We start from the raw sequence: 72,089 nt of genomic DNA, 5'->3' as shown, positions 1-72,089 counted from the left end.
TTTTACGGGCAAGCCGCTACCCTCCATAATTACTACTCCTCGGCTACGCTGCAGGTTTCGACGTGTACAATTTTCACGATTTAGCTGTGTTTTTAAACGGTTTATGCACTGTATAATTATAGGCTAAGAAAATGAATACGTACAAACCTAGCAAAAATTAATTGCTACACTGGTTTTGTCTGTTCCCGAGTTCTGTTATATTTAATTAGACAGTAAGCACAGACGCGAACTGCGCGAATGTGTCAGGCCTTGTATGTTGTCCGTATAAGTGCGTGGTTTTAATCATACTTGTAGTGTTCAATTTTCATTCATCTAAATGTTAGTATCCTGAAAAAACATGAAACTGTTTTTGATTAGTAAATAGTTCTCGGGCATGAGCACTTATCTGTTATTGTTCTAGCCCTACTTAGGCCGGTATTCCAAGACAAAAATTAAGGGTTTAGGTGTTGAATATTCTACACTTATACCCTAACCATATTCATAGTGCACGATAGGACACAGCCAGTCTCTTATTTTTAGGCAACCAATTTTGGTGTCCTATCGGTTGCCGTTCTGTTGCCTAAATTACGCGCATTTGCAGAGCTATGTCGTCCGTTTCATACAGATGGCTGAACCACATCTGGCGTCATTAATTCGTATAGGTATAGTCATTTTTGTGATCATCGGGGGACGTACCAAGCGTGTTGGTGTGCAAATAAATCTTTATGATACCGAAACTTTTCTGGAATACATTTTGTACACCTTAATGGTCATACAAAACAAATAATCGCAATTGAGAAAATAAAAATTGCACAATTTAATTCACGTGATAGTGCTGCTATCTATAGGATATATGGCGTAGAAAATGTATCGATAGTTGCCAAAAGCAGCTATAATGCATTGAAATCAGTTTCTAGCCTCGTGCGGTTTATTAAAACTTTTGCTTTTTCGTTACCTAACAGGGATTGGGTTTGGACATATTCTGGAAACGGTCTGCGAGTTAGGTTACGGATGTATCCCAACAAGGTAGTGCTTATTCGCTACCTTACCAGAATGTCTTGGAATATCGCCCTTACATTTGAACTGTAACGAAGTTTTTTGCCTGGGTATATTTAGTTTCCTAGGCTTTGTGAATGTAAAAGTACTGGAAATGGTATTCTTCTTTAAGAATCTAACGCAGCAATCAATTTTTCTGTAATCTGCAGTGACGAAGTGTTTGGAGCACACACGCACGTGCGCTGAGAATTGTACTTGTGCGATCGTTCCGGCAAATTTGAATTGTCATTATTAAAAACGTTCTTTTTTTTAAACGGTGTAAAATGCTATTTAATGCTTAATACATGAACTCTTACAATGAGGGACGAAACAAAATTGTACCATGAAACGTTTAAACGGAAAAATATATTAGATGCTTCCTTCCGGCCATAAGCAGCATTAGGCAGCGACTACTTGCTTGGTTTTTATCACAGTTACTCCCCTCTCCTCGTGTGTCATGTGACACCGTGACGTCAGAGGGCGGGTACCTGAAGTCTACCCATAGCTGAATTTCCCACCTTGTGAGCGACCTTCCACGTACTACGTGCGCCAGATATGCCAAACCTTCCGCCAGAACGGCCAACGGAAATTCAAACCTTCCACGTGGAAACATTCGGGTCGTTACCACAACGCCGAAATACCATAACGCCGAATGTCAAAATTGACCACAACGCCGACAGCTAGAAAACTGATGTGTACCACAACGCCGAAATAACAACTGAATGAATCTGTGTGTGTTTATTAAATGTAGGTACCTTAACGCCGAAATACCACAATCAAACCTAACCTTACCTAACCTAACCAAGCGTAATATAATCTAACCTATCCTAGCCTAGCCTAACCTAACCTAGTCTAACCTAACCTAGTCTAACCTAACCGTCCTTTGTGGCAGTCCTGCAATGACATTTTTCGGCGTTAGTGTATTTCAGCGTTGTGGTAATTCGGCGTTGTGGTACACAGCAGTTTTCTAGCTGTCGGCGTTGTGGTAAATTTGGCATTTCGGCGTTGTGATATTTCGGCGTTGTGGTAAGTATTTCGGCGTTGTGGTGCGTCCCCGAAACATTCCACGCCCGCATCTGTAGCCGCTGGCAAGGTTTCTGCCGAAACGTCTCTGGGCGTGACCTAGGCGCTTAAAGGTTAGCCAAACAGCCGCGAGGCTTCGTTGTAGCGTGTTAGAAATACCTACACCCTTAGCTACAGAATACCACAGAACGTTTTCCCAGTGGGCCGACGTTTCTTCATACTACGCGGAATATCTACTTTCAGGAAATCCGTAAATATACAGAATTTCCATCAAATATGTCGCAGTTTCAATGGTATATTATGACAGTTTAATTTAGTCTTCTTAATACAAATCATGCATCAAATTGAAGATTAACTAACCTAGTTTTTCTTACAAATGTTCAATATGTGCACCTTTAATAATTATACGACACACATCCGACCTAAAGACAAATTCTTTCCACACTTGGTTAACACGTCCGGAGTGATGGAAACAATAGCCTCTTCAATTCTGTGTCTCCCCTCAGGCAAATAATTAGTTAGCGGTAAAACGTAGACACGGTCTATTAAAGCGCCAAAGAAAAAAATCGCATGGCGTTACGTCACGAGAACGTCGAGGCCAGCGAAAAAGAGCTCTGTTAACTCGACCATTACAACCAATCCAAAGGTCAAGGACTTCGACGTTCAACCACACTCTTAAAAAGAGATTCCAATAGGGAGGGGCTCCATCCTGTTGCCAAAAAATTTTACAGGTTCGCCGTCTACTAATTGGGGGAAGAGCCATTCTTTCGCCTTGCAAGCGAGAAAACAACAAAGGAGTATTTGCTCATGCGCGTATCTAAAATTGTTTCAGATACTGTTTAATTGTGACCTTCAAACAACATTCTACATCGCTTATAGTTACTACTATTAAATTTTATAAATGGGACATTCTTTTAAGGACAGACTGTATAATTGTCCTTCAACGTACCCGATATGGACATTTGCACACAGCTGATTCTTAAAGTCTTCCAGCTGAACATCTGTGGAAGCACCCCAGGACTGTGGACTGGAATTTATTACACGTTTACCAATTATGAAATGATTGCGTCACCGACTAGTCCCTCATAGTTTCACGCATAGCGACGAGAAGAATGATCGCGCGCCCACTGCCACGTGCATAGAGGTGACAGTGCGCTTGATGCGCGTGAAGGTGTCGTCCTTAGGCCTGGTTTAAAAACTACGCAAGAACACAACGCAAGTATTGCTCAACTCTCAACTTTGTTGCGTTTTGGCTTGCGTTTCCGACAACCGTATTTGAAGAGTAGCGTTCCGAAAACTTTTTAAGACGAGAACGTTAGGCCTATGTGCATAGAAGTTCACAATGTCATTTTATACACCTGTAACATTTTTACACAGCAAAATAAAATAAAACTATTAAGACAAATTACTGTCAATTTCTTTTGTTTTCGTGATAAAACATGACTTATCAAAAGAAGCCCGGGCTAGAAATTTGTTTTCTACTATTTTACAATTTTAAGTTGTAGGATTGGTGACGTGTTGCGACTTGTGTGTTGCGTCGTAGCCTAGCTGCGCTCAGCGCTTCCTAGCTTCTGTCCCAGTGGCGATGACTGCAGGCAGCCCGGGTGCGGCTCGCAGTCAAATGTGACTGCGATTTGAACTGGACGGCGCAGCGGTCAGCGGCAGTTCACACGCCTCCCGCCGGGTCGTTTGTCACAGCAGGGGGGAGAGGGGGGAGAGGGGAGGTTGATGGCCGGGTCCGGCCTCGACAATGGCTAATGGCGGGGAATTAGCCGGGAAAACACCCCCTCCCCCGCCAAACACCTCGCTCACTCATCAGTCATGGCGGACATCTGCCGGCCGACACCCCGCGCGCATCGGACGAGTGACGTCACCGAAACCAACCCCCCACCCCCACCCCCACCCCCAGAGTGACCGCTAATGATTGCGCGCAGGCCGTCATTGTGCGCGCTTTTCCCAGTCGTTAGCCTGAAAGCATTCGCGTGTCGCCGCCGCGCGTCACGCCAGCGAGTTAGAGGAACGACCACCTCTTCTTTTTTTTTATTTTCCCCCAATCTTCTCTTTTTTTCCCCCCCGGAGATTAAACGAACGGTATAACTTTGTCCCTCTTTTATTGCCGTTAGTGGTCAGCAGGCAGCTGTCCGCCCGGACAGGCGAGCCGCGCTAGCGCAGGTGCTGTTCTCTGGGAAGAGCTACAGTGGACGCGCAGTACCTGCCGGAAAACCACAGGCCGTCTGACAATTGGATGCTTCGCTCGTCACGTGTTTGCAGCCTAGCACTAACAACATGCATGTGTTCACATTTTACAGTGGATAATATTATATTATAGACCTACAGAATATATGTGAGCGTTTAACATGTGTTAGAAAGATACCATTTAATCATAATTCTGGAAATAGACCATATAAATAAGTGTTAAATTTTGTTAGAGTAATAGGCCCCTAATATCTTTGTTAGTGGATAGATAATGACAGTTCAAGAAGCCAGAAGCTGGGGCCCCAAAATAGTTGCCACTAGCAGACAATAGTGCAAGATGGCGGTCAATGGGTCATAGACACAAGCGCGCTCTAGTAAATTATGTGAGAACCAAGATAATGGCCACTGTTGGACGACAATTCAAGATTGTTGCCTAAATATTATGATTATAAAATATTGTGATTGTAGATAATTGGAATTTTATAGCAGGAGATAATGTCTAAACTGAAAACAAAGATGGCATATCCAAGTTGGCTGTGGCGTCACGGTTCAATTTAAAATCACCAAATATGGTGGAATCCATTATGACAAATTCAAAATGGCTGAATTCAAGGTGATAAAATTTAAATGGCAGCCAGCTCCTGTCTCTCTCTATTGTCCTTGAACTGTCACTATCTGTCTACTTTTTTGAAACAGGTTAATCAAAATGCATTTGTGTATAGTCCTATGTAAACACGAAACATTAACAAATTCGTGCATAACTGTAAGTTCAATGAAATACATGACGTCTGAGAGAATTGACGTTACAGAGTCTAAATTTTACATAGTTACAAAAGTAAACTGCTAATGTATTATGTCAATAGGTAAAATTTATTTATACATGACTTGTGTTTTAGTCATTAGAATAAATTCGATTAATAAAAATAAAATTGGATTAATAATTTATTTCCCTTTCCATAAAAAATTGTAACGGTGTAAATTATATTTATATAACTCCTGTAACTGGCTCTTGATTACATAATTTTAGTTTCCTACCTTTAGCAAAAAAAAATCCTGCATTTTATAGATAATTCATTGAGTAGGTGAGGCATTATCCAACAAAGCACGCTTCCAACATGAAAAAAAAAATTCATGTTGGTTGAGATACTAAACATCTTTAATATGGTCATCGTGTAGGTATGTTGTTTTAGACATAAAAATCAACCTGCATCAAAAAAAAAATATATATATATTTGACTGATTGGTCGACATCCAGATGATAGTTTTCCATTAATTTCCAATAGTTTGTTATTTTAAAAATCACGATGCTTGGTACTAAAAAAAAATTGTCTCAAGTAGTCTATTTTTCAAGGTACATTACCTCCGGTTAATATTTATAAAAAAAAAGTTCCATAGCGACGTACTTGGATCAATGTGTAAACGAACGTATTTTTTTTTAATTTGATGGATTTAGATGTTCATTATTGAAATTATGTAAAATCATATTAATATCTAGCTTAGTTACAATAGGAAATATATTGCATAATTGAATGGAAAACCTACTCTACGTAGTCCCGACCCGTTCAAACTCATCATAAAATACCTCTGTGCTCGTTACCGCCTGCTCGTAACTGGCTAGTTAGAACATGCCTGCCCTCTGACGAGGACCTGGTGAATTATTCAGCCGGCGGTGAGTTAGAGTGTTATTCTGTCCGAGATGTTTTCCTGCGACTGTTCCCAGGAAGGAACAGGGAGATTGGTTGTCGGTGAGGGGGGAGGGGCAAGGCGGTGGAAACGTGCAGAAGTTTACTTAGCAGCTCGAGACGTCCGCAGATGTGGGAATTAGGGTCCTACGTTGGCTCGGGGGGTGGGGGGGGGGGGCGGCTTTAGTTGGCGAAGAAGGAAACTGGACGTAGATACTCCCATTATTTCCTAGACTCATCACGGAACTCACCTCATGAATTTCCAAAGAAGGTAAAAAAACTTCCTGCGTAACTGTATCCGCCCTTCGCAGCTTCATTATTTGTCCGAACCTTCATCCAATTCTTTCCTCCCCTTTTCCTTGGCCCCGCAAACCGAGAGGAGATTTCGAATTCTGCGCCACTCTGCCGGTTGTCGAGGTGCGGCCCCCGCCCCTGTTTTTAATTGCATTTCATTTGCAATTCCGCGCGGTAATTACCAGCTTGTTTTCCTGGCGGGCTGTTAGCCCTGCCTGGCGAGGCGCTAGTAGCGAGGCCGCGCCCGGGAGTCGCTCCTGCGGGGGCCGCAACCAGCCGGACACTCGCCGCTACCGTCCACCTCCAGGGAATTACCGACTCAATTAGAGGGCTTTCAATTTTAGTGGTTTTTTACTCTTGATATTAACTGAATTCGTAATTTAAACATGTTTAATTGTTTTTAAAAGGCTTTTTCCACTAAATATGTTTTTTGTAATATTTTTATAAATTTAAAGGGAAATCTTTACGTCAGTCCTAGCATGTACTGAACGCATGGGATTAATTAAAGAAAACTAAGGTTTTTATTGTTTTGGGAAAAGCTAATTTGCATTGGTTTATGAATGATATAATAATAAGGTATTTGAAGACAAAGACTACACCGAAATGTTAATTCAGCACTATATACGAGGATTGACATAAAAGTTTGCCATCAATTTCATAAAAAAATTTTATGATGACTTGGTTAGTAGAAAAAGGATTTTGTTACGAGAATGCTAGAGATGAGGTAGCCCTGTATGCCAGCAGGGGGTCCTGGTGTTACCTAATCCTTAAAATAGAGAAGACCAAGAGAACTTAGATCAATAAGCGAGAGTGAATGCATAAGTATGATAGCACACAATTTATTATACATTTCAAAATCCAATTAAAAAAGATAACAAGTGTTTGCATCTAAAATTCCAGACTTCAAAACAAGCTTGCCTCCCCTATAACTCACGAGATCTGTAAACAAAAAAATACAATTTTTGGAGAAAACAAAATTTTTTGAAAAAGCGAGGGCCTGAATATCACGGCAAGCAAAATCCTTAATGGCGACGGTGTCTGACCACCGCACTCGCGGTGTCTCTGCTACTGTCTGTACTCAACATGTGAACGACTACGTTGTAAAAAACAAACATTAAACTCCATAAATACGCGGCGATTATTTCACAAAATAAAATTAAAAAATCTTTTATTACATATTAGGGGCACTGACAGCCCTAAACTCAATCAGTTGACGATTCTTAAAATAAATTTCATTTATGCCCTCATGTGAAAAAATATTTACGTAAAGTTTTCTATTTCAAAAATATTATTTTATAACATAAGAGAAAACAGTTATGCCGGGATGCTTGAGAAAACATAAGGCTAATGACTACTTTACATTAAATTCCTCCATAACCTGAGAGCTTGACAAACAATACCTAATATTTACTTTACTATTGATACTATTTAACGTGTGTAGACGAGTGATTATTTAATATCAATAATTTACAAACAGACTGTTATTAACAAAAAAAAAAATTATATGTCTTATGACTGAAGGCGAGCCCAAAATCCGCCGTACGTCGGTTAAGTACATGCGAGGTTTCCCACGTAATACACCGCCTGTTAATGCAGTTCCAATCCCAGTCGTACTCGCCTCAGAACTTTTCTGTAATGTTCCACCGAGTTGCTTGTTCGGGTTGATGTCTTCTCCCGGGGCGCCACGCACAGCTCGACGCCTCGTTCGCCGCGGGCGATGACTTCAGCGGCAGGAACTCCACTGACTCTTCTTAAGTTTACTGCATAATTTAATAAATTTACAAAAAAAACAATAGATATGTACATTTGTAGGTCTACACAATTAAATGTTAAAATTTCAGATAATTTTTGGACATACGCCATTAATGACGTATGTCGATAAAAAATCTTACTTAAATTTTCCCTATTACAAGAACCATTCAAAGGACGTATTAACGGTACAAATTTTTTAAACTAAAATTGTCAACACAAATGAAACGAACGAAAAAAATGTATTAGGAATGTTTCCGAATTCACTGTTTCATTTCATGCAGCTTGGCTTTCTCTGTCGCCAGAGTAAGCCAGGCTATCGATATTATATTCGGTTCAGAATATGTCAATAAAACTGTATATATTTAATTTATTAAAACATTTTTTTCTTTAAGTATAAGGAAATACGCTATAAACCAGTACAGACAAGCGCTATGCTTTCAACACAGGCAAGCGTATGGCATGAAGTAAGACTAAAATGTTTTTCATTAGTTAATACATAGTTATATGATGTAATTGCTTCGTAACTTGTAGAATCTCTGCATCTGCTGGTGTGACGACGATTAAAGTTGTCCTTTATTGATTTAATAAAAAAAATTTGGACATACGCCATTGCAGTTTTGCACTGTTTGTCGTGAAAAGATTTCAAGAATACAGAATAAGAAATAAAAATGAAAACATAAATTCACAGAGAACAAGCTGAAAACATCTGATGACGAACAGATGGACCCAGCTATGAAACTTAACAGGTATTTCGTACCTATCTGTTCGACATCAGCTGTTATCTGTGAATTTGTTTTCATTTTTATTTATTATTTTGCATTCTTGATTTTTTTCTTTTCCGTGACAGACAGTGCAAAACTGCAATGGCATAAGTCCAAAAAAATTTTACTGAATCAAAATTCCCCATTTCATGAATCATTGAAGGCAGCGGTTCCTGAAAGGTGTTGTTCTGCGGAACCCTGGGGCAGGCTGACAGGGGTCCTGCGAGGCAGGACGTGTGTCCCTTGACGTAAGCTTTTGTACATACGCTAAGCATATGCTAAGCAATGGCGTATGTCCAATAGCTTACATCAAATCATGCACTCCCATTGCACAAATCTTTCAAAGATAATAGGACGTGTGTCGTATAAACCAGGCAGTCGACGAACATTAAACCTAATTTCACGGCTATTATAAATCAAACTATGAAAAAAAAAATCATTCATCACATTAGATACGTCCGATAAAGGCTTTTAATTCGAAATTATAGTTTATTTTCTATTCGAGCATTACAACATGCAAACAATTAGGTATCAGGGGGGTCTTTAACAATTAAGGCGTAAATAAAATAAATTTGATTTGAATGTTCACGATTACTATCAAATAACTTTCTTTCAAGGAGTTGGGGTTCCGCCAAAATAAAGTACGATCATGGGTTCCCTGGCCGAAAAAAAAAAAATAACCTTGGGATCCGCTGATTTAAGGAACTGTAATTTATTGGTTCAAGTGATTGAAAGTGTTGTTAGGCCCCTGGTGAGGCAGTGTTGCCGGGACACCCGGTGTCGGCTCCCAGCGATGGCGTGTTGCGATGCCGCTGCCAGCCAAATTGGTGTAGATGGTCCCACCTACCTGATTGAGAATACATGAATGTGTAATGTGAGAACAGGCTTCGCGGCAGGCAACAGGGTGGGGGGGTAGGAGGGAGGAGAATCTTCTCCAGCCGCTATCTTGTGTACTAATAACATACACCCGCCTTCCCCTACCGCATCCCCCCTCCCCTTTTACAAAGCTTCCCCTGCGCAGCATCCACTCCGCGCACGAGATGAACAGGAAGCGGCGGCTTCCGATTGGCCGCGCGGGGAGGTTACGTCATCACCGACAGCTTCCTCGACGAGTGGAGGGGAAGGAGGGGAAGGCTCGGGCCGGTGGGGGAGGGGCGGAGGGGAAAGAGAAATAAGAGACTACGAAAGACAACAGAGTGAGAGAGAAAGATAGGGGAAGGGAAGGGGGGAGAGACAAAGCGGTAAAAGAGACCGACTTCATCATGGAGTCAACCAATCTGGAGGGACGTGATAGCTTCTCTCGTTCGCCGCCCGAGGCAGATCCGTTGCTACGTGCGAATGCGTTCTCACGACTTTTCCCTTTCCGCTCCTCCCACCCCCCTCCCCTTGTAGCAGTTCTGAACTCCTCAGTGCGAGCAGCGGGTCGCTCCCGGAAGTCGCGGCTCACGTGCGGCTTGCAACCGGAAATGTGAAAAAGCGTAACCATGAAAATAATATATAAAAAAAATTATAACTACATACATACTTGGCAAACGATTATTTTTAGGTACACTGTAAATTCTCGGGACAATTCAAAAACGAATTCACCTCAAATAAACGATGAGTTGTTCGTAATTTCATATTGCTGGAACCTCGTAGAAACTACTCTGCATTTAGACTTCCGAGTTCTGTTTGTCGGCACAAACAGGTTAAACCCACTTGTGGAAAAAAAATTGTGTTTTTGGATGAGTCTTAACCGATCTTTGAGCGTGTTATTTGTATTTATACCAAGACTGTTCCCGTGGGCTCATGTTTAAAGTTAGTGGACTCAGAACCCGTAAATTTACGAAGATCCCTTGATAGTTTTATTTTAAAGCGAAAATTTTAAACAGTGTAGTAGGAATCGAGTAAGTTACGTGTTCGAATTTACATTTTGAGTGGAAAAATTGATTTGGAAAATATTGTGTACTTGATATCTAAAGAAGCAAACAAAATGACGAAACCATCCAATTACGAATTCGCCATATTTTGTAACTGATGTATATCATGTTAAAAATGAGCATAATAAGATATAGGTGTTTAGATAGGTATAATTTTAAACTTTAAGGTGCATTCAAATGAAATACTTAGTTTATCGATTAGCTATTTCAAAGTATTAAAAACTAGTTCTTGACCACTGGATTCCAAAGGAATTTTTGTAAAAGCACTGAAATTGTTTTTCTGTGTAGCTCTGCTGGTTGATCTGGTACCAGTTTAACTTAAAAATTGGTTTGTACACTGTATCTCTTTTTTACCACGCTTTTATTAGGTTTTACCTGTATGTATGAATGATTATGTAATAAAATCCTTCCATTCGATTGTTACCCACTTTTCGACGTCCGAATGTGTTGAAATTTTGCATATGTACAAATAAAGAACCTCTAACAATACAATATTTTGATCACTTAATACATTAGCTCAAGGGAAGTAGGGGGGGGGGGGGTGTTTCATAGGGTAAAAAAACACTAATTTCGAGCTATGGGTCATAACCAGGCTTTTTTTTGTATCCATGAGGTCAGGGCATAGTGGGAATTTTCCCCGGGGTTGACTATTATCCTTGGGGAGGGGGAAAGAGGGGTAAAAGACCAAAATTTCGACAATTTTAAAACTCAATGCTTTTTCGATTTGAAGTATTTCCGATCAAAAAAGTCAGGTTATGGTGGGAAATGTGCCCTGATTGGGGGGGAGGTAATTTCCCTAAATTTTGAACATTTTAAAAGTTAATTTTTTTTTGCTAGAGTTTCTCCGAGGTCGGTTTATGGTGGTCAATGTGCCCTGGGTTCGTTAATGATAATTAGGGTATTTATCTGAAATTATCTGGCCACTCTTCCGGCGTGATCAAGTGTATTATACGGACATTCCTCCAGTCCGTGTTGATTTCTGCACAGATGGAGTACATATAATTAAACCAATAGCTATTCAGTTTCCAGAGAAATACAGCTATGGTAGGCTACTGCTGAAAGGTGAATGTTGCCATTAATACCGAGTGGGATATCCACCATGCATAAAATTCAAGGCTGCATCTGTAGATTATTCAGTTGTTTATTTGGCATCGCGTCTCTTTGCTGCCGGACAGACTTATGTAGGCCTAGCTCTTAGTCCCGTAAAGTCACTGGATGGTCTTCAAGTAGAAGAATTTGGTTGTTCTAAGATAACAAGAAAATTTCCATGTTTTGTTGACGCATTAGCTGAAATGACTAGATTACGTGAACATTAATGACTAATTTTAAGTTCATTGTAACAAATAAATACTCTAATCACTCATATTTAGTATTTTTAATTTGTTTCTATTACTCATATTCATCTTTTTAATTTTATTTTGAGACTAAAAAGAATACAATAAACTTATAGTGAAAATACTAAAAAAAAAAAAAAATAAATAAACCCTTTTATCACTGAATGAACTAAAAATTAAAAATCAAATTTAAATTCAAGTTTTTTGTCCAACAGCCAAATAATGCACCACAAATCTGTAAAACTAATAGTGTGGGGTGCTCTCTTCTTTCATTTTCGTAATGACTATTTCCTAAAATTAGTGATAGAAAATTTAATCAACATGATATCAAGCACCACCCTGGGCGTAGATCCAAGGGGGGTGGGAGGCCCGTGCCCCTCTGGAATTAAGAAGCCCCTCACTAAGGGGGGGGGGGGGGGGGGAGCGCCTGCCTGTACTTGCGAAAGCATGACTGTGAAACGTGATTGATGTCAAAACTATGTCTTATGGAAAACTTTCTGTTTATTTTAAATTATTTTTTCTTATTGCATGCATGTAAGCAAAAATATGGGCAGTGTACAGCATACGGGCATCGCATCCAGATATGACTTGTCGGTTAACCCCACGTGCAATATTCTCGGGCCACACCTCCCCCCCCCCCCCTTGTAAATTTCCGTGGGCTCCTATTGCGAAACCTACAGATTTGCGCCCTGAATCACCCCACTACTGATTTTCTAGTTCATTATTGTTATTAAGTTCATATATTCTTACGTAATGACTATATCCTAAAATTTTCGTATCGACTATATCCTAAAGTTAGTGATAGAAAATCTATTACAAATCATATTGTTTTAAATAATAGAAATGTTAAGACAAATGATATCAAGCACCCCAGTTTTTAGTTATACAGAGTTGTGATGCATTATTTGTCTGTTGGACAAAAACTTAAAACTTTAAATTTAATTTTTTTTTAATTTTTAGTTCATTCAATAATAAAAGCGATTTTTTTAGTTTTTTAAACTATAAGTTTTTATGCACTTGCTGAGTTCTTTGTACTGTGCGTTGCTCTTACCGTTAGGTCGTGGCCTCTATGGCTGTCACTCTGATAATCAAGGTCAGTGAAACATAAGTTGTGTCATGAACAACTATGTCTGTCACCAAAGCACTGTATTAGTATATGCGTGAGCGTACTCTGCTAAAACCTCGAGTCCGTAAATGTTTTGGTGTTTCCTCACATAAATAACTATTTGTTATGAGACAACGAAATCGTACAGTGGGCCTACATCAGCACGTTAATACTACCTATACAAACTACAGTTACTATTCCACAGTCAATTAGTCTCGTAGGTATGGTCAACATTTCTTAAATTTCATTTACAACTCTGTAGAGGTTAAGTTCATGAAATTGCGGGTTTACGCTCATCAGAACAGGCGAAACCGTATAAATGCACATGGGCACAGACTGTATAAAAAGTGTACTTTAAGAAGACAAGTCCTTGAAAACTCAGTTGCCAACGATATCACATGTAGAACTGCAAGGCGTAGCTTAATATCGTTGGCAATTGAGTTTCCAAGGATTTTCCTTGTAAAAGTAAGTTCCAACAAAATAAATTTCAGTGAACTACGTACCTTAGCGTAAATATTACCATACACGTACAGACTAAAGTTTTTCTTTTATTGTTTCGGTTAATAGTTAAATTTATTTATATTTATACAGTAGGTACAGGTACAGTGTCATGTAATAATTACTGCATTATTCTTAAAAAAAAATTTTTTTTTTGTTTAAATCTTGGTCTCTGGGAACCAGCGAGATGCTAAGCACTAATTTCCCTCTTTTGCTATTAACGTCATCGACGTTTCCAATATTATAGCCATTGTCTTTACTTCTATTGTTGTTGCACTTTCCTCGGTCATATTTCTGAGTGAAGCAACCCTGCGTGCCTTAAGTAGCCTCAAACAGCTGAAAGCGTAAAAAAAAAAATGTTTCGACGAGTAATTTCAAAAGAATTTGCTAGAGGTAGCCTACTTTAAAGAAAAATACGAGTTGGGGTCCGATATAACAAAGAAAGTCCCAACTCAGAACAGTCATAACTTAGAATTCTTGAATAAAAACACATAACTTAGAACTGTCGTAATTAGAGCGATCATAACTTAGAAACACACAACGCTGAAACACACTAATTAGAAACATCATAATTTAGAAATTCATAACTTGGAACACACAACTTATAACTGTCATAACTTAGAAACACGTACCTAACTTAGAAACACACAACGCCGAAACACACAACTTAGAAGTGTCATAACTTAGAACATTCTGTGTTGTGTGTAATCCAGACGAGCTTCCCGTGTGGCGTGACGAAGCGCGCACAAGTCGCACGGACGCGCGAAACGGAAGGCGACGCTAACGGCTAACAGCCGGGCACTCCGCCGGATAATCTCCCCTCCAGCCCCTCGCCCCTGGAGGACGCCGCGAGGCATTAGTATTCATGGGCTGGGCCGCGCCGTGAGACCGCCTTAGCGCCGCAGCTCGTCCCACGACTGTGAACCCGGCTTCACCAAGCCATGCGCACATCACCTGTGCGAAACAGGTTCACAGTTCAAATATTACTGTTAATTCTAACCAATGAAATTGCTCGATGCATCCGATATCTGTTGGCAATACTAGTTATTAACTAAGTATACTAGATACCGAATGTTTATCCCGTGACGTACAACCAGAAATTTGTGAACACAGTTTTTCAACATATACCTAAATAAATTTGGGTTATGTAACATTTTTAGTTAACCATTCCAACAATGAAACTTTTTTTATTTACATTAATTGCTAATGTGTTTTATAAGTAAGAGCATTAATTAATTTTTAAAGCAGGAATTATATTTAAGTGTTATGATATTTTGACAGTTTTCGCCACAATATACAATTCTCTTTTCCCGCCTACTCTACTCTTATTGTCTGTTGCACCACGCGTCCATTACAAAAATGAAATATATACTTATTCATTTCCCTTCTAGGCGCTATTGTTAGTCAGTAGGTTCAAAAACATGGTGGTCAAAACTTGTGCGCAAGACCTACTGTTACTGTAACTGTTATTTTTTTTCATTTGTGTAACCTGCTTAACACTCTTCGCTTAAGGGGGATTAATCACCGTCATCTTGGATTTTCCCATCTTTGTGTTTATAATTCTAATTTTGAACTATTTATCCTAATTTTTGACATTTCAAGGAATAACCCATACCTCCCGGATATTCTATACCTTGTTGCAACTACATATTTACGTACCGGCTCTGGTCTGTAAGCGCCGCGAGAAAATGTTCTATTATTACACTCAGGCGACTAAAACTAACTCGATGAATCACAATAGTTCACGAGTGTTGACTTCAACAAGTAGCCAAACCTTAATATCTTATTGCATGTCAAACCAAAACATTTAGCACGGAAGCTTTATTGCAAACGGTATCAAAATATTTTAATTTGCAAAATGGCGAGGCCTGATCCCCCTTAAAGGAACATCGGCGCTTGGCCACCACATGCGTTAGAAGGAAACTTCACAGACACGTAGGTACACAAGTATTTGAAACACTTGGACTATTGTGTAAGTATACAGGCGTACAGGCGAGTATGAAACATTGCGTGCAAGTATCTGAGCGTGGAATTAGCCTAGCCCAGGGGGCGGCTGACTTCGAGTGAGATGATTCAAATATATTAAATGAACAGATCCTACAATGTTTTAGAGAGCCGCAACAGTATTTTATCTTTATCTAAATGGAATTTTCAAACTATAAATAAAAACGAGATAAAATCAAAAATTGTATTCACAACTTCAAAATAAAGTCTTACAAATAAAGGGTATGCCTACTTAGGAAAACGGAACACGTAAACGTAAAAATACATGGTATTCATTACAAGAGCTCTACAGATAAAACAAGAAAAATATTTTGTCGCGGGTTTTACTAATAACATAGGAAAGCCCTAACAAGGAGGAAAAAGAACGTTTGCGGGTGGTTCTGAAATTAGCTGCTAAGTAGAATTCCTTCCAATAACATTTTATTAACAAACTAGATAACACAAACAAGTATTTCATTGATTCTCAAACTGACATATGACGTAAATAAGCCGGGTTCTTGTGATGTCGAACGGCTGATACATGATCCCACTACAACACAAGACATACGAATTAACTCTCCGTGAATGATTATTGAACATGTAAAAACTATATAGCCTTAATTCTGTCGAGGCGTGAGCTCGTCACCACCTACGACCAGTACGTTGTCAATCTAAACTGCAGAGGCTTGAAAACATACAAAATGTTAGTCACACTGAACATTCGTAACCTTAATAACTAATTCTCTTAACATTAAATCTAGGTCCTTGGTACATTGTAATTTACAAGTGGTTACAATTATTTCTATAAACTTACGATAACACCCAAAACATAACTCGGGACTCTGTTTATACAATCAGTTTTATGTTTCTCTTCCGCCGCTACCGTTGCTTCCGTAACACGGAACGTCTTATCGTGCGCGCTGTCCCTTGTTTCCACCAATAGTCATGCCGTACGTACTATCTTCGGGTCCTTATGACTGCGATTCTTCATTACATGTGGTAGTGTTAAAGTCCGTATAGTGTTTACGTGACGTGATCGGGTCGTGATAGTTTCGCTACACCAGCTCGCTCGGCCCTCACGGAAGTTGCTATCGCGCGCCCTCTTGCCCTTGTCGTTGGACCTCCGAATTTAGTTAATGACCACTCTGAAGAATGTTATGGTTAATACAGCGACGCTTCAATATTAACTGTCCAAATTCTGGTTTACAACTTGAAGAGGTCTCACCCAGTCGAAGTCTTCTCGGTCCTCGGGCGGCAGCAACTCCGTGGTTGATGCCGGTGTAGGCCGGCGAGCGGTGTCGGGGCAGCGTGGCAGCCTGTCCGCTGATGTCCCAGTTGTTCTGCTCTCTAGTTGACTTGGCGCATGCCCTTTTATACGCGCTGACTTCCCTGACGAGCTGGAAGAAGAACAGTCTCGTCCATTCGGGGGAAGCCAGCCAAACTTCCGTTTCCGCCCAGATCCGCGCGCAGCCGACTGCGCACGAACTCGTCCGACGACGGCCGACCTTCTGCCGCAGCGTTTGAACGCCCGCGCGCTCGCTGTTGCGCAGGTGGTATTCATCGACAAGTCAGGGGCACTAACCTTTTCATGTGTGCGCAAGTACACACGTTACAATTTTTTAAATTAATTAATCATTAAAATAAAAAAGCACCCGGGTTTTTTAAATGTATTAATTAGTTGGAACGGTGACTTCGCATCGCTTTCGAAAGCTTAGCTCTGTCTGGAAAGTAACTAATAATTTTCAATTTATGCATGAGTATAAGTTATCAGTTAATTTACTGCTTAACATATTTTTTATTTGCTTTATTGAAGATAATGTTTGTTCACATAAATAGGTAGAGCCAGAGATTGTTGGAATAGCAAAAGCTAGTTTTGCGCTCCGAGTCTCACAGATGATCAGATACCTACCTATTGCAATGTAACCAGTGGCGTCTCGTCAGGGCAAGCAAGGCAAGCAGTGCTTGCCCAGGCAGTTTCCAGACATTGTATTTTTTAAATAAACGTATTTTACTTTGGCTCGTGCAGTTAGGTGTATGTATTTTTTACACTATCTTCTTGGGACCCAATACTGTGCGCTATAAGAAAAGAACTCGTTAACACACAAAACATGCTGTTTTAGAAGCGTTACTAGGTTTAGAAGCGCTGGTAGGACCGCTTTCAGCAGGAAGGCTGCCGCAGTAGTTTCCTTATGTAGAGAGGGGGGAGGGGGTGGCACGGTACAAAGGTTCGAGGAGGGGATTGGCTGTAAAAACACGTGGTAGAAGCTACGAAGTTAACGCTTTCTTGCCGAACTGAAGCGAACATGGCCGAAGCATACGGTGGAATTCTTCCGCCGACTGCTTCGGCTATGTCCGCTACATTTCGGCACGGCAGGTGGCGAAGTGTGCCAGTTTCTTGGTACACGTACCAGTTAACAGAGTTTCTGATCCGGTAGCCTACAACTCACGTAGTTTCGGTTCCCTACCACGTTCGTGCAACTTCGGATTTCTCTCAAAAATTGAAATTCAGTCACAACATGCTTGTTTTCATTGGAAACTTCTGATTTGGCGGCGGAATTGGCGTTAATACCAAAACGCAAAACTTCGGAAATTCTTGCAGGGAACCGAAACTATGTGAGTTGTAGGCTTCCCTTTCTGATCACGTATGAAAATAATTTATTTTGTGTTGGTATGATAAATACCAAGATTTAATTTTTACTATTCTAGTACATTTTTATGAGGTCCTTCTCTTTATTTTAAGTACTTACTTTGCCATGTGTTGTCTGTTTATATATTTTGTACCAGATATCGATGATACTACACTTCCACTTAGTATGTAAATAATGTAGAGTAGGTATTTTATTATCAGAATAATGTAAGTAAAATTTATTATTTTTCAAAATTAATTTATAATTTTAAAAAAATGTCAATTTTTCTACTTGTGGAATAGTCAATGTTCAGTTAAGAAAACTACTTAAATAGCACCCTTTTGTACCTTGAAATCCATATTTTCCCAGGGGAGGGATCCCTGACCATCACCCCCCCCCCCCCCCGTGTTTTGGGTTGAACGGAGTTGTTGCTTCCCCTCATGTAAACCTCACGCCTCGCCACTGAATGTAACGAAGGAGAATACTTCGTGAACCGTCCCTGAAGTGAGTGAGTGCAGAGCTCGTCAGGAACCAGGCGGGAGTCGTCGCTGGAGGACACCTCCTGGACTTCGACGGCTCCTTTGACTGCCCTCTCCCTCCCCTCGCCTTGCCGTGTCAGGTCGGGCTTCCCCCGCCGAGTCGGGGTTTGGCATTTTCACCTCGTATTTCTTGTTCCATTGCAGTTCCTGCGGCTCTTTACTTGTTGTACTCGTTTCTCTTTTATTTTCCCTTCAAGTTATACTGCTTTAGACAGGTTACGAAAAAATTATGAGAGTGAATTTTTACAATGCACGTGCACCATGCAACAAATATATACATATAGGATCTATGTTTGTGTGTGTGTGTGTGCTTTTAAATCATACACTTTAGTTATTGGTATTGCATACTGGCCTAGCCCATATAAGTAAAAACATTTATTTTTTGTGAATATTAGTGATATAAATTGTGCTTATAAACTTTTTCAAGTTATTTTTAAGTTTAGTAATATAAATGAGGTTATGTTCCCATATGTATAATCTATTTGCATTATAAATTATTAAATTATTATTTAATAAATATTATTAGGTATTATTAAATCATATTAAACATTCAGCATATTTATTGAATTTTGTTATTAATAAAAATTATCTCGATTATTTTACTGAATTAAAAATTTAACTTTTACGCGTGTTCATAGTAACATTAAATACTGAGTATTCATTTAATTTTTTTTATTATATTAAATTTTTACTTTACTAACCATATTTATAATATAATTCCAGTATATATATAATTTTATTTCTATTAATTATTTGCATGCAAAAGTAAAATTTAGTTTTTATCACGCCAAGTAAGTAAATTTGATTTAATCTATACTTTTCGACCCGTATTTATAATATCACTCCTGTCCTCTTATTATTTTATTGCTATTAATTATTTTCATGCATAATTAAAATATGTTTTTATTACACTAAGTAAATATAACATAAGACACGCGTATATAATAAGTACGTGCACCCACACACACATACACACACAGAGAGAGACAGTTAAATCTCTCCATTCGGACTAACTGGGACCAAAGGCAATCCGGACAGACTATAATCCGGATAATCCAGGTAATTTGGGCAATAAGCAAAACAAAATCCTTAAACAAGCGGACTTACCGTTTACTACAATAAAAAATATACTTTTGTAGCATAATTACATAGGATACATGCCCTGTTTACAAGTCATTAAAAAATATTTAAATAACTTTTCACGTCATATCTTAACAAATAATTCGTAAACTTTCTTCTGTTTCAAACATGTATGGCGTTTGAATGAAGAACGGTCAGGTACATTATAGTGTGCTAACCGTATTTGTTTGCGTGGATGTAGAATATAATTGCCATTTTTATGTGAACATAAAATAAAATGTGACCTGGATTATCCGGAGATGCGTATTAATGAGGGCCGGATAAACGAGGTTTTACTGTGTGTGTGTGTATATATATATATATATATATATATATATATATATATATATAAACTTTTGTGCCAGATATGCCACACACACAAAAAAAAATTCTCACTTTACCTTCTTGTTATCTGCTATTTGTAACAGGCCAGGCAAACCTTCCAAATTACATTTTTTGCCAGATTATTTACATTGTGGTCACTCACTGGCAGTTCATTTTCTGGGCTTGCACAAATGGTAAAGCATACAAACTTGCTTCTTCACGTAGTCCCATTTCATAAATATCAAGATCAATATCAGCTATTAACAACACCAAAACAACAATCCGACACAGGGCTGAGACCTGGACGCAGCCAGGGGGAGGTCCTTGAAGGCTGGACCCCTTCCTTTCCCGGTTTAAAAGGGGGGAGGGGGGACGGGACCTCAAGCAAAGACAAAATAAGACAATTACATCAAATTAACTACATAAGGTTACAGAGAGATTATTTTGGAACGATTATTGTAATCGTTATTGGGCTAAAATTATGTATTTCGTCTTTATTATAGCCCGTCATGCCTCATGCACAGAAGCGGCAGGAATTGTGTTTTTATAAGTTGACTATGTCTATATTTAATGCTGGTTTGCACACGTATTTCTGTAAGCATGTTTCATGTATTTATTAACATTAACATCTGCGTATTAATGACCTCTTATTGAAATCATCAAACAAATAACTTAAGAACATAAAAAGATACAAAATTTACATATTTCTTTTCCCAAGAAATTCGTTACTTAAATTTCTGTGTGTAAACATTGGAGGTCTAAAAGTCTACTTTTCCTTTAGATTATAGATTTTCAATAAATGTTATTTTAAAGTTCAACTATAAAGACAGCTTTCTCATAAAAAACTGATGTACCAAATGTTCATCATTCACTAAGTCCTGGCTACGGGCCGGGCCGAGAGGAGTGTGGATACGTCTCCAGACCGGGCGCTGTGCAGCGGTGGAGTCGCAGACACGCCAGTGCTATTGGACGCGAAGGGCTGAATGCTGGGGGGTGGGCGGCCTAATTGAGGGTGGTAAGGGAGTATTGTCACCCGGGGGTGGGGGACACGAGGCGGCAGAGAAAATGCTTTCCCGAAGACGCACAAACGGAAGGTTTTGGGTTTTGCGGAGAAGGGGAGAAAGTCCTTTTTCCTCCGCAGTGCCATCACCGCTCCCCCTTTCCCCTGTCCGCTCTCTTCCCCCTTCCCCCGAGATCTGGGCCTTTCCGGCCCGCCGAGGCCAATTGATTAGATTTCGTACAATAAAGGAGGAATTACGGAAGTTTGTCTGGTAAAAGCAAAAGGGTCGCGTAGGGGGGAGAGGAGGGGGGTGGGAGTTTGCCGGGGGAGAGTTCCAGAGGAAGGGGTGGGAGTTGGTAGCGCCGAGCGGGTAGTTGGCAACACTTGGGGGAGGTCGCTGCAGGAGTGCGGGGAAGTTGGAGCCGCCGAGAGAGTCGTGTGCTCGGGGCTGACGTGAGTGCGGTCTGGCGAAGCAGCTATACGTGGTGGTGATGAGGAGAGAGGGGTAAGGAGGGGCGTTTGATCACCGCCCGCGGACCACCGAAGTGCTAACTCGCTTCTGTCATCCCCTCTCCTCCCGCGCACTTCATACGCATAGCTTCCCCTGTGCTGCCTCTTGAAGACCCCTGACTAATCAGGACGCGGCTTGCAGGCCAGACTTACCTTATCTCCCAATCATAAACGCCGTCAGACGTCCACGCCTTACTTGGAACTCGAAGACAGAACTCCTCACGTGTAGTTGGCGCTTCGAACGAAAGCTTCGTGGAGGTCGGCGAAGGGCGTAATTGAAATTAAAAAATAATCATCAAAAACCAATGTTCAAAAAATTATTTACTGTCTGCAATATAATGTTAAAAAGTGAATGAACACAGATGTAGGTTTATTTTTACGTCGAACGGTTATGCACAGAGCTTGAGGCGACTAACCTAAAAATTATTGGTGGGCTTCCGAACCACTTGCGAGCTTACTCGCAGGCTCTCGGACCAGAGTCATTAATAACTTATGAGCTTTTGGGTTGAACACGTCTGTGTAAACGATCAGAAAATCGTTATTCACCCATGAAGATGGCTCCGTCAAGATATGCTGAAACTTCGGGTGAGTAGTTGCCTGTACCATTATCTTTGTGTGCCACGGTACTTCTAGCCATTTTCTTTGTACGGTGAAATTATCATATCTAACCTAACTTCTTGTCAGGCTGCTTGGTCCATTGTTGGAGCCAAAGATTGTTGGAGCCAAAGACTGTTGTAAACATTATATCCTATTGTAAATTGGCGATCGCATCCTACTCAGTTCAATGTCCGTGAAAATGTACGTCCTTTTCGTTAAATATACGTAGTCAAGCCTGTAGTCAAATGCGTGTCATTGGTGTGTGTGTTGTGTGTTCATTGCGCGTGTACTGTGTGTCCATTGCATGTCTAATGTGTGTACTGTGTGTATATTACGTGTTCAGTGTGTGTAATTGTGTGTCCATTGTGTGTACAGTGTGTGTATTGCGTCTCCATTTTTTTTGTCGAATTTGCTTCCAATTGTGCTTCCTTTTTTGGGTGTATTTCCTTTTCTGAATGTTGTTTTGACTCGTGTATTATAGTAAATGGTTCTTGTTTTGACTAGCATATTAATTGATCAGCCACGGTTATAGGCTATAAGCGAGTCCCAAACGAAAGGACTTTCAGTTTGTTACTGGCTACGACGGTGTAAGGATCACCTAATTTGACTCATTACCTGTTTTTTGAGACCTTGATGGAATAGTTACCATCTTAAACAGTGAACTCAATTAAAGTTTTACCATTTCTTACTGGAACCCGGACAGCAGCGGCGACGACGGTAAATCAGCCTTTGGCATCATCGACGTCAACCACGAAAAACTTGGTGAAGCTGTACCATCGACTGAGGAGATGTCGTCAGCGAAAATGCAGATCCCGATGGAATATTTATCATCGTCACCAACAACAACAGAGTATACTTCAACTGGCGTGGTTCCATCAGCAGAATAAACTTTAATTCCTGCAGTGCTGGCTGCAGAGAAAACCACAATGAACGACGTTTCGCCCTCGATGGAGACTTCAATGTTTGGTGATTCGCCAACAACTATCGAGCATCGATGTCGTTACTTTGACAAGTTATTCTCGAACAACAGTAATGCTCGACGACACTAGAGAGAGAAATGTTTGGCTGTAAGAAATGTCATAAGCAGTTTGCCAGAAAAGAAAATATGAAAACGCACTTGAAGACATGCAGAGGTCGTTCTGCACGGCAGAAAAGAAAGGCTTCGCTGCGACGACGATGCATCGATGTGCATAAGAATACACCGGGCATTGGTACAACTGCAGTCACATCAGCATCTGGTTTGGGTCTGAAAGGTTTGTCTTCATCGACTAGACATCCTTGCGGCTACTGTGATATGTCGTTCTCATTTTCGCATGATGCACGAAGACATGAGCGAGTAAATGAATGAAGAAACCATCTCGTATGAAGTTTCGCTGTGATGAGTGTCATGTGTGATTTACCTACTCGTACTGACAGTTTGAGACGACACGTGAAAAGCTGTAAAGATTAAATCCGTGTGCCTACTGTGGAACTACCTGCAGACATTTCGACTCCTCAGTTTAGGTTGAAGTCTCGTATGCTTACAAGCACAAAAACAGATGTTCAGCAACCAATTGCGATAATGCCTGGATATGACACTAAGCACACGATTGTGCTTGGTGCATTACAGGTAAATGATAATAGATTCCACTTGACGAAATCTGCATTTCGTCTGCATACGTTTAGTGAGTCGAAAGACATTTGTACTTTTCATGACAATATCAGGTAGAACATTATTAATCAGCTTACTGATGAAGTAGCTACATACGGACCTTTAAAATATAACTTGTGGTTGGACTACGTCTATGGTAAAACGTATCCGTTTGAGGACGAAGCGAATACTCCCATTTACAATTCCGACGATGTAAACCAGTCTGTTAAACACAGTATCGAGAAACTCTGTCGGGAAGCAAAGGACTATGTAGGAAAAGGATCTGGCTGGTCTCTGACTTCGGTAAACCGTTTGGAGCTGAGAATGCAAAACTAAATTTTTATAATATTGCTAACTTTCACAAGTGTTCCTGTAGTAGAGTAGAAATTATGTAATAATTATTTGGTTTGTAATTATTTTTGTTTTATTTCTTAAACATGTAATTTTGTGGTAGTTTTAATTACACTTTTTTTTGCATTTACCAATAATTGAAGCAAGGATAGTATCTAATCCATGAATTCAATCAGTAAATTAATCAGTGTTTTTTTATAAATTTAGGATTTTTCCCGAATTTCCAGCTAATTAATTACGGATATTAAGATGCCGCCTAAATGTCAAGATGGCAGGCGTCACAGTAATAAATTATTCTTGTGCACTGTAAACTCTAGCGGGTAAAAATTAAACTAACATGGCGGTAGTTCACTCTAGCAGACGAAAACAAGATGGTGGCTGGCACCCAGCAGACAAAAACAAGTTGGCTGCCTCCAGCAGACGAAAACAAGATAGTTGGCATGACGTCATACTAGCTGGCGAAATGTATACCTTGGTATTGGTGGTGGTTGGTCAGTCTGTCGGTGGCTTCCGTGGAGGAAGGATCTGTTGTCATTTTTTTTCCTTCATTGGTTTCGAACCGAGGACTCCGAGCTCCATGATGTGAGTGGTTTTTTAATTCAATTTTATTAGTTAAATGTTTTATTAAATTAAAATTTTTCCCTAATTTTCTAGCAAATAATTACCTACTAATTTCCAAGATGGCGGACATGACATCATAATCCACGATGTCGTAATGTTTTTATTACAGTTTTTACTAATTTAAAACTTTTTTTTCCAATTTTCTAGCATAAAAATACGGATTTTCAAAATGGTGGCAATGGCATCCTAATTGACAAGGTCATGACCTCAGAGGCTTATGTCGGCTTGATTTTAAGAATCTTAAGCCACTTTAAGGAATTTTCAAGCCGTTGGCATTTTTGACTAAAACAGAAAAAAATGTATTTTTAAAATTTTTTGATATTTTTTGCGGGATTTTTTTTTTCAAAAAAAAAAAGAAATTGTGGTGGATTTTAAAGAATATTGGACAAATTTTGAGTTATTTTTTGAAAATTGTGACAAATGTTGAAGGTCAATGTCATCCAATATGGCCGCCATGGCGTCACAATCCAAGATGGCGGTTGGTTACTATGTTTCTCAGCCAGAAGCCAGTCCCAGGATCGGCCCATATATACCTACTACTCAGTTAACATTTTTTGGGCAGGTACTGAACTCTCACTTGGGTAACATATAGCTCAACCTAAACTTCTTTGCAATTTGGACATGGTTTTTAATCTTTCAGCCCTTAGAAAATTTATTGACACAAATGAACTTTTATATATATAGGCCTACTTATACTTATATTTATATTTATATTTATGATGTGTGAGATACCTCAGCCCGTGAGATTGCTTTTATTGGCCGCTGTAAGATAGTCAGAAAAATTGCCACGTTTGCAAAGTTAATTAGATAGGCTATATGTGGTTTCGGCCGCACCAAGACGGCAGTGTGGCGTGGCGTATCCACGCAGATGGTGCTATCGGCGTACTTTGCTAGCTGAAAAATCAACAAGGCCTGTAAGGCAATGTCTATCATTATTGCCAGCCAAAGTGAATTTGTCTTTAACGAGTTTATTATTATTTTTACAGCAGAGCCTTTTTATCCGATGTCATGCTGCAACTGTTGAGTGCACCTTGAAATTTGACTTCTTTTTGGGCATAGTCTCAGCAGCTATGAAAATTATGGTGAATAGTTTTTTGACTTTGACTTCGTTAATCAAGGCTCAATACTTTGTATAAACTATTGTTTTGTTAAGTTTATTTCTTTGAAAAAATTCAACAAACTCATTAAAAACATTATGACCTAATACTAAATCCAATAATTTAAATTGATTGTTCCTTTTTGTATCTACATAGGCCTATAGCCTATTTAGATTTAGCTTTTTTTTTAATTCTCCTTTTTTAATAGGTATTAAGTTTTGTCGAGCTATTTTGGTCAATCATTCATGTGTGGCACCTTAATAGTAATGGAGCCTAATTTAGGGGTGATATTTTTTTTCTAGCTGCAGCACCATTAACATAGTGTGCTCAAGTTATCTAGGCGTAGTAGGGATTGCCATACTGGTGGTAACACTATTTTTACTCTAGTAAATGTCATTGAATGGTTTAGCGTGCCTTTCCTTTTCGAGTCCTAGGCCACTCTTATCATTTTAGCCTACTCTGCTAAAATTATTGGTCAGGCACTTTTTTTGCGACTGCCTGCTCTGGTTAGGAATAGGATTCATCCGTACGCTGCACATATGTGATTCTATTAAACTGATTATCTTTAATGGAAATCAAATTGCTACAACCTTAAACATTTGTTGATAACTACGCTGTTAGAAAAAAAAATTAAGATCCGTTCTACAATGGCACGGAAATTAAGACGGATAACTTAACCGAAAACGGATTTCCCGGAACATTTCACTATCGCGTCCGCTGCTTCCACAATGTACGGAAATGTAACGAATGGCAACCGACGAGATTTCATTTCAAGGTTACAATATATATATATATATATATATATATATATATATATATATATATATATAATAAAGCTGAAGAATTTGTTTGTTTGTTTGTTTGTTTATTTGAACGCGCTAATCTCAGGAACCACTGGTCCGATTTGAACAATTCTTTCAGTGTTGGATAGTACATTTATCGAGAAAGGCTATAGGCTATATTAAATTATCAAAAACATTAGGGATCCTTACTAAATGCGTTGGAGGGGGTTAGATACAACATGCAGTACACGTACGAAGTGTGTGTTGACAATGCCGCAGGCGCTAGAAGTTTATTTCCTATTGCCTATTAACTTTGTTGCCACGCACTAGATCCCTTATCATTCTTAATTTTCGCATACAAGTAAAAAACACCCGTGTAATATTAAGAACGAAGCAATCAGTACCCTCATAAGAGTTCAATTAGTATTTAAATACTTTTTATCACTTTAAATCACAAACCCAAACTATTGTTTTTTCCTCTCTCTGTGTTTAATATGTTTTTTTTTTCTTTTACTAGAATTATTTTTATTATTTTCAATTAATTTTCATTTTTCGGACCATCAATAATTTTCCTCTCCCGTTACAATTCTGACAAGGACTTGTATGTGTGTGTATATTTATATATATATATATATATATATATATATATATATATATATATATATATATATATATACATAAAAAAAAGAGAAATACCACTCACTGACTCACTCATCACGAGATCTCTAAAACTATACACCCGATTGACTTGAAATTTAGCATAGTTACTCATTTTGTGATGTAGACGCTCACTAAGAACGGATTCTGCGGAAATCCGATCCCAAGGGGAGTTTCGGGGGCGTAATATATCAAAATTTCCAGTTTTTGGTAGGAAATCACCATGGCAACGGCTGTTGCTTTGTTGATGCTTCATTCGTCTCTATGGCAACGACTATTTCATTGTTAGTGCAGTCCTCATCACCATTGAAATTTTGCGGTTACTTTGAATATCAAAAATTGCCCTGTTTTTCAAGTATAATATATATTTTACAGACTTGAAACTTCACAGTAATGTTCCTTATGTTACGCAGGATGACATTTTCCGAAAATTAGATCCCATGGGTGGTTAAAACCAGGCAACAGTGGGTACTTTGTCTGCATGAGAACAGGATTTTGCATTGTTCATGCCTTCTGCGTCTCCATGGCAACGGGCATCGCGCGGCAGTGGCGTACCCACAAGGAGGGGCATGTATAATGAGCGGCGCAAGAGTGATCTGCCTGTAGACTGCCGTAGCGAAGTACGGGTACATCAGTTGTACGTTGCGTGCACGAGTCGGGAAACCATCGGTGCTATTCATTTTCTCTCTGGTACTTTATACAGCATTGTAATAAATTTTCACTGAATTTTTTTTATTTACCATTACTGTAAATGGAAGATGTGGCTTGATTTTTTTCCATTAGTATAGCCTTTGAATATATATACTGTATAGAAGTCGCGAGTGGATAGGATTGACTCTACGTTTTTCAGAAGCGTATGATGAGCAGCTTGGGAACTTCACCGCTGCAGTGCGCTGCCGTAACGCCCTGTATCGTCTTAGTTGTTATTTACACGTTACACTGTAAAAAAAATTGTGTAATTTTACCCGAAAGTACGTGGCAGCACAATCTCCACGCATGTTCATGTATTTTAACACGTACATGTGTACGTGTATTTTTACAGTACATATAAGGTATTTTTACAACTGCAATGATAGTGTAATTTTACCAAACCTGTTAGTACTTTTACTAACCAAGATAACATAATACATGTACTCAGTTCATGTAATGTTACTATAATTGCTGACATTTTTCCACAACGTTATAGTAAATTAACATAAACATTGCTAGGGTAGTTTTACCTAAGTAGTTAGTAATTATTTACACATCATGTAAAAAGACATGTACAGTAAGGGTGTAATTTTACAATACCAGTTAGTAGTTTTGATTGATAACCATGTTAAATAACACGTACTTCGTAGGTGTAACTCTACCATACCAGGTGGTAATATTAACTGATCATCAAGTTAAATATCACGTACTTTGCAAGTGTAATGTTACCATACCAGTGAGTATTTTTCATTGATAACCATGTTAAAAAACACGTACTTTGTTGGTGTAATTCTACCATACCAGGTGGTAATATTAACTGATCATCAAGTTAAATAACACGTACTTTGCAAGTGTAATGTTACCATACCAGTGAGTATTTTTCATTGACAACCATGTTAAATAACACGTACTTTGTTGGTGTATTTCTACCATACCAGTTGGTAATATTAACTGATCATCAAGTTAAATAACACGTACTTTGCAAAGTGTAATGTTACCATACCAGTGAGTATTTTTCATTGATAACCATGTTAAATAACACGTACTTAGTTGGTGTAATTCTACCATACCAGGTGTTAATATTAACTGATCATCAAGTTAAATAACACGTACTTTGCAAGTGTAATTTTACCATACCAGTGGGTATTTTTCATTGATAACCATGTTAAAAAACACGTACTTTGTTGGTGTAATTCTACCATACCAGGTGGTAATATTATCTGATCATCAAGTTAAATAACACGTACTTTGCAAGTGTAATGATACCATACCAGTGAGTATTTTTCATTGATAACCATGTTAAAAAACACGTACTTTGTTGGTGTAATTCTACCATACCAGGTGGTAATATTAACTGATCATCAAGTTAAATAACACGTACTTTGCAAGTGTAATGTTACTATACCAGTGAGTATTTTTCATTGATAACCATGTTAAATAACACGTACTTAGTTGGTGTAATTCTACCATACTAGGTGGTAATATTAACTGATCATCAAGTTAAATAACACGTACTTTGCAAGTGTAATGTTACCATACCAATGAGCATTTTTCATTGATATCCATGTGAAATAACACGTACTTTGTTTATTGTAATTCTATCGTACCAGCTGGTAATGTTAACTGATCAAGTTAAATAACATGTACTTAGCAAGTATGTTACCATACCAGTTAGTAGTTTTGATTGATCACCATTGTAGCATTACACGTGCTTTGTAGGAGTAACATTACCATATCGGTAAGAAATTTTGATTAAGCATAGTGTTATGTCCCATGCTCTCTATGAACAAAATTGTAGTTTTACTTAACGTTTGTTATATTGGGGTTAAGGCCTTAATACTGGTCCTTGCTCCAATATATAAACCATTTTGAATTTTACTAAAATGTGTATGTTGCAAGTGTCTCGCATGCACAGCAAGGCTGTGTGCACAACACCAAAGCAAATTAAGCAAAGTAGCAAAAAAAAATTCAGGTCGATTGCCAATGACTTGTCACGCCCATCTATTAAACACATGATGTTCCACCAATCACAAGTATAAAATATGTAAAATACATACAGTTGTCACTGAAAGCTTGCCACACTAAAACTTTCAGAGGGGGGAATGGATAAAATCACAAATGGCAGTGGTTTCAAATATTTCATTAGAGCACGAAGTTTGTTTGGTTTTAATTTTTTGTTTATGTTAGTAACACAGCATACTATAAATACAATTTCCAGAACGTTTAGGGGTTTTGTGAACTAATTAAGTACCAAGTAATTTCCAACAGAATATAACTTCGGCCCAAAGATTGTTGTCATGAAAGAGTATTTTACTACTGGTGGTCTGAAAAAGGAAATTAAACTTGTGAATTATCTTAAAAAGTATTTTTCTATGCATAAGTTGGCTGCAGTACAAAAGCATGATTTATAATGGATATACATCCTAATGTAATTGATTGGCAACGACTGGACGGATGCACCAGGTCATTGGAATTCTGACTTAACTGTCCACAGACTATCAATTTGTATATCAATGAGAATAGATACTATTAAGTTTTTACAATTTAATTTGAAGAAATGTCAGTAATCAAATATTTGTAAAAAAAACTTAATTAAAAAATGAATGTTTACATCAACATCAAAAGAAAGATGACCTTACAACTAAATATTAAACCTCCAGGAAGCAGAATTTATATAGAAGTATAAGCACAGCTCATGTCTAAGTCAAGTCCTCACACACTTATATATGGATACATTCATAAAAAAATTGATTTTAAGTGATTACGTTCATATAACCACAAACTATTAAAACTTTACCGCAGAGGCTACACAACAGGCAGGAGCTGTGGATTTGTTTACTAAAAGTGACATCTATGCCATTAGACAAAAATTTTAAATGTAACTCAGAATGTATTTTCAAGTTCTCAAATGCCTACATTATTAAATATGGGGTCATAATATTACAATTATTTTTTCATACCTTAGTTTAATAAATACGACTGTCATTTCACTCCACAATACTACTAGTTGCTCACTTTGTATTTAATATAGTTTAGAAATGAAAAAAAGGGTTATGAATAGAGACAAGTGCTTTCCGCAATGCATGAAGTAACTGTACAAATATATACAAGCACGATATAATTTACTGTTTATAGGCATCGTACAAAAATTGAGACTTGACATATAGATAACAATGTGTTTGTATTTCAATTAATTGATAGTAGTAGCTGGTGTATATATCACTGATTGTTGAGGACTCGCAATAAAATATCCGAGGTTGAGCGCTTGCTCAGCAACAGAATGATTTGCAGGGAGAAGTAGTGTTTGCGCCCCTACAAATTGTGTAGTTCTACATATAGGCACTTATATCTTACTACCGTACATATTAAAACAAGGATTAATACCTACATTATGTTGCTTTTATACCTCATATTGTCATCTTATACCAAAACTAGCTGCCCAGCTACGACTTTGCCCGCGTGGAATAATGTAAGGTAAACAGTTGGGCAGCTGTCTTTAATATACATGCCCTCTCCCACAGCCCTTTTCTGAGGAAATTCTTTGGAGGTATTCTTTTGATATTAATCAGTATTTTCCCAAGTGTGAATTGTGCTTGAATAATGACATTTGGAGAGCACAGTTTCTCCCACCCTTCATTCCATACACTGCTCTATATCCAACCCATGTTGCCCTTATCGGCTCTCAAGTCCTAAGTTAATCAGAGCAGTTCAAATTAATCTAGTGTTACATCACTATCTTCTGGCTTTCGATAATATTTGTGCACATATCACAGTAATAACTTTCACAAAGTATTACGTGGAATACGAACCCCCCCCCCCCTCCCTTAGCATAGCAGACTTAAATACTCGACAATGCTTCAAGGAGATCGTTAGAATTTTTTCTTGTGTACAGGCCCACACCAAAGAGGTTTTTCTCTGAACATGGCAAAAAGTAACTGCTTATTTCTTTCTCCATGGTCATGCTCATTTTACAGGAGTCTTAACATTTTGCTGCTTTTCACATCATTAAGTTTCAAATTTCATAAAATCCAGAAACTGATTTTTAGAAATTTTCACAACCTTAATTCTTATCAAGACATCGTCTTAACAAATTTAACAGATACAGATAATTAATTGGAAACATTTTTTTATGGCTTAAAAGTTAGAATTTAGAAAAATTCTGAAAATACTTTAGATATTTACATAAGCCTCATTCTTAAGAAAATAACACCTCGATACATTAGGTAATTTAAGGGAAAGAAAAGAAAAAAAAAACATTCTACTGCCTTTCACCCTCTTAACAAATTTTGCAAAATTGAAAAATTTGCTAAAAAAAAAACCCATTGGTCTAGTTCCAACGGTTTGGGCTGTGCGTTGATGAATTAATTATTGAGTAAATGAGTTAAACACTTCATTGTATTACAATAAACCCATCAAAGATGAAAATAAAAAAATCTGAAATTGTCATTGGAAACACTTGTATCTAGACCATTGTCTTCAGGAAAAGTTTTCCTATACCACGAAACAATATTTCATGTTTAAAAAGTGACTGTTTTACGCTATTTACAGTTAAACACAATCTTAAATAAAAACAATGCAACAAAGGCAAGTTTCTTGAGGACATGGCTTGTCGGTATGGGCCTTGACTGTAAAACGTTTAAAAAAAGTTAATCTCTAGAGAATAAATACCTATTATAAATAACTAACACCACGCAGAAATTATTATTATACTATCAATAGAGGCACAGTAGCTTTACAAATTTAAAGTTTTAAACCTTAAATAATAATTGCCAATAAGAATTTATTGGTAACACACTAACAATAATACCATAAACAAGTCCGAATACACCACAATTTACATAGTATGCTCCGTTACCATCAAACATATTAAAAATAGCTCAACTCAAAAAAACAGCTTAAAATTTATATTCTCAAAGCTGAAATAATACAAAATGGCTGTAATAACAAATCACGAAATCTTTTTTGTAAACAATAAAGAAATGTGACACAGGTTTACATTCATAGGTGTGCATTATCAACATTAAAACTTACATTTATAGAGGTACATATCAACATTAAAAAAGAAAATCATTTTACTATTTACAATCTCCACATTTCTTTGAAATGAGTCAGAGCCTCTATTAATGACGCCACTCTTGTGTGTACAGCAGCAGGTTGTCGTTTGACTCTTTTAACCTTAGATCCTTCTCCATTTATATGGAACACAAGTCTGTAAAACATCAAAAAATGAATATTAGTTTAATGCACTGTAAATAAAAACATTTTATCAAGCCTTCACTTACCACTGAATACTCTACAAATAAAATAGCAAATTATCATCTACAAGTACAATTTGTCATATTTTCAAAATTTTATTACCATTGGCGATTAACCCTAGTGCACCTTCACATCTCAATTTAACAAAGAAAGTTTTATTTCAATTTTTGTTTTATTTTCCATGTAGGTAATGCTGATTTTTTTTTACTTTGAAATAAGTAGGTACATGTGTGTTGTAATTTCAAACTATGAAGAATCAAAATTGAAACATTTAAGATAGAACACCATAAATGTTAAAACTGAAGTTCAGCTCTAGTGTGTTTATTTTTGGATTTTTTAAAGGGGAATGGTGAAGAGATAAATAAGAGATTGTTTACCCTTTGCTTATGCAAGTGGTTCTTATGCATGATATCTTAAAATAATGTGGTTTTTTGCATACTACATCTGCCATGAAACTTTAAAGCAGAGTTCTGATACTTGTAAAAATATATTTGCATTTTTTATTATGCTGCAACTAAGATGATATGCCATAAATAATAATCGTATTGTAAATATATCCATTAAAATAGATTATCTCCTTACTGGCTTTCTTAGTTTTCCTCCCACCACTTCATATACCAAGACTAACAAAGAAGCCAGAGCAGAACAATTTTCCCTATTATGCCTTAAAACATTTTTATGCAAGGCAAAAGTTCCGTATTCCGTATCCAGGTGTATACAAATATACCTTTGATACTGATGGCATGATCCTGTACACCTGATCTTGTGGTACATGATGCTTATTTTTTTAGCAGTGGGAAGGCGCTGTCGCGCGAAACGTGATGTAAAATATAAATTACGTCAGGTTTCGGGCTGACGCGCGAAACGCGTTGGCGCTACGCACCTTCCCACTGAAAGAAAAAAAAAAACTTAATGTACCACAGGAACATACCATCAGGGCCATACTATCAGGATTAAAGGGTTAACTTGGATACGCAATACGTAACTTTACCTTTATTAGCAAGTAGGAAAATAACTGAAGAAAAAAATTAGTCCCATGAAGCATGCCTACAGTGCTTTTACCTATGTAGTATGATGTTATTTGTCGGAAAGGTTTGTTAAACTATTAAGTAACTTAATTTTAAATAAGCGTGTGTGTGACTGTGTTTGGCGCCCTATACGAGGACCTGCACATGAATATTCAGCGTGGAAGTGAGGACCTGTGGCGATCCGAGGACCTTACACAGGTCCTCGGATTAAAATTCCTCGGATTCGCGTTCTACGATCAACCTGGTGTAGGAAGGATTTTCGCCGGGTCCTCGGATAAAACGTGAAGGGTCAACCATGTAGTTCGCGTGTGTATCCACCACGTTGTGCTACTGTCGCCCGTCTTTACACACGCTGTGTATCGTTTGGCGTTGCTCATCTTATATAAGGACCCTTACACAGCTATACACACGCTTTAAAAAACACACACTTCGGTAGTGAGCGCGGAATCTGAGGACGCAGTCACGACACACTTGTGCTTAGCAGCCGACTCTGAGGACGTGATATTTTTTTACACACTACATCTCAAAAGTAGAATACGAGGACTTCGCTAGATGCAGGTTACATAGTATTTATGAAAAATTTTAATCATTTAAGCGGTGGTATTTTCTCTGCTTTATTAATGAAGCTTTTCATTAGGCTCCATATGTAATTATCCCTATTACTTAATTTAGATATTTTCTCATCTCACAAACTCGTGCGTCTAAAAGCTGCTTCGTTAAAATTATGCTATTCAATTAATTCTAGATTAAAAGCTATTATTCGTCATCGGTGCCTCAAGCACCACCTACCCAAGTATTTATTATAAATGTTCAAATCTTTATTGTACTGCGGAAAGAGTCAAGTTTGTGTGTATTTTTTTTTTCTTATTTATACTATTATTAATTTATATTTCATAAAAATTTTCACACTATTCTTAATTAAAACTTATTAAAATTAATTTTTAATTTTTTTTGTTATAATTTATATTTATTAGTTTGGTTTTTATACAAAGCATGTTTTTTTAGTTTTTTGAACTATTAATTATTTTCTACTATTTAGTTTATTTATAAAAGCGTATTTTTTTAGTTTTTTTAAACTATTATTTTTATTAGAACAAAATTAATAGGTAACTCAATCACCATTCATTACAACAGCAAACAAGGCTCTTTCCTCAAAAAATTGTAAATTTAAATTCCTGCTTATTTTGTTGAATTGAAAATTCTCTTTGGTATTCGGAAATTTGTTAATATTAGAGAAATCGGCTAAAGATAATGGTTGGAAATAAATTTTAACATAAATTCCTGCCTTATCGACTATAGATGAAAATTATATAAATTGACAAAAATCTTATTTTGCAAATTAAATAATGGAATAATCTTATTAAATTAGTGTATTGTCATCGGTCCTCGATAAATCTACACAGTTTGAATGAAATCTGACCGTTTAAAGTGGGTCATAATCGCACCCAAAGGAGTCGGTTACAAACATACAAACATACAGGTGAAGCTAATATAAAGCGTGGTCGAGGTTCTCTCTGGTAATAATTGCCTGAATCCTAGAATTTCTTACCAATGGCGGCTCCAGGAAGACCTCTCGGACAGGGCTCTCACACACACGAGGATGCAGTTAATAATCATGACATTGCCCTTGGGATATTCACCAAATATATGGTCTCAAATACTGAAATCTAGTATTTTCGTGCAAATTTTGATTGAAAGAAGACTTTAGCACATTTACGAAAGTATTTAAGTTAACATTAATATTCCCTACAAAGAAATAAGAAGTAAAATTCGGGCTCGGAAGAGGCTATCGCCCCCTGCGTCCTTCCTCAGGAGCCGCGCTTGTTTATTACTTCCCGACCAGGCGGCCTCAGCGGTAGACACTTTTCCTGCGAACACATGTGCTTATCGCGATATCCGATACCCCGACGCGCTGATAAGGCGACCGAGCAGCCGTCAGACTGCCTTCACAGCACCGCTAGCCCCACTCCTCGGTTCCAGTCGCCGGCTGAAGAATACGCCGCGCGAGGGAGACACTTCCCGGAAGAATAAGTGTGCGGAAATGCATTTCGTCGTAGAATAAATCTCGGAGATTTTCAGCGGTAACCTATGTATTTTTTTACACCATTTTAATCAACGATTAATACTCTATCGTTGTGTGTGTCTACTTTTTTGTATGCATTACACACGATACATAAAACAGCTGCGTAAAACCACACATTCGGAAATAGTTTTACCTATGTTACGAATTTTAAAAATCATTATAAAAATTATAGATAGACCCATTCATCCTTTCCCTATACACAAAAAAAAAACATGACAGTTTTATCTGTAATGAGTAGCTGCAAATTCTTCTAAACAAAAGGCCCTACAATCACGCCCTGAAGACTGTCTGTATAGGCCTCTTAATGGTCGGCCATGACGGCCATGATTGACAAAACACAGACGAAACCTTTTCTTTTAAGATGAAGGTGGAAAGTTTATCTCGGTGGTGAAATTAAAGATTTGGCTTTTCTGAAGATATTGATTATTCAATTAATTTTACAAAATTTACAAAATGTCAGTTTACATTATTTTTGAAGCCACGACTGATCTCGGTTTACAAGACGTCAGATAATTACTAGATGCTTCGAACTGAGAAACTAGGAAATTAAAACATGAAACTGCACGCGGTACACAGACTCACGGCGAAAAACCTTACGAAGTGGGGTGGGAGGCTTGGGCCTCCCTCACCCAAACGGCCTACGGACACGGGCGGGAAAAAAAATTAGAAAAAAAAATTTAAGTGAACCGAAAGAAAATAAAATTACTTGTTATTAAAAAAGCATTATAAGGCCCGGGTGCTGCCTGTGTCCTGTAAATTTAGTCACTCGCCAAAACTTTTACATTTTATATCGCTATTTGGGCCGCAGCCTCGCACCCAACCAGCCTCACTGCCGGCACAATTATTACATACACAGTGACCTTGGCCCACGCAGCCCAGCACTGCCACACTTACCCACGCCACTCGCTTCCCCTGTAATCGAAGAAGGGAAAAGTCGCATATCGCTTATCAGACCATGATAGGGATGCCTTTGTCCACACACACAGCTATCGAATTAAAAGTTGTAGCAGTGAATATATATAATGTATAGAAGTCGCGAGCCCAGGTTAAATTTTCTGTCCGCTTTCGCAGAAGAATTGTTGTAGTAGGAAGCTCCGTCGCAGCGATCGCTTCAATCGCTGGGTATCGACAGCGCACGCCCCTAGCGGTCTTAGGATGTACTACGTTAACCAGCCAGTCATGCCACCTCCCTTCACCCTCCCACATACGGGAAGCTGGTATCAGCACCGCTCGGCGACCTTGACGATAAGTATTCCTTACCACTGCCTTTGAGAGCCACGAAACCCCGGGAGAAGACAGTTACTGGGATCACTGTATGGAGGGATTGTGTACCCTAGTAACGTGAAAATTAGCTCCTAAGAACTTTATATCAGTCCTAGCATTGAATATATATAATGTATAGAAGTCGCGAGCCCAGGTTAAATTTTCTGTCCGGTTTCTTAGAAGAATTTTTGTAGTTCCAAGCTCCGCCGCTGCGATCGCTTTCATCGCTGGGTATCGGCCGTATACGCCCCTGGCGGTATTTGGCAGAACTAGGTTAACCAGCCCAGTCGTGACATCATCCTTCACCCCCCCCCCCCCCTTTTGAAAATCCCAGACCAACGATTCGAATTACCCGGCAGGTCTTATCAGCATCGTTAGGCGACCTTGAAGAGGAGCTTCCCTTACCGTCGTTTGAGAATGATGAAATCCCAAAAGAAGCTAGCCACGGAAATCACTGAATGATGGGATTCTGTACCCGAGTGAAGTGAAAATTAGCTATTAAAACTTTGTATTGGGCCAATAGTCAGTGTTACGTTCAAAATATGGTTTTATTTTAAAAGTAAAATACTTATTTAAACTATATTTCGCGTTTGTACAAATTTACTTTTAGATATTGGCAAGGAAAATCAACATACCTTAAACAACCTTCTCTTATTCAACGTTATCTATTAAGTAGTAAAAGGGGTAGATATTATTTTTAAAAATAAAAAAATGTAACCCACTAAATCAGTATTGGCAAGATATATATAAATTCAATATTAAAATACGCACATTAAAATTTTTTGTAATTAACTTTTTTCGGTAATAAAAATTCAGGATGATTTTGGTTTAATTGGTTTACGTATATTGCTATATTTTCTAAATCACATAGAAAAGGGAAAACAGTGCATCAGTGAAAATTCAAAAATTTAGTTTAAGTAATACTAGCCATACCAAAAGATCAATATGCGAGATAAGAAATTTGGTAACTGCTCTACATTTCAAATAAAAATGCATTGGTTTCATGAATACTGAAATGTATGCGTAATAACAATAAGGCATATTATGTTATTATACTAAGCATGACTATAACTAAAAAATTACAGTAATTTAAAACGATGGCAGTCTTAACATACAATAAGTGCGCGAGTCTTAGTTTATTTTTTAATTGGCTTCTTCGTCAGATGGAAAAGAGTTAAGATTTCATCAAGGAAAAATATATTCTCAAAGTCACTAAACCGGGAGATAGAAAATAAGGTAGGTACTTAATTTTAAATAAAAGTTAAAATAGACTTACGCTAAACCAATTAAAAATAAGTCATAAAAATATTTTTATTTATTAAATATGTTCTATACTTGACAGTTCTTTGTGTATAATTCTTCAAAAATCTTTGAAATTTAATACATATTTTCTTAAAATGGTAGAATATCAGCAATACCCGGAAATTACGTGAGCAAAGCCACGGGTTATTAGATACACTTTTATTATAAAATAAAAACAATTATGCATTTGTAGTTCACGAATGTGATATTTTGTTTATTGCTTCACAACATTCATTTGCCAGTCTCAAATTTCATCGTACCACTTGTCAGAAATGTCACCAAAAATGAGAGATAGTTTTTTTTGACGAATTTCAATTACGAGGAAACCTTTCGCAAGACTTTTTTCTTCGCAGTAGTCACTGGGACACCATTAATTTAAATCCACTAAGATAATAAAATTGTATGTATAATGATTTGTTTTTGTATATTTATATAACTTCCCAACCAATTTTTAATGATTTTCATGTGAATAAAAACTTGTAAAGCAATTTAATTAACTGTGTCATAATACTTCTGATTAGATGGAAATACAAACTTTTCATCAGTAATATACGATGATAAAAATATTTATTATTGCAAAATAATATTCACTGTTCAAATGCAAATTTAAATAGATTATTCATACATGTTTCCTGATAATTAATGGTTTAAAATAATTATTTTTTAGTATAAAATCATTTTTCTCTTGTGTTAAAATGGGTTGCTAAAATGAGGAATTATAAATATGTCACTTACTAAGTCCGTGCACAGATTTACACAAAACAGCAATGTAAATAATCTTTTTTGGTAGTTTCTAATTTTGTGCCCTGGATAACATGAATTTGGTTGAATTCATACCAAAGTGAATTTTTTGAACAACTTAAATTGATGTCATAAATAAATATTTATTTTTTATTAAAAATCCACAAACAGTTTTTAAAATATAATATTTATCACGCCAGATGGAATAATAAACAAAAAATAGCTCTTATATGTTGTCTGTGTTTAAAGAATTGTATTATATTTCATGGAAATAATATTTACCTTTCGGTTATTAAAAGAAAATATATTTGTATTCAAAATACTTGCGCATCGTTTTTACGAGCATAACTTGTGTATCCAACCTCAAAGCAAGGAATATAAAGAGTGGGAACTCAATGCTATAACAAACACTCTTATTTTCTTTGGAGATCCGGGAAATGTGCGTTATTTATAAGCAACTTAACATAGTAAATCGTTAACTTTTCAGATCTATGTTGGCAAAATTGATTTTTTTTTGTGGTCATTCGCTACTGGGAATATTCACCATATAACGTTTAAGATTATTTACTTTGAATTACGAAACAACCAAAACATTATGTAAAAATGCTTCATCTTATGTTAAAAAAATTATAAACTGCATAGCCACAAAGTATGACATCATACCATAAGTTTCAGTTACTAATAACAATACGTGCACGCGTATGAACAGTCATCGCAGCCATAGTTGTTTCATAGCTACCAAAATCATTCAACGTTGTCAAGAATTATTCCAAATTATGTTTTGCCATTTTACTCAATGCGCCACTCCGTTAACACAACATTTTATAAATTCTGAACTACGAATGTCAGTGGGAATGTACACTATACTGTACATTCCAATCTGATACGCTTTAAGAAATTTCTGTAGTTTTCTTATTATTAAAACTTAATTTTTGATGTTGGCATCTTTTAACCGCACTTTTTTTTTTTTTTTTTTTTTTTTTTCGGTGGCCGTATTCCTCCAATTCAGTTGCGCCCGCCGGTACCCAAGCGCTCGGATTTCAACAAAAGGCGCCGCCTCTCCATAGAGTGAAACAGAGAATTACGCGCACGACCTTGAAAAAAGCGACGCTACAGCGCTCTGGCGTGGAAGCTGGTAACTACGAGTACCCTCTTGTGGAAAGAAGAGCTGTCTAGCGGCGGAGCTAACAACTACCTCAGTTTTGGATCCGAAAATTGGAATAATAAATCCTATCCCCTCGCGACTTCTATAAGTTATATATATTCAATGGTCCTAGTCAGTGTTGAGTTTAAAATATGATTTATTTTAAAAGTAAAATACCCATTTATTTTAACTTTATTTCGCATTGATAATTTTATGTCAAACATTCTGAAGGGTAATAAGGTGAGTACACGGGTTTTCAGAATACGTGGATCAGTTCACGAGGCACATCAATGTTCCGTTTTCCAGTTAAAAATAATGACAGGGAAGTTGTGAATTATAAGTTGCCAATTTTGTTTTACATTATTTATCAGTTAGATACTGTTTAAAAAAAATTTGACGCGAGTATGCGAGGAAAGTCATAATTATTTAGTATGAATTAGTAAAGAATTCTTTTCTTTTATATTTAAAATATCCACGTTTTAATTACTTAAAAAAAGTAATTAGATTACAACAACCACATATTTTTAATTTCATCATTTTTACTAAAACCGTGTTAATTTTCGATGTAAATTTTAATAAACGCAAAGTTTTAGCAAAGTATTACCCATGTCGTCTGTTTCACATAAAATGCATTTGTTTGGCAAGCGTTTCAACAAAAATTTTAAGATCGATTGCAAAATGTGTTTAAGAAATAACTAAACAATTAATTATTTGTGAGTAGATAGACTGCAGCTGCATTAGTATTTTTTTTTGTTTATTACTTTATAATATTAAGATGTTAGTAGCTTAACGATCGCTGTCAAAAAACGTCATGTGAAAAATTTTGAGTTTATTTACCAGAGAACATACTTTGTAAGTGGATTAGTGAAAGAAAAACATAAGTTCGAACTTTTGTTTTATACATAAATGAAAACAAAAACGTGGTAAAAATTGGTCCACACAGCCACCTCAGTACTTTTTTTAAGTAGATAAAACTGTTTAAAAAACATTGAATTCTATCGTAATTACCTAAGTTATGAACAATTTAAATTCCAAAATATTTTATTATGTATCCAGAAAAAAAAATTAACCAGGAAACACTTATATTGAGATTATAAAAATTAGGTACTCATTTAAACACGAGGTGTTATAGACTTCTAGCCCAGTCAAAGTATATTATGTGCTCAAATTCAATCCGATGTTTATGATTTTGTGTTGCAATTGTTCAGTGGTCTGCACGGAATGTCACATCAACAGTCATGATAAATAGGAAATGATAATGTAATTGAAATATTTTGGGCAAATAGATGAATCATTACCACTTGTCGGCTATATGACTGAGTAGTAAGAATCCACCATTAAGAACAAAGTCAGCGTTCTCCAAGTCCAAATTCTCCCTTGTCACCTAAAACATGTAGGCTACAGGGTTGCTTTCTTGGTTTTGCGTATCCCAGTTTCGTCAAATAGAGCTAAATGAAATTGAGCCAACTCATACTGCATATACATGATCAAATCATCCTATTTTTCTTCATTTATCGTTATCCTCTGGAAAACTAACAAATTATAAATGAGCTATAACAATTGAAAGTAATAGTGTAGCTAATATTCGCTAGAGGGAGAGCTTGATCTTTTCGTAATAATGCTTGATTAAATTTTTCCAACATTACTCTGTATTGATTGCTTGCCAATTACTATTGCATTGAAAAAGGTAACTGTGGCATCCCCTACTAGTCCATTTGCTATAGACATGATTTGTTGTGATCCAGGAAATGGTGGTTAGCTAAGCAGAGATCTTATATTAATCTGTGGCATCCCTACTTCTTCGAGATTGTCAGAAATCAAGTTCAAATATATAAAATGAGTACCGTATAACTCTTCAATGATGAGCAGATGCAGTTGCAGTCATCCCCAAGGTCCACTCGCTCAAGAACTTATCAGTGAATCCTCGTCCTCGTGTGAGGCTTCCAACAATTTTCATGTTACGCATTTAAGTCTGTTCTGTGGTCTGTATGACCAAACGCTATCAGTTCTTTTCTTTGGGAAGTAACCCTGATATGCAAAAATGTTGAATTCTGAGGTTATCATAGACTCTAACTTAAACATGTCTTGTAAAGTCAAGTGACAGCATTTGACATACGAGAGGCACGGTTCACAAATATATGTCAGTTGCTATAGGAAAAAGGTTTGAGATAAAATAAAAAAAGTCATTTTTTAAGCGAGACTATCTCAAACAATATTGGAGATATGAAAAAAGTGAAAATAATCTTTTATAGGATTTTTAATGCTCTTTAATTTTTTATTAAATTGTTTTCTTTTAAGGTTAATCATTTACGAGATATTTCTTTAAAAAATCAAAAACAAATGCCTTTTATTTTGATAATCCTTTCTAGTTTCTGACTCTACTACCTCACTTCCTATTCAACAGGACTTTTGATTTTAATTCCCCTGGACACTTCTAAATACGTGTAAAGTGTAACAAAAATATCGGATTTAATTCGACTACGAGCGAAATTTTAGCTTATTTTGACTGAGCTATTCCTTCATTAGAACTATTGCTAGTCAACAAACGTTTCTGACAAATAATCTCAGTCCTAACATATGACAGTTGATTATTCCTCTGCGTTTTACACGATAATATTTTTACATATTTCACACATTATGAAACAATCACGTACATTTTCTAACGAGTCATTGATTTATAAACCTTCCTCTATACGTGTCAGTGTGTGTGTGTGTGTGTGTATGGGTGTGTGTGAGTGTGTATATATATGTATGTGTGTATATATATACACATATATGTGTGTATATATACACATATATGTGTGTATATATACACATCTAAAAATATATAGTACTATTATAACACCAAGTGATTGTATATTGTTGCAAGAATATATAAATAATGTAACTAAGTGGTGTCAAACTAACGGAATGAAATTAAATCTTAAGAAGATTAAAATAATATCATATTCTAGGAAAACATATACAGAAAATTTTAACTATGTAATAAACAACAACATGATACAGATAACATATTGTATGCGTGATCAAGGTATTCTCCTAGATTCAAAATTTTACTTTCATCACCACGTGGATAATTTAATTGCAAGTGCAAACAAAATAATTGGGCTTATAAAATAATTAACTTATTTGGCTAGCTCTCTTGATTCTGTAATTAGTATTTATTTTACCTTAGTAAGATCGAGATTAGAGTATGGCTCTGTCATCTGGAACTCTATAACTACCACTGACTCAAATAGACTTGAAAATATACAAAATAAATTGTGTAGATACATTTATAACAAACATTTAATAGATGATAATTCAGAGAATTTTAACTACGACTTAACCCTTGAAATCCTGAACACGCATACACTACAGTTTAGAAGGAAAGTTACTGATACTGTTTTTGTAATAAATTGTTTTATAAATGTTTACCACAGCACTGAAATATTAAACAAAATTGGTCTTCGAGTTCCTTCATTCAATCATAGAACAATGCGACCCTTTCGAACGTATCACATAAAAAATTAACTATCAAAACGGTGTACTGATAATTGCAATGATATATTGGAAGATTTAGACCCTTTCCAAAGGGCAAAAATCTCAATGAAAGACATTTTGAATTCTTAATTTTCTTGCAGTTAAGATAACTTCAGATGTAAATAATGTTTTATTGTTATTTCATTGATAAGAATTAGTTTAAAATTGACAAATTTAGCTATTATAATCTTATATTTGTCTTTTGTCATGTGTTTATGTTTGTGTTGTCCCATTTTTATTGTTGTGTTTATCATTGTGTTTTGTGTATGTTATTGTTATTTCTTTATGTAATATTTGTTAAGTGCCCACCTGTTAAATGCTTTGACTGTTGGTAGGCACTCAAATAATAATAAATAAAAAAATATATACATATATAAAACCCAACGTTTCAGAAGTAAGTTAAACTTGTTTAATTAAAATACAATGCTATATTAAATAATTGTACTACATATTTTGGAAAACATTATGTTTAAAAATAATATTTTTAATATTCTAAAATCATTAGTCCTATAGACTAGTAAATAGCAAATGCAATAGGTCAAAAGTTTTTGCCTAAATATTGAAGGATTCATTCGTTATCTTAAATTTGCATATTAACTATTTGTTGTGCACTCATTTAAAGCTATATACCTAAATTAAAAGTGTGATTTGAAAAGTTATCCCCGCATTAGAATTTTTTGCACAAAATGCTCTGTAACTTATTTATCGGGCAAATTATTGCACACCAGGACATTATTAGACTAAAAACCTCGTACCTAGCTTTCGGTTTGCATTCTTAAAATTATTTTAATTAAAGCCCCTTTAATACATTTACCAACAATAACATGACGAATAGGCCTATAGGCATAATAATTATACAAGGCTTATTTATAAAGAAGCCAAATGCTTCTCGTCGCAATATCAATTACGAAAAAACAAAATAAACTAGCAAACAATGTAGTTACAGACCTTCAGCACATAGTTACCACTATACTACGTACCCAAATTATTAAAAAAAAAAAAACAGGAAATTGATACATACCTTATGCTGCCCCACTTCACAATAACTCGTGCTACAAAAAATATTCACAACACGTACACGTGACCGGCGTACACGAGACGCATGGTTATTCTTGGGCTTGAACAATAGAATGAAGAATCTTCCTCTTCCACGGCGACAATTGCGGCAGCGTTTAGCGCTCCGAACGGTACCACTCGGAACTACCGCAGATAGCTCGGTGTAATAAGAGCAGTAGATAACACAGTTTCGGTGCTACATGCAAGGACTGGGATCTCTGATTACACAGCCACACACACTGCTATCTTTCAGCGACGTCTTGCTCAAGCATGACCATGGGAATGATGTGTTCAAGGCGCTCCCTCACTTCGCTCTCTCTGTTTTGTCCATACCTCGTGCCAATGCTGATGCAGAGAGAATTTTTTCCCAAGTTAATGACATGATACTGCAAAGCGCAATCGCATGATTACTTCCACGATCAATGGAACACTTCTAGCAAGACAAACAGTGAAGATGTCTGGATGCTGTACAGGCTTCACTTCAACCAAAAGCATGGTTGGCCGCATCACAAAGACATCTTTGTATCCCAGGACCAGTACTTTGACTTCTGCGAATGTGCTAAATTCTGCTGACGACAGCAGTATAGAGGATGAAGCTCTTCCTTAGCTGTATTTGGCTATTAATATATATATATATATATATATATATATATATATATGTGTGTGTGTGTGTGTGTGTGTGTGTGTGTGTGTGTGTGTGTAAAGAAAAACAGATTGGATTATAAAGCAAATGGTTATTAATTTATAATAATACATATTATAATAATTTATGTGCAATATTAAGTTTTAGCAAATTTTTACAGCTTTATTATTTTGCGTCGTAAAAGCAATGTTTTTCTACCTTAATAAATAACTTTAAAAAATTGGTTAAATGTAGCATAATTTTTCTCATAATAGTATATTTTTTTCTGAGTTGTAGCATAAATATGTTTCAAAAGGTTGGCAACATTGAGCTAAATATATACATACAAAGGTACCTAAATTGATGCTAAATAATTTAAGTACCTGTATGTATGCATAAATGTATATTTGTGTGTATGGACTATATGTACCTATTGTTCATACATAAGTAGGTATACAAGTAATATATAACATCCGAATATAAATATATTACACAAGCTGTAATTATAAAATGGGTGTTAGATCTTTTGGGAGACAAGTTTTAATTTTAATGACATAAAACAATTTCTATGAACATTGGCTTTATTATGACCGAGGTAATATATTTAATTACTGTTAATTGTGAGAATGTATTGAATTTCTATTGAAAACATATTATTTTATTGGAAAAAGGGAAAAAAGGAAATGTACTTATATCTCGAATAAAATAATACATTTTTAACAGAAATCAAACGAATTAAAAATATTTGTTAACAGAATTCAAATATATTCAAACAATTTAAAATGAATTAAAATGTTTGTTAATAGAAGTCAAATATACTCAAACAGTTAAAAACGTATTATTTTATTGGAAAATGAAAAAAATGGTAATATTGCTCTTATGAAATATTACGTTTTTAACATAAACTAAATACATTCAAACAGTTAGCAGAAATTAACAACTTACATAGTAAAAACACGTATTATTTGACAGGAATAGGATACACTATATTTATCTTGATAATAAATAAAAAGGAGAGAAAAACATTACTTGCTTGAACTTTTGCAAATGTTTATTTTTATTCGAACTCTCTCCTGATTATGTAATATAATTGTTTTAACGTATTTAATGTCTGTATTAAAAGGTTCATTATGCGAGAAAAAAAAAATGAAAAAAAAAAAAATAAAGACCTACTCAGCCGACTGGGAATCAAACAGCGGACCGCGTGATTAACATCCCACGACCTTAACCATTACGCCACGCGACAAACATTTATGTATATCTTAAAAAATATCTACTAAAGAACATTCATTTGGATTAAAAGTTTAATTGGCAATTTCGGTAAAATTACAAATTATTGCTATGTATTCAAACTCTAGAAAGTTTCCAAATAAATTAGGAAACGCTAAAATTTACCCGACGTTTAAAAAGGAACCGTTTTTTAAAAAAATATTTTTTTTTATTAAAAACTTCCATTTAAGGCAATGCAGGTGCAAGTGCAACTAGATCCATTAATTCGCAGGCCGCCGCGAGCCTCACTAAGCCGACAAGGTACGCCAAGGCAAAGGGATAGGATGTTGCCAGACCTATCTATATGACCATGGTAGAAACTAATCATTCAAACACTAACAGCTATTTGACTAAACTAAACAATGCGATTCGTTTCTGAGAAACTGAAGGTATGTTCGTCCAGTCAGGCCCAGAGGAGGAGCTAAAATGATCATAAATAATTCCATCCCAACTATTTTTGCATGTTGGCAAATAATCCTTTGATAGCTTGTCAGCATTACCTCTAATGTTCAGTGGCTAAATGTTGCAACAACAAACTGCTTTACTTTCTTCAGAACTGTAAAATGTCACACTGACAAACAAAATTTTTATTGTTTACATAATAAAATTTGAAATATTTTTGAACTGACAATCACCAATAATAAAGTTTAAATTAAAATTTATGAAAAACCAACCACTGAGCGATATTCAGGTACAGACGCCTAATATTCAGGTAAATTGTGGTACGATCGTGTCTTAATTCTGGTAGTATATGGGCATACATAAAAATTCAAAATCCTGACATGTTATTGGTCTACTCTAAATTACTATAAATTAAATTACTAACAGATATTATGAAACATTTTGTTTTGCGAAACACGATGTTCGGATAATACAATCAAACAAAAGGTGTCATAGCACAAAAAATTTCCGTTGTAAAATCCCCCATTTAAACACCAATGGAAATGCCTCAAAGTTTAGCATAGTTTACTAATGGCGTCATCCATTTTCTACACTGGTGTACACTCGTCCAGTTTTGTTAACGAATGGAAAGCTAGTTTCCACACAATCAATTCTTTAAAGCGTGTTTGCTTTATGTAGGGAAACCTTGCACTTGGTGAGTGGTGGCCACGTCATTGCAGGTAGTGACAATGTATTCCTGCGATTAAAGGAGCGCATGTCTGTCGCGACGACTACTAGGATCCTGGGTGACAAGCAAGCGTTGTTTACTCAGGACATAGCAAACTGGTTGCTAGAATCATTCGCCTGTGGCTTCGCAATGTGTGAAATGAGAGAAGTCCACGACGTCCTTGCAACTGGTGTAAGACACTATGAAGATGTTTATTAGAAGTGTGTAAACTCGGAGGAAATGTCTTCGTTTGGAGCGTAGAGAAACATGCATTACACACCGCGTGTAAGGGTGTGTAAGTTGCAACGACACTAGCGCGACGTGGTGGTAACACACTCCACCAACTACACATTTGATTGTCTACGGTCCATCCGAGGATATCAAAAAAATTAAAATAATTATATTTTTACACACTTGGTTGGCAGTACAGCATGAATCCGAGGTCCTCGGATTACCAAAAGTCCTCGGATCTACGCTGAAATATCATTCACAAGTCCTCGGATGATACCCTATGTCCACCTACATACATCTAAATACACAAAGAAAATAGCTGAACATAATGACGTAAGATTAGAAAAGAAAAAAAGACAATCCGTCGACGTGCAGCGATTCATTTCCCCTCCCCCCCCCCCCTAACAACGGTTGCTTACTGCAGCACGCTCTGTGTCGGAAGTGGGAGGGTGGCCAGGCGCGCCAACCTGGCTCTTCTTCGCCTCGCCCTGCGTGAACAAGGCGAGGGTGAGTCGACGGCTGAGAGCGCACCAAGTGCAAAACATGCCGTGGAAATACAAGTGCCTCTTGGAATTCAATGCGGTGACCCTATAATTTTTTTTCGGTGTAAAGTTTCCAGTAAGGTCCAGCGCATGACCCTTGGGAAGTGCCATAAGTATCCCGTGAATAGTTTGTAATAAAACGCAGCCTGAAAACCGCGTTGAGGGATTCTAAAATATTGTTTTTGACATGAGGTTCATTAAAAAAAGTTCTTAACATAATTCCCTGAAGTACGTGTTCTTTTCATACGGAAACAGATTTGGAAACTTTTACGTAGTTTTCTGTAAAAGCTTGGATTGCAAACACACTGCATCGCTGTTCTCATGCTTGGTAGACGAACGCCTTTAGTAAAATAGAAATGTGAAATAAACGGCAAGTTCAAGAGATTTACAACACGATTCCAGGTATATGGATCAAAGTCTAACATTTTTCTAAATTTTTTTTAAAGTCAGAATAACGTGATAACTAAGAGGTTATTAAAAGTACGTAGCATTTGTTTCTAGCAGGAAATATGCATTACACAATTCCGCGAGGGCGTATATGTAACTTCCATACTATGTACACAGTAATTAAAAGTAAACATTATCGAGCTGCGCGGCCACAGAACATAGCGGGCCGGTGAGACTCACGAGCCGTAAGGCAGACAGAAAGGCGCGACGGAGACGAGACGGCCCGGCCCTTACAGGGTTGCCATTCGTACAACCAGCACTCTTGGCTCTCCTCCACCTTTCTCGATTTCGGGCCGGTTGTACAAACTTGGTGTATAATGTTTGCTACCATGATGTTATCTTATTCTCTTATTACGCACTAAGCTGTATTGTATCGCCAGAATGTATTCTCTTGCCAGTTAATTGTTTAACCGAAAACTTTAATGGTGTTGGCAAGTGTGTAGTTTATTTTAGTAATATTTACAAAACTCATGCTGGCCAAGATGAAAGACGAAGTGAATTAAAAATAAACACGTGATTTCATAGCAAATTCAGAAAACAATTGAAACTGATGTTAGTAATAGTTACTATCCTATAACATGTGCATTCTATTAGTTATTATTCAATCCTCTGAAGCGATTATAACTTGAACGCCACCCAAGTTATGATTCAAATTTACAAGCACCGTTCAAATAGAGACGATTGTTTCAAGTTGGACAAGGTACGAATTGAATTGAGGCCTGTGATGAAATAAAAAAAATAAATATTTAAAACAAATGCAAAATTAACTACCGTTATGTACATCCAAAATGTCCGAATACTACAACTATCAGTCATAACTAAATATAATGTCTCCACAAAAATCTTTATTATAGTTAGATATTCACTGAAAATAAAATAAATAACTACTATTTACACGAGTTCTACAGTCAGAATCATACAAGTCTGTCTTCTAAGGAACGAGGTTCATAAAGTGTACCTATCTCTAAACTCACAGATGGTAGACCCTCGTACGTACAAGTAGCACCGCGATAAGGCCTCTTCGCTGTCATCGAAATACCCATCACCGACTACTCGACACACAACACCCGCGGGTGTCCTTGACCGCGACTCACGTCTGGCACGAATCCCATATGCGAAAATCAGGGGTAATGCCCCGCCGCCTTGGTCGGTGGCGAGAGGTCTGACCCCTCGACCGCCGCGGCACCATCATTTCCATATAACTGAAACACACGCGAGCATATGCCCTATGTGCTGGAGTGAGCCGGAAATAAACTCTGCCATATAGCCTAATAGCTCGTAAGAGTCACGGGTCTAGCTGCATAGCAGCACTACATAATAATAATAATTAGTTTTGCAACAGTGTGTGCAGTAGTTTGACAAGCTGTGGTGACAAAAAAAGCCCCACGACATGATCTTTGCAGCGCGTCTTGCATTGTTCCTATGTTGGCTATTTCGACAAAGCTATTAGCTTGACACCGTATCACACTCTTCCGATGTACGCGTTGTAATACGACTGTTGTGGTTACATAATTACATACATTTGTGTAAAAATATTAATTTATTGTTAGGAAATTTTTACCCATACCTTATATATTTCATTTTTCCACCCTTTTTATGGTTAAATACCAGTACTTCTTGAGTTACTTTACACTTCGAATGTACTAATTTTTTAATGAAACAGATAAATGGGTAGTTTTACACTGATGTACGTGTTGTAATAGAATTACTGTTGTGGATGTAAAATTACATATATTCGTGTAATAATACTTATTGTTAAGTCATTTTTACCCATAATTTCGATTTTGTATTTTAACACTCATTTTATGGTAAATACCAGTACTTATTGTGTTATTTTACACTATATGTACTAATTTTTAAGTGTAACAGAATAACAGGTAGTTTTACGCTGATGTATGTGTTTTAATACAATGACTGTTGTGGTTGTTGAATTAAATAAATTTGTGTAATACTACTTATTCTAAAGATATTTTTACCCGTACTTTCGATTTTTTTACATCCATTTTACTGTTAAATACCACAATTCTTGTGTTATTTTACACTACGAATGTACCACTTTTTAAGTGTAACAGAATAATGGGTAGTTTTGAACTGATGTACGTGTTTTAACAAATACGGTTGTGGTTGTAAAATTACATAAATTTGTGTAATATTACTTATTGTTAGGGTATTTTTACCCGTACTTATATTTTGTAATTTTACACCCTTTTTGTGGTTATTTAGTAGTACTTCGGGTGTTATTTTACACTAAGAATGTACCACTTTTTATGTGTAACAGAATAATGAGTAGTTTTCCACTGATGTATGTGTTTTAATACAGTGACTGTTGTAGTTTTAAAATTACATACATTCGTGTAATAATACTTATTGTTATAGTTTCTTACCCGTACTTTCGATATTGTATTTTTACACACATTTTATGGTTATTTAGTAGTACTTCTTGTGTTATTTTACACTAACAATGTACCACTTTTTAAGTGTAACAGAATAATGGGTATTTTTACACTGATGTACGTGTTTTAACACAATGACTGTTGTGGTTGTAAAATTATATAAATTTTTGTAATATTACTTATTTTTAGGTTATTTTTACTAGTACTTTCGATTTTGTTTTTTACACCATTTTATGGCTAAATACCTCAATTCTTGTGTTATTTTACACTACGAATGTACCACTTTTTAAGTGTAACAGAATAATGGGTAGTTTTACGCTGATGTACGTGTTTTAACACAATGACTGTTGTAGTTGTAAAATTACATACATTTGTGTAATATTACTTATTGTTAGGGTATTTTTACCCGCATTTTCGATTTTGTATTTTTTCACCCACTATATGGTTAAATACCAGTACTTCTTGTGTTATTTTACACTACGAATATACCACTTTTTAAGTGTAACAGAATAATGGGTAGTTTTACACTGATCTACGTGTTTTAACACAATGACTGTTGTGGTTGTAAAATTACATAAATTTGTGTAATATTACTTCTTGTTAGGGTATTTTTACCCGTACTTATATTTTGTATTTTTACACCCTTTTTATGGTTATTTAGTAGTACTTCTGGTGTTATTTTACACTAATAATGTACCACTTTTTATGTGTAACAGAATAACGGGTAGTTTTCCACTGATGTACGTATATATATACGTATATATATACATACACGGACAGCCGAAGATTCACCCCCATAGATCGACATGCCCTTCGGGCTGGTTCGTACATATTCGGTTTTTTTTTTCATCTGTACGTTCAAAACAAACATTGAATTATTATTGATGAAATAATTGTAGACCAATGTTATTTTATATTTTTTTAAGAGTAAAACACATGTACACAAATATTTCTTTGTTACTAATTATGAGATTTTCAGGTAAGTTATTGAGCTATTTCTGTTTGATTTGTTAGGAGATTAATTTTGTCCGTTTACAAGTTAACATTGCTTGTGTTATTCTTGGCAAGTAATTATTTCTTATATAAATTTTTGTACACTATAGGCTTATTTTTTTTAAATTTTAGGTAGCTTGTGGGGATTTCATCTTATGTTCATGAGCGCACAACGTATAAAATCATAAATGTTTTCTGGTGGTGTGTAGCAGTTAACCGCATTTAAGTAAAAATATTTAAAATTAATTGTTACCAGAGCTGAATTACATTCAGGCATTGGCGTAGCTGTGTTCATAAAGTTGGGGGGGACAAATAATGATTTTGATGTCATGTAAACCCATTCCCCCCTTACTAAGACGGGGGGTCCGGGGGTCCTCAACCGGAAAATTTTGATTTTAAAAGTGGAAAATAGCGCTTTTTAAGCAGTTTTTGTATCTAACCATTGGATACATCGATGTTAAAATTATTATTGTTTCCTTAAAATAAAATTTGAGAGTGAAGAAATTACAAATCAAGTTGGGCAGAATAATATTATAAAATAAAAATATCACGGTCTAGAAAGTTGGGGGAGACAGTCCCCTCCACCCAAAAAGTTCAGGGGGACATTCCCCCCTGTCCCCCCCCCCCCCCCGGTTTCTACGCCCATGCATTCAGGTGAGTGCACTTAATATAATTTGGGGTATTGGAGGAAAAATTATAAATTCCTAAAGTGATTTTTACTTCCTGACATGTTAAAAATTATTATTCTCTATGAGGGTTGTTTGATACTGCAAGTAGTTTATCATGTTTAACATGTGGATAGGTTAGGATTATTTATCACAAATCTGTAATATTGAGATACTGCCCTTGGGTTAGCTGGATTAAAAATACCGTGAAATTTGTTAGGTAAGTAACATTATACGTACAGTGATTCTAAGTAGAGTGGAATCTACATTTGGTTAGGGAAAGGTAACTTCTTCATAACTACTGTAAAATGGTGTAAGCAATTCTTTAGGTAAGTTTACCTAGACTTTAAAAATAATTTATTTGGCGAAGTACGTAGTACTAATAATTACTATTTATCAAATTTGGTTTGTGTGGAAAAGTTGTTACTCTAGGAAATTTCTGAATCCATCTTTGTAGGAATATAAACTAATATTATTAGAAACAAAAAATACAATGTGTGGTATATTTTAATTTTCTAACACCCTCTGAACTCTGCAGTTATGCGATTACCGATAATAATTGTAAATCATTGCAATATACATTTTGTAGTGATTTCACAACTGTACTATGAAGAAAATCCATCGACTGCTGCAAAAAAACATGCTGACATCTATTCTCGTGTAGGCATTTTGTTGATACGATTAAAATATGAGCATATAGGATACATATAGAATCTTACAAATTTTGGTAACCTACCTACTAATACTCTCCCCGAAGACTTTGATTAGATACAAAAAAAAAAACCTGCTTATGTGACATGCATTACATGAAATGAATTCAACTTGTAAACATTTTGCTTGAATCAAAGCCTAGATTTGCTTAAGCTAATAACAAGCAAATACATCACTTGAGGTCCTGAGAAACATAGATACTTCTAAAATTGTGTAGTTACTTGGATTGTTAAATACCTAGTTTTTCTGCAATAATGGGCACAAGAGCTTAATTTTACAACTCAATGTTGCTGAAGCATCAAATAGAATTATGTTTTGCATATAATTTTTTTTCACATATGGTAAATGAGTTTTTGTCAAAAAGTATTTGGAAAAAAATATCTGTTTGAAAGGACAAAGAAAAATGTTAATTGAAGTACATAAATGAGAATTTACCAAAAGTATTTGTGAATGTATCAAAATTTTAACTAAAATGGTTTTGAAAGTAATTCATCATTGTGGTACGCATAACTTTTTTCTTTGATACATTTATTTATCAGTTTCATTTCTCTTTAGTACAATATAAATCATTTAACTTTGATTTCTTTTTTGTTTCAGGCTTGTGGAGAACATCTTTTTTTTATCTACTCTTTGGCTGGCCAATGTAAATAAGCAATGATTTCATGAATGCAGCGAGAGAGTTTATTTGATGTATCTTTAAATCACTGGTAATATTTATTGATGTATTTTAAAATCAATGATAATATTTGTTTTGTGGCTGGAAGATGGTAACCATGGTGACTTGTGAATTTTTATGAAGGATTAATAAAAAGCAGTAAAAATTATTAATGGTTGTCAGAAGGAATTTTTTTTCCCCAATAATCAATCAATCATCTACACTCTACAGTAACAATTTTCCTTAACTCAAATAATATTTCAATACATATCTTATAAAGTATTCATATATGTACAATATAGACCAATTTTGAGCTAGTCTGATATCAGCATATTAGTTATTATGAACATATACTATCAGAACTACCATTTGCATATAGTGCACATACATACATACATAACACTAGCCAACAACCATTAAAAAAAACACTACTATATACACTTACATAAAAAAACAAATCATAGACAAGTACAGATTATTCACTATTATATTCTAGAGCCAAGTGTATTATCAACAAAAGAAAATAATTTTTTTTTAAATAACAATATATCGATATGACTGAAAATCTGTATCCTGAAGTTCTTTTATATGTTTGATATCAATCAATGTAAATTAATCAATCTTTGATAAAAAATATCCCAAAAATTATTAATAAATAAAAACAATTATTGCCAACCAGCTCTGGGTTTTGCATGAGGGTTCAACTTCTCTGACTTCTGAGATTACAGACAAGATTTTAATTAATAATACTATTGGCTTCATTACTAGATTATCTTTCAACCTATAATTCATTATTTGAATCAGTTCATTTAACTGAAATATTTGCAGCAATTTCTTTAAATGTTCATGAACTTGGATTATTTAACATACAAATGTAGGTAGGCTTACTAGACCTTTAATGCTAGAAGATTGTAATCACATAGGCCTAATTTCAAATTTACAACAAGTCTTGAAGCTGATTTACATTAATATTTGTGCTAGACTTTGTAATTCTTAAAATTTTATTTTCTGCAATGTTCCAAAGAGCATTGCTCTATTTTGGAACAAAACAATTTAATCTGACAGTTTGTTACAACCATAGAAAAGAGAGGGAGGGAGTTACAACACTATTCTTCATAAAACAATGCACATTAGCCTGTATAAAATGAATTAGATCTAACATAAGAACTACAAACTGCACATTTGCACTTAAAATATTCATCAAACAGTTAGGGAAAGAGATTAAACATAACATTTAATTATTAAATCGTCATACTATATTTTAGTTATCACACTTATGATTTTATGTGAACAGGATCAGATATTTTCACTGCAAATGCACATTTAACACTAATAATTATATCAAACACAAATGATACCAGTAACATCATACTTCATTTTTGGTGTTACAGTAAGCTTCCATAAATGTTTCTTTTTCTCAGAACATACATCAGAAAACTTTTCTTGAATTTAAACATTACAATAAATTTTTAAATAATTATTTGTTACTTAGCTAACTTTCAAAATATGATTTACTTCCAATTTTTGGATAAACGCCAATGAAGTTTTGCATTGTTTGCCATGGAAAACTATGGAAATAAATAAACAAATAAATAATTAAAAATATAAAGACACAACTGAATCAGCTGTAGTTGAACATACAGAACCAGCGAGGAGAATAAAAATATATTAAAATATAATATGTTAATATGTTCGCTAAAGGTAAGCAATGGATGGAGGATGCCCTACATTAATAATTAGTAACAGAGAACAAAGCAAATTTGTAGAGAAGAGACTTAACAGTAGTAGAATAATAAAATTCCGAAAAGGGCTGTTTCAAAAATTGCAAACATTCCTACACATAAGAAGCCCGTAATCTCAAAGATTTCATTCAGTATACTGGTCATTACCTGCTACTCACGATCTGTAAAGGTAAGGTAATTAAATTACTGGGGGAAAAGGTAAAAAGCATTGGGTTTATGGTCTTTCCAGTAGTAAAAGATGAGTTTGTTAAAGGAAATAAAGGAAGGTATATACCATTATAAAACCAACCAACCAACTATACAAAAATTAAATTATAAAAATTAAAAAATACTTTACTACACAAAATCACAAATTTTAAATTGCCAAAATTACAATTACATTCAAAATATTGCGTGACCTGATACAGAGCGGACCATGGGACGAAAGAGGACGCGTGTTGCTGTCAAAAGTAAAATAAAGAAAAGACGTTTATGCGGTTTTGAAACCAAATAATTAAAATGTGTTAGCAAACACTGCACGCTTGTAAGCGCACAACTGCTACGTTGGTATGACACAGTTTTGCTAGTGCTTCTTTCAGAAAAGATACCTAATTTTATTATGTATAATATATTTTGAATGTATATTATATAATAGGTCACGTTTGATTCACGCAATATGACTATTATTATAAAAACAATAAATGTTGCCATGATAGTTAATAATTTTTTTTTCCTAACCTAAATTAAAACTAAGTGTATTTGGGAGGGGTCTGGGTTAGGGAGAGACTGTATGTGCGTCTCAGGCCGAATCCTATACGCTCTAATCATGTAGGGGTTAGCCATGCGGGAGAGGGTGCATGCATCGTGTGCTAGGAGGGGATTGGCCAGCCTGTTTACAATTAAAGTTCTACAGAGTATCGTTAAATCACATCTGTGAAATATTAGGAAATAAATTTTTCATTGCTCAATATAGTTCGAAGGAAATGGAAGAGTTTTCGTCAATTGGCTTCTTTCTATCTTCAAAACACAATGACTTACTGTCACCGAAACCAGTTTTGAAGTCGAACGTTTAAAATAAATTTTATTCCCGCAACAACTCCTCTGCGATAGCTGGGACATCTAGCGGGCAAACTCTAAACTCATCGTGCCTGACATCTAGCGGCGTAATGCTGAACTAACACATCATTCGTCCATTTCAAGAGCTACACGCGTCCGTTAAATAACAAGTTTTAAACTAAAATTATTTAAATTCTGTACGTAATATTTCAGTTTTGGCATACAGGAATTGTAAAGGATACTCAATTTGATTTGTATGTAAAATAAAGACCGTGTACAGTTCTTATAAATATGAAATACTTAGTTTTAAAAATTTCTTAATTAAAATTTAGTAACAAATAAATTTTTGATAAATTTTTTTCTACCACAATTTTAAAAATCAAAGCTTGATTTTATAATGTTGTAATTTACATTTTTTTTTTACCGACAGTGCTATTCATGGGATAAATAATTTCCCTCGTGCCTGCAAAACTATGGATCTTGGCCTTAACGGAAGAGCTGATCCGTACGAGTCCGTCTCCGTCTGCGTGCTATTGTACAACAGGCCTAAACAACTTCACGTACTTTTCCCAAACCCAAGGTGTAGGGGAATCTGAGTTCATATAATGTACACTTCCAGAGTGACATCACAAATTGATAGACAGAAGCACAGATAAGTACACAAAAGCACACCTATATATTTCCATGATGAATACGTCTATTTCCATATTTTGTCTACGTGCACGATACACTTTCTGGTCTCAACAGCAAAATTGTGTTTACTGCTCTCTACAAGGCTTGACAGCAACTAATCGTTTGAGTCGCTAGAACTGCGCGCACTCTGCACACTTTATTTAGAACTACGCAGTTTTTAACTAGAACTGTATATTGCATCGTAACAAACTATATTTTAATGAAGATTTACAATTAAATTTTATTAAATGTATTAAACATAAAAACAAATTAACTCGTTTTATATTTCATTTTGTCAAAATATTGATTGCTGTATGTTTTTGCGGGTGAAAAAATGTTTTGAGTTACTTTTAACCGAATGAAATAAATTATTTGTTTTATTTATAAAGTAAAATTTCTTTCATTGCGTGAAATAAAATGCTACAAGTAAACTTAATTACAAATTTTATTTGGTCTATAATGACCAATAATTTCAATATACGGATTAAAAGAATATACCTATACTTCTTAAATAAATATAGGATATTTTAAATAGGTACCTGAAAACTTATGTATATTAGAATGCGCGCATTGAAAAAATTCACTCTCATAATGTTTTCTTTATGCGTCTCAAGAAGTGTAAGTTCAATAAATAAATCCCTTTCGAAACAGCCTATAGCCATATGTAGATTTCTAAGAACATATTTCTTCTGGAAATATTTTGGAAAATTCTAAAACTCCTGGAACATTTTAAGAACTTAATGTATCCTACATAACATCTTATACATGTTCGCCATAATTTAAAAAGATCGATTTAACATATTCTCATATTCCATGCAGCGAAAATATTTTGAATGTTTTAACTTAATGCATCCAGCATTTAATGTGTTAACGAATTTCATACTATGCCTACTAAGGTAGTTATGCGATTATTTTTTAAGTTCAACCCCTTTTTGCATACCTTGTACTAATACGTGGTGGTATAAATTTATTTTTCAACAAAGGTTTAAGGTAATTTTCAGACTGTTGTTAATACATTCTAACAAATTTTATATATATATATATATATATATATATATATATATATATATATTTTTTAAATTTCAATCCTGGTGTTTTAGGATAATAGTTCGTTTCATCAAAACTTGTTTCATCCAAAGGTTTTAGAAAAAGTTATGGGGTTTTACAATTAATTATAATTGTTTTGAAAGAATATCTATTTTTAAAAAAGTAATGACATTTTGTCTTTCTAACCAAGTTATTTCCACGCCTTGCAGTAATGGTTTGTACTATCAAAAATTGTTTCAGAGAAAGGTTTTAGGTAATAATTATAAGATTTACAAAAAAATGTAGACGGATCTGATAATGTATCTACTAAGGGATTTATGAATTTATTTATAATTCTACCCCTCAGATTTCTAACCCCTTGCAGCAACGGTTCGTCTACCAAAAATTGTTTCAGGACAAAATTTTTAGATACAATTTAAAAGATCAATACAATATCTGTACGAATTCGATGTTGCTCCTACGAAGTGAGATATGATTTTTTTTTGGCCGCCAACCCTTGTTTTTTCTATTCCCTGCAGTTATGGTTGGTCGTATCAAAAACTTATTATATATATATATATATATATATATATATATATATATATATATATATATGCATTATTGCTACGAGTTATAATACGCTACAAATGAATGTGTTATTTTCCATATTATTGGAGTGACAGCGTTTTTTTCTGTTTTTCAAAAAAAACCTTCCCCATTTCTACCCCTTTGGTCGGATATTGCCCATTAACGAACTCGACCGAGATTTTCTACTACTAGAGATTTTATGTATCAGTTTGGAAATTATTTGAGAAAAATTGCGACAGCTATCGTGTCCACAAAATTGTGGGGTCTATAGACCGTGAAACGAAAAACTATTAAAAAATAACGGCTACATTATACATTATGTAGTATTTCTTTGAAATCTGCCAACAAACGTGGACTGGAGAAGCAGCTCGACCACCGCCGAGGAAGCTACCGCAATCCACGCCGTCGCTGTTCGTGCCATCAGTACTTAGGCTTTACTCCCGATGGACTTCCCCGCCAATAGGGTTAAGCTCAGTAGCTCCCAAGTTGGGAGATAAGACTTTGGATGTGCCGTCAGTGGAGTTGGACGTCGCAAGAGGTACTCGCAGGCGAGCGAGGAGTCACTCGCCCAGCGAGTAAAAAGTCGTTTAACTTGTGGAACGAATACGTAAACTGATGAGCCAAAGTAGGACGTCGTGCGCGTGGCGAGTGTGGACATACTCGCTGGGGTGACTCCGGAAACATGTGACACTGTACAGACCTTTCATCCTTTACACACGACTCACCACTAGTGACTGATTTTTCCTAGAAGGTTAACATCTTTGCTGTGTATCAGCGAGCGAGTTGGACTGTAGTGTTAATCTGCATTTCGGTATTACCATGAGCCACGATATACGAGTGTAGGACCAGGAAGTTGTCGCTGATGAAATAGTCTCCAGGGAACGAGTTTTTGAATGCAGCGTCGGAGAACGCTGAGTACAGGAAGGCATCCACACGTGGACGTGCCCTGGTGATGGAGCCTGCTCGTTACAGCCACGAAGGAGATGAACGAGTCGACTACTCGCTCTACTCGTTCGATGTCCCCTGACGCCTGGACTCGCGCCGAGCTCGGCCAGGAGAGTAGTCACGTCATAAGAAACCTCAGGTTACGCGGTGGTTTTTTAAAGATAACCAATAAGCTTTAAACATATTTTCCTACTGTCGTGGTTGGCACCCCCTGTGTCACACCACCACAAGTCAGACACCCGTCTGGGAACAGCCTTAAACACTCCACGTAAATTCTTAATCTTTTTCAAATTATTATTTTGCGGGCTGCTCCAATAAACGGGTGCCCCAAAATTCTTAAGTAAATTATTCAAAGACCTTTTGGAAAAGGAAGAGAACAGAGTAATAGTATTTAAAACGAAAAACACGTAATTACTTGAAATGCCAAAAACTTTAATAGGACTACTTGCGCATGAACATGGCAGGCAATTTAATTGAACACAAAATCTCAAAAGGGTTACAATAATACCTATAACCTTTTGCCCTATAGAGCTACAGAGGCTTTTAATAGAGCCACGTTTTAGTATATACCAATAAATAAATACTGTAATAAACCCATAAATAAAATCAGACATTGATGAAAAGCTGCTCAAAATATATATATATATATGTATATAAATAATGAATTACAATTTGTACGTTGAATCACACCCCGGACCTCCTGGCCCGGAGTTTAGCGGGCTGTAATTTAGCATAGGTGCTAAATGCTTCATATTAACTCTGCAATCAACGGAAAATGTAGCGTGAACTCTTCTTCTTCTTTGCGGCACCCGTGACGACGTAAGTATTCCCCAATGCTCAATACACGTCAGCTGATTTTATTGAAAAAGTATTCGCGAGCTTGCCCAGGCCCAATACCACGAGCCATCGTTACGCTCGAAGCGCACACACGCCACACGGCGATCAGCTGACGACTCTCCGCCTACCGCTCATTCTGTCTTTTTCTTTTTTTTTTCTTGACGTATTTCCCCCACCACCTTATAGCCTTGGAACAGTCCATTTGCATGCTCACGGCGGGGGAGCGTCGCACACAGTATTTTGATTGAAAGTCCAAAGCGTTATTATTAAATATTAAGAAACTAAACCATTAACATAAAAAATAACATAATATAAAAACATATTTAAAAATAATATTTACAAAACTTATAACAAACCAATACTTTTTTAAAAAAAAAAAAGGGGCAAATATTAAAACTAAAATTATGTAGCAGCCATAATTCAAAATTAATTAAAATAAATCTAAAATCAAGTGGCCATGCCGCCTATGGCCACAGTACCTGTACAAACCTTTTAATTGGCGTTACAATTATTGTTGTTATCTGCGTACACTTTGTTTAATACTGTTGACGTCAGATAATATTCGCACACCTAATCATTTTACTGCTCCATTAAAGACTAGAACATTGTTTAATGAAGTTTGTTTAGAGAGCTCCTTATTAATGTATATTTTCTTATACTATAAACATTGCAGGCAGGGCCGCAACTAAGGGGGGGCAAGCGGGGCATACGCCCCGGGCGCAAAGCTGTGGGGGCGCCGAAATCGCTTGCATTGTAATTCCTACTACAACTGGTAACTGGTAAAAAGTTTTTTAACTTGCATGCCAGGAATGTCTAATCTGATTTACAATATAACGTCTCAACATATTTAATGAACAAGTCTAGTGATTATACGGACTACTTTATGGACATAGTGGATTCATGCATGGAAGGTACAGTAGCGCAGAAACTGTTACATGTAGGTATGGAAAATGCTTAAATAGCACCATTTTTCCGTGGGAGGGCCCCTGGACCCCCCGCTTTATTGGTGTGGTATGTGCAAAAAGAGGGGGGGGGGGGCGCATAAATCATTTCATGCCCCGGGTGCCAGAGACTCTAGTTGCTGCCCTGATTGCAGGTGATCCTTGCGCTGTTGTCTTAACAAGTATTCATTATAACGAGCCAACACTATGATTTAATTGTAATTTTAATAGGATACCGGTATGTATTTTGGGGAGGGACAGTAATTTAATTACATTTAATTAGTAAGCTCACAAGAAGTAATAATTATTGTCCTTGAATTATTAAGCGGGTAGTATAATACTTAATGGCTCTTTGATTGAGTGTTCACAGCTTAATTAAGACGTTGAAATGGCATCTCATAATCCAGCCATAGTGATAGTCATTTGTTAGTTATGAATTTTATAATATTTATATTTTCCGAGTTTTGTGAATAAATGTCTGGCAACAATCACCCATTTGTGTATCATTAATAGGTACCGTTGCATTCTTACCCAATGTGTAACAGTATATAAAAAAATCTTACGTCAAATACAAGGTGTTTGAAAAATTACATTATCATTCTAAGTTCATTTTATTCAACAAAAGAACGAAATTAAAAAAAAATTCTTGTAAAATGGTTTTGATTTCCTAACCATGAATTAAAATATAAAAATAAAAATCTTTAATTTTATTTTATTTTAATACTATTATGTAATACAAATTCACAGTTTCAGAAAAATGTGTATTTTATAAACTTTGAAACATTGGAATAACTAAATTAAATTTTAATACAAAAAATTTTATTTACTTGTGAGTTGTTGCACTTAATTAAATTTTGCTATCTTGTAAAATAACGACCAACAAATCGGTATGAAAAACAGTCATTGTATATATTATGGTGGCTCGCAACACTCGACTTGAGAAGCTACTGGTGCTTGATTACAATAGGCACTTGGCCGTAACGCGCAGACAGATGAAGCTTCACACTTCAATAACTCACTTGAACGCTAAAACTAATTAAGTCTCGCATTTTCCGTGTCGTAATTGAAGAAAATCAAGCTAAAATCGTAAAATCGATTACTTTAAACGTGTTCAATGTCAATACAGTATTACTTTGCTGTTCAAGTGACTTATTTCGAATAAATTTGTAAGAAAAGAGCGCGTGTAATTCATTGCATGAGATAGAAGTGAAACATCTTTAAAACACAGCGCGGGTTTTTTTTTTTGCTTTTTTTTCCTTTTCAAGAATTTAAGAATTATTTTTTTTATTTATTAGAAAATTAATTAAAATAAAAACAAATTAATAAACATGAATCAACAAAATTATTACTTTAAATTAACTGATAAGGAAATCAATAATTATTAATCAATCAATAGTAATTAACAATAAATATTACTCACTGTTTAAATACTCATACCATAAAGAAAAATTGTGTCTATATTTCTTAAACCAATTCTTCCCTTTGGAAAACGCTAATTCTCGGATCGAAATATGAAATTCATTTCAGGTAGCGCTATCTATGCGGGAATTGCGGGACTGTCTCAACAACGCTCTCTCCTTTGCTGCTTGAACAAAAAACGCGAGCGCGCTGGTAGCACATATAAAATTCAAGGCACTCACAGGTGACTGTATATAATATCTATATCATAGGCGTGCGCAGGACTTCAGTAGTGGTGGTGCCAGATTACACAACAGCCCTATCATTCACATACCCGAGCCTAAAGCGGGGGGTGGGGGGGGTTCTCCCCAGGAAAAATTTGGATTTGAAAGCGCAAAATGGTGCTATTTAAGGTGTTTCCGAACAAAAACATTAAATATACAGATGTAAAAATTGTAACATTTTTTATGACAAATTATGGCTTTGAACGTTTTAATCGCCAGGAAAACTACTAAACTATTTACAGGTTTAAGCTTTGTTGAGCCATAAAGTAAATTGCACAAATTGTTTGCACGGAATTCATGCTGGTGGTTTTGAAAAACCGTACTTGCATGTTTTCTGAAGACGCCAAATAAATGCTAGAAAAAACATTCTCAAATGTTAAGTTTTAAAATCAACAAGTCAAGGGAGTTTTTGTAACATACCTCAAATATGTCAAATATTAAAATAATAAAAATACACAAATAACAGTGGGCAAAAGTTTTAACTTTTTGAATACAACAAAAATGTTTGTCGGCGATTGCATATAAGTCATTGAGTAATCCTTTTCGGGTCCCGACTATTTAATTTTAATCACCCATTTATACATCATACAGACAGATATATACAGCAATTATCGAACCATAACAACTGTCAACTAGTGAAAATAAAATAATTAATTAATGAGTGATCCACTTAACAAACACAAGCTGTACTCGTGTACTCATTATAACAGTAAACAGATGAGTAAACAGTAAGAGTAAACACTACACAGTAGTGCTACCTGGCGGACGGCGGCTATTATTCCGTGCGCCTGCCGAGTGGAGTGAACAGTGGACACCGAGCGTGCATTCTATGTAATTCGAGGAGAACTAGTAGAAATATTTACATTTCAGAAGTTTCGTAGCCGCGACCCGCGTGTACAACACAAGTAATTTATTGCACCTAGCTTGTTTCCGAGTGTATAGTTGGTTCTATTGATAATTGATATACTGATAGTGTTATGAGCACATATCTGTACTCGACACGATTGGAAAACATATTTCTTTGGAAATAATACGGATTTTTGTAAGTATGTATTATTTCTGCTTGTAAAAAACAAAATAACGTTAACCCTAATGGTGGTGCCAAGGCACCTGTGGCACCTACCGTGCGCACGCCTATGATCTATATGTACTTTCTGAAATAAACGCACGCACACAATGTCTTATTCTTTCTTTCATCTATCTCTCACGTTTTTTTTTTTTTTTTGAGGGACGAATCCTTACAAATAGAGGAGAACGAAAACTAGCTTCAGAAAACAATTCACTACAATTCACTACAATGTTTAAAAAAAAAACTTTCATTAATATTCGGCTGCGAAATTTTACTCTCATCGCTCTCAAAGAAGTTTCACTTCAAAAAGTTTAAGTATAATCGTAATCTTTTAAATAATTTACATAATTTCATAATTTTGGTTTCTTGCTCTGAAATATAACGGCGATTGCACTGCAGTCTTAGGTGGGATAAAGACAACCAAACACAAATAATATGTTATCAATTTCTTATAATTTATACATAAATAATTATGTAATAACCGCTTTCAACTAATTTCGCCAGGCATGATAGTATTTTTAATTAATTTATCGTCGAAAATCACTAAGTTTTCCCAAGCATTTTAATTTTGCATGTTATTGCTCTTGCCGAGAACCGAATAGAAACCAATTCTGTTCTATGTTTTCATTGTGTGGCATCACACAGCTAAAGCCGTCTTTTTTTGCAAGTAAATTGATAAAAGTTTTAGTTATCTACAATTTTTTCTTTAGGCTTTCTCATAATCAGCCTGTATCTAGATCTAGTTCAAATGCTACCATACTGTATGCAACTGGTTGTTCAGTATGTAAGTACTGGGTGTGCTAAGCGGGGGCGCAACAACAGGGGGGGGGGGGGTTCCCCTCTGAAACCATGAAGTGGGGGCAAACGGGGCCAAAGAAAGTGCTGTGTAATCAATTTTTAGATAATAAAACTGCTTAAATAGCACCATTTTCCACCTTGAAATACAAATTTTCCCGGGGGAGGACCTCCGGGCCCCCCGCTTCAATAGGGGGATTGATGATTCTTTATAAAAAGGTATATTGCCCCCCCCCCCCTTTTTGGAAATTAAGTTGTTGCGCCCCTGGTGCTAAGGTAGGACAGTATTCAATCCCTGAACTTTCTCTTTATGGTCTAATGTTTCAAGCATGTGTGTTGATAGTTTATGTGTATCTTTATTGATTCACCTACCGGCTCGAAGGTGTAATTGAGCTTAAATTAAGAGATTATTACTTCCTAAGTAATACGTTATACCGGTAAAGCGACAGTTTATACTTGACATAGCCTGGTGCAAAGTATCAACGGGATCTCTTTTAGTTTTAGTTTTGTTCACAAGAGATTTCGCAACATATAAAAAATAAGACTTGAAAGCATTTGCTTACAGAAAAAATTATAGACTTCTTATTTAGTAGTAGCTTTGATTGGAGTACATTCATAGTGTGCTTTACCCATTTGGAGACTTCTTTAATTGCCATCTTTTCTGTGTAGTTTTGGTGAAGTTTTATATTACTTTTTCATAATGTAGTTGTTTTTCCTTGTGTATAACTTTGCTTAGTATTTTGCTATATATTATGTAGTCCATCATTACTACAATTTAAAAAAGGTTGAATGGAAAGTATTAAATTGCGCATTAGCATCAATTTGTTTATGGACTTCAATGCGCTTTTCTTGGCTAAGAATATTTTTTTTTTTAATGTTGGAGAACAGTTTTATTTATGAGTCTCGTCTGTTTGTATTGTTACGAACGTGAGCAAGGCCGCGACACGTGCAGGTGCAGAGCTGACTGGCGGCCGCCGCAACATTAGACGCGCCGCGCGTTCCTGGAAGATTACAAGGATTGTCGCTTTCCAGTGGCGTCTCGTCAGGGCAAGCAAGGCAAGCAGTGCTTGCCTAGGCAGTTTCCAGACATTGTATTTTTTAAATAAATATTTTATTCAGAATAGTATTTTACTTTGGCTCGTGCAGTTAGGTGTATGTATTTTTTACACTATCTTCTTGGGACCCAATACTGTGCGCTGTGCGCTATAAAAAAAGAACTCGTTGACACAAAAACATGCTGTTTTAGAAGCGTTGCTAGGTTTAGAAGCGCTGGTAGGATCGCTTTCAGCAGGAAGGCTGCCGCAGTAGTTTCCTTTCGGAAGGGGGGTGGCATGGTACAAAGGTTCAGGGAGGGGATTGGCTGGAAAAATACGTGGTAGAAGCTACGAAGGTAACGCTTTCTTGCCGAACTGGAGCGAACATGGCCGAAGCAGACGGTGGAATTCTTCCGCCGACTGCTTCGGCTATGTCCGGTACAGTTCGGCACGGCAGGTGTCGATGTCGCGTTTCAGTCGGCGGTCGTCTCTCGGGGCGCGCGCATCTCTCCCGCGGGCTGTTGGCTGGCAGTGCGTGGGGGATTTGTGGGCGTACGATGATACTACACTCCCATTTAGTATATAAGTAATGTAGAGTAGGTATTTTACTATCAGAATAATGTAAGTCAATCATTATTTTTCAAAAATAATGTATTTTAAAAAATGTCAATTTTTCTACCTGTGGAATAGTCAATGTTCAGTTAAGAAAACTACTTAAATAGCACCATTTTGTACCTTGAAATCCATATTTTCCCGGCGGAGGGCCCCCAGAACCCCCCCCCCCCCCCAACCTCATCATGTTTTGGTGTGAACGGAGTTATTGCTTCCCCTCATGTAAACCTCACGCCTCGCCACTGTCGCTTTCCTCCCTCCAGCCCTCAGCTCTCCGCGCGGCGCTGTTAGTTTGACATCCGAAACCTGACAGCTGCGGTGTTACGCGAGCCGCCGACACGTGTTTCGAGAATTTCTGCCGTCGGGTCGGCGCGGAATGACGCGACTGGCCCCAGCCGCATCCGCGATTTCGAGAAGGCGCCTGGCCTATATATATGCCTGGGACGCCGGCCTCGGGGTCAGAGTTCAGCAGAGAGTTCAGTCGGGAGTTCTCCCGCGGCGGAGTTTCCGGGGCGATAGTGCGGCGAAGTCCCTGGACGAAGGTTCCAGGGCGAAGAGTTCAGTTCCGGGCGATAGTGTCGCGGGCGCGGCGGAGTTACGAGCGAAGTTCCGAGCGAAGCGTCGAGCGGACCCTCGGCGAAGGGAAGTGCGACGGCGGCGGAGTGTGGCGACGGAGTCCCGCGACGGAGGACCACGAGGGGCGCTGCGGCGAGAGTTGCGCCAGAGGTGCGGCCCAGCGAGGTGTGTGGTGTGTAAAAACGAGTGACTGGGGAAGCGACAATTTTTAAGTAGTATACAATTGATTAATTGGCATTTTAAGATTATTTGCTAGAAATGTCAATAGTGGCAATAAATAAAACTGTGTGTGTAATAAAATCTTTAATTGGGCTATCCTTTACGAACCCGCGATCATTACAGTATTTTCTGATTCCTTACAACCCCTAGTAGTAAAGTTTACAGTCGGCATTAGATTGAAACTAAGAAGTATTGAGCTCAGAATCTTTTAGGTGAACTTTCAATCATGAAGTCAGTATAAAAGTGTTCACATGTAGCAATTTCAATATTTTTTATGTGATATTCAATGAGTAAAGTTTTTAGGCACCATGTAAAGTTCAATTGATTTCTTGAAGGGGATATGTATACTGCTATTATAAGTACCTTTTTTGTTCCCAACTGTAATTATTGTTGCTGCACATTCGAAGTTCTTTCCAGTGCACATTTTGACAATGTCTGTTTTTCACTGGTTGAGAAACAATTATGAGTTTTAACAAATTTAGGCTACATACACCTCCTCCAGCTAACACATTTCTACAGTAAAATGTAACTAGTTTGTATCAAGAAATTGTAATTTTATGTAGTTCATATAAGAAGTATTCGGTAAAACAAATTGCAATTTAATTATCATTATTTTCTTCTTCATAGGCATTTCGTGCTTCACTAAAAAGGTCTGCTTTAAATTTTAGACTACGTATGTTTTGATGCAAAATCGAAAGACAAAAATTAATTATGTTTAGCAACAGGTTTTTTTTGCCAATTTTTTTGAGGAAATACTGGACTTGCTAATTCATTGTTCGAATTTTGAATGGAATGTGCAGTCCCTGCATTTTAGTTACTTTTTTTTTTGTTTGGATTCATCTGAATTTTCGACAGTAAGCTATTGCAAAAGTTTTAATTTTCCATAAAAGACAAGATTCTGACCATGATCTGACTCATGATATGATCTCGTCATTGTCATTATCCTAAAATCAACATATTACTATTAATATTTAGAAAATATTTACGTAAATAAATCAGTGTGGCTCTTACAAAGCGGGATTTAATTAACGGGATGGTATACTTAATTATTTTACTTCCAAATTTTCATATTTTAGATAATTATTGTAAATAAATTAAGCTTGTGCTATCTTGAATCATTTACAAAAGGTTTTATATTTAATAAGTATTTATTTAGTGGTTTTTAGGCAATTAAAAGCCAAATTTTATGTTAACCCTATCGTGGACTAAGAGAATGAAATCGTGTTGTGAGCAGTTTTTAATTAATCGTTTGCGTGTAGCACTTTGTTATGTATTACATACTTTTTGGTAGATTTCGAAAAAAAATTACCTATTGTAGCCGTTATCATGGCGCAACTTCCGAAATTTTTTATATAGTTTTTGGTTTCATGTTTCATAGACCCAAAAACCACAATCAACTCAAAAGTTTATATATATATCACATTTTTGTAGACGATAACTGCCATAATTTTTCGCAAACCATTTCCAAACTAATGCATAATATTTGTACGAATTACAGGGTTCGTAAATGATAGCCCAATTAATGATTTGATTACACATACAGTTTTATTTATTGCCACTATTTTCATTACTATCAAATAATCTTATATAATGACAAATAATCAATTGTACTTAAAAATGTTGCTTCCCCAGTCACCTCGCTGGGCCGCGCCTCTGGCGAAACTCTCGCCGCAGCACCCCTCGTGGACCTCCGTCGCCGCACTCCGCCGCCGCACTCCTTCGCCGACGTCGCACTTCCCTTCGCCGAGATCCCACTCGACGCTTCGCTCGGAATTCCGCCGCGCCCGCGACACTATCGCCCGGAACTGAACTCTTCGCCCCGGAACCTTCGTCCAGGGACTTCACCGCTCTATCGCCCGGAAACTCCGCCGCGGGAAAACTACCGACTCCACTGAACTGACTCACTCCCTGCCCTGGAACCTTCGTCCAAGGACTTCGCCACTCTGCCGCACCCGCGGCACTATACCCTGGAAACTCCTGCGTGGGAGAACTCCCGACTCAACTCTCACTGGAGGCCGGCGTCCCGGGTATATATATATATATAGTCCCAGGCGCCTTCTCGAATTCACCAGTGCGGCTGGGGCCAGTCGCGTCATTCCGCGCCGACCCGACGGCAAAAACTCTCGAAACACGTGTCGGCGGCTCGCGTAACTCCGCAGCTGTCAGGTTTCGGATGTCAAACTAACAGCGCCGTGCGGGGAGCTGAGGGCTGGAGGGAGGGGAAGCGGCGACTCAGGTGCGCGCGGAACGTCTCATGTTGCGCGGCCACATGATGTCAGCCAGCTCTGCACCTGCAAGTGTCGCGGCCTTGCTCACGTTCGTAACAATATACAAACATGGAAAATCTCGGTCGAGTTCATTAATGGGCAATATCCGACCAAAAGAGTAGACATGGGGATGGTTTTTTTAAAGCAGAAAAATTCCTATAGCTCCCATAATATGATGAATATCACACTCGTTTGAACGTATTATAACTCGTAGGAGTAATACCAAAAACTTTTGTCTAAAATAATTTTTGTACGACCAACAATAACTGTAAGGGGTGCAAAAACAAAATTTGTAGGACAAAAAAAAATCATAACTCTGTAAGTACACCATCGAATTCGTTCAAAGTGTTTTTAAATCTTATAGCCTAATTTTTATCCAAAACTTTTGTCTCAAACAATTTTTGAAAAAAATACATAAATAAATAAAATCCGTACCTTGTACATTATTAAATCCATTCCTTTTTATTATAAAACCTAAAAATATAATTTATAACTTTCGTCCCAAAATATTTTTTATATGATCAACCATTACTGCAAGGAGTGGAAAATAACATGGATTGAAAGAAAAAAATCATAAATTCCTTAATATACACACTATTAAATCCATTTGAATTATTTGAAAACCGTATAGATATTATCTAAATATTTGTCCGAAGAAATTTTTTATACGACCAACCATAACTGCTAAAAATGGTGGGGGATTGTTCAAGGATTGGAATACAAAAAAAATCATAACTCCCTTAGTAAGGGCACAGTCGAATCTGTTTGAATTGTTTGTAAATATTTAAATATTATAATTTTCATCCAAATCATTTGCCTGAAACAATTTTTGTTAAAAGAGCCATTGTTGCATTGGGGTTGAAAATAACAAGGGTAGAATTTTAAAATATTTATAATTTCCACACCATCACAT

The 72,089-nt window shown here is 36.4% G+C and overlaps 1 long non-coding RNA gene across 1 annotated transcript; it reads right to left on the bottom strand.

Moving 5' to 3' along the window:
* Positions 1–30,943: 30,943 nt before the first annotated feature.
* On the bottom strand, positions 30,944–45,644 carry LOC134529248 (uncharacterized). The gene is made up of 2 exons (XR_010074510.1): positions 45,466–45,644; positions 30,944–33,314 (listed from the first exon to the last, which is right to left on the bottom strand). It is a non-coding gene; the product is annotated as an uncharacterized LOC134529248 (long non-coding RNA).
* Between the last annotated feature and the right edge of the window lie 26,445 nt (positions 45,645–72,089).

Source organism: Bacillus rossius, chromosome 1 (genome assembly GCF_032445375.1).
Source record: "Bacillus rossius redtenbacheri isolate Brsri chromosome 1, Brsri_v3, whole genome shotgun sequence".
Taxonomy (NCBI): domain Eukaryota; kingdom Metazoa; phylum Arthropoda; class Insecta; order Phasmatodea; family Bacillidae; genus Bacillus; species Bacillus rossius.
Note: the sequence above shows the minus strand (reverse complement) of the source record. Positions and strands in the feature narration are given on the sequence as shown.